This window comes from Paroedura picta, chromosome 11 (assembly GCF_049243985.1).
Source record: "Paroedura picta isolate Pp20150507F chromosome 11, Ppicta_v3.0, whole genome shotgun sequence".
Taxonomy (NCBI): domain Eukaryota; kingdom Metazoa; phylum Chordata; class Lepidosauria; order Squamata; family Gekkonidae; genus Paroedura; species Paroedura picta.
In genome coordinates, this window is record NC_135379.1 from 48,988,517 (window position 1) to 49,046,476 (window position 57,960).

Below are 57,960 nucleotides of genomic sequence, written 5' to 3' on the forward strand. Positions count from 1 at the left end.
AACCATTATTGACCCAAACTTAAAAATACTGAATTTATTGATAATGCTAAGAGTCACTAAGCACTGTTATAATTTTGTTGTTTACATCATAGGGCAGATGGGTAGAATTCATTATCTAACACTTTCTTCTTTTCCCATTCTGACACATGGATTCCCAACAGAGCAAACTCATCGGGTTGGGTGCTTAGGCACCCAAAGCGGCCAGTCTCTCCTGGCGCAGCGAGCGCTATGCCATGGGGAGGAGGCGTGGGCATCAGTGCGCCAGTGGGTGCACTGATGCCCGCACCTCCCCTCCCCCCCACGGCATGGTGCTGTGGCTATGCTGGGAAAGACTGGCCATTTTGGCACCTGTTGTAGATTTTGCTTAGAAGGTTAGTTAATTTGAACCAGGGGGAAATTTTGATCTTCTTTCTTATGCAAATAGAACTGAAATGGGTAGGTCTGTCAGTGAGTGCTTAGAGTTACCCCTGTCAAACCAATTAAAAAATTAAGGATTTTTTTTTCTTCCAAACATGTCTTTTATTTAAGAAACTACTGGGAACTGATGGAAATGTCTTGCTAACTGTACAAAGTATATATTGCATGCCTTCCAGGTATAAAATATCAGACGGAATGCTATGAAAATAAATAACTTCTAACACAAACAAAATGGAGAACATATCAAACTGTTACTTCTTAAAACATACTGTAAATAATAAAAAAATTACCGATCCTTCTACACAATAAATATTAAGAAAATGACATAGTTGAAATGTACTCATATAAATTAACAACTTTAATTACATTAGCCGAATGGACATTGGTTAAAGCACTGCATGTAGTATGCCAAAAAGAAAAAAATGGAACTCAATAACAATAACAAAAACATTTTAAAAATCCCGAACAAAACAAGTGTCATAACATCTTGGCTTTCATCTATATATATAGATATAGATATATATATAGATGGTTTGTGAATGCTTGTGCATAAACTCACATCAACACACACACACAAATACATATATGCAATTCCCTCAATCCAGAGGTTATCAAGTGCAGAATTATATATCAGATCTCCCCATCTTACCCTTACCCCGAGCAGATGCATAACATTATCTGCTCTGGCCCTGCTGGTGACTTGTTGAGAGAAAACATGGAAGGAGTGCTTAGCTGTAGTCCCACAGCAAGTCATCAGACCTAATGGAACTAAACAGCCTTTTAACTTTATATGTGCCAACATTGCACGTCCCTGCTGATTAGATGTAATTTGCCTCTACGACATTCGTACCTGCAGCATCAGCTCCAGAGGGGAAATCCAAACACTGAAATTTGTTCCTGAACAAGAACGGTGCTTGCTGGATTGGGATTTCTATATGTGTGTGTGTGTGTGTGAATATGTTTGTGTGTGTATATGTGTATATATAAAATAGTGTATATATACATATACACAACCCATCATTAAAGTTCTTTCAAAGAGTTTAAATAGAAAACTAACCTATTACAAATTAACAACTCACTGAATCAAAAAAATAAATAATGAGATAAGCTAGAAGTACAGATTGCTTCAGTTTATGGAAACATGGACTTCACAAAGGTTTCTATCCTTAATACCCCAACCCCTCATACTGAATAACACATTGAAAATGGTGACCAGTGGTCGGTTACGGAGATGTATTCATTGTAAGCCAAGGGTAACAGAATCTGGTTTATAATTTTCAGTACAAAGTTTCAATCAAATTTAACATAGTTGCATTGAATTCAGTGGAACAATTACCATGATAATGTTAGGGCTGAAGAGGGTTAAGGAGTCCTGGTTGACAAAATGCTCATTTTGTACAAAGACTTTGCAAAAAGCTCCAGCAAAGGCAGGTCTGCCCATAGTGTAGTGATGCGCTTGAAGCAACTCATAGATAGGAATCTTGATATAATATAGGAAATTAGTACTTGGAACGGGTATTTCAGTGCTGTAATGAAATAATTGCTACAGAACTTCTCTTAAGGAAGGTCAGAGCTGAAGCCCCTCTTAATTTGATGTGTTCAAGACTGCAAAACAATCGAAAGCCTCAGAAATATTCTGGAACATAGACATCCGCAAGATTTTCTGCTTTTGGCTCAGTGCAGGTACAACACTACTCGATCTCTTAAACTTGGTGAGATGAAAAACTCTCTGCAGGCTCATGGAGGCACCCCCCTCCCTCCTTTTTTCTGTTTTCAGAGCTAACTCTATAGTTGGGAAGAGGGCAAAGATTGCAGACTGTGGTTTAGCACTAACCATTCGACAAAAATCCACCGTGGGCATTAACCTGACAATTGTTTCCAAAACTCTCACATGAGATAAGAGGATGACTGTGTGTTAAAAGATTAACTAGTATTTTATCTGCACTGGGCTATTGTAAACCGCACAGACTGATACATTCATTCTTCCCAACTTATAGGTCAATGTTGCACTTACCACAAAATCAAGTTCTTAAGGAATGTTAGTATCTGAACTTCAGGTTTTCTCAGTAGGTGAGAACATGTAACTTTGGATGGCCTGGAGAACACCTGAGCAGTGCTTAAAACAGATACTGAACAAATGTGTTACTATTTTAAAACCTTCCTATTTTTATTGCTACCTAAAAAGGGCTCTTGTTGCTAAGACCATATGTCCTCTACAAACTTGTCGAATGTGGTAGCAATTTAAAACTCTATTTCGAGGGCATGCCAATTTAATTAAAACAAATTAGTATATTTTTTTGTACTGGAACCACAGTCAGTCTTGATTAATGTTCCAATTTCATATTTTATTTTTGCATATGCTTTTTTCACCTCCCTCTGCTTTGAATAACCACAAATCAAAAACCTATGACTGACTGAACAAAACGAAGAATGAGAAAGAAAGCCCTTTAAGCACTGGAAATGGGGCATGCATCTGTTTGAAAGCTACTGGATAGGGATGAGAAACAGTTTCTTATTAATTTATATACCTCCCACTCTTTCCACTATGTATATCATAAACTTGTCCACCACATCTAAACTTTTATTTTTCCCATTCGTTTGAGAAGTATTGTTCTCTTATTGTTAATAGAGTGAACAGTTTGAACACCATAGAGGCCTATCTCCCAAGTGTGATGGACATCTATTGTAGGTGGATGGATTTATTGTCTTCAACTGGAGCAGAACAGGATTTTCCCCAATGTCTTTTTAGCAAAACGAATATAAATATGGCTTTTGCTAGCATGAAGTTGCCAATGCTGTTGTCCAACAATGAAACAGTAAAAAGCAAGTGATTAACTAGAAAAGGGAATGTTCATTAGTACTAGGAGTGGCATTGTTCAGGGATGTTATTGTTAACCGCTTCTCTAATCTTTCAACCTTCTTCTCTTATTAAGCCTCACAATGCCCTTGTGAGGTAGTTAGACTGAGGGACAGTGTCTTGCCAAAGGCAAGCTGGGTAGGAATTTGAACCTGGGTTCCTGGCACACAACTTCAACACTCCAGCTATTGCACCGCACTAGCCAATATCTCCAGCCTCTTTTTCCCCAGTCTGGGTTACTTTCCATTCCAACTTTTGTTTTCTACAAGTACGTACAGATCTATGCAGCCACATTAAAGACATTGGCACATAAGAGAGCATTGTGAACCCTATTAAGATGCCAGGTCTGTTTTTGAGATCCATAGAATCAAAAGTTCTACTAGATGTAGCTTTTTCTGTCACTTCAGCACTTTGATGAGGAATATCTCTGGTGAAATATTATGACCTTGTAGGTACTCAAGTCTTCTTGTAGTCTTGATCTGACAATCTGTAATGCTATATATACAAATGATAGACCAGATTGGACCTAATGAAGTAACTGGAATGATGCTGCTGGTTTACATAGACATTCAGTCACCTCAGTTCCTTTGCCCTCTACAATCCCACTTCAGCAAGTCAAGAACAAGTTTCAGAAGGACATCCTTTGAATACATTTGATAAGAATGCCTGCATATCTTCTGGATTAATGTTTTTAAAACATCTGTCAATAATTTAATTCTGAAAGCCTTGATATTTAATGGAATGCATTTTATGTAATTCCATTGCAACAGCAATTCTAACAAAGGGTGTGTTTTTTTTGTCTTTTTTAAAAGTTGTAAAAGAAGTGTGGTATAAAAAACCCACTACACAAATGTATAATCCATTAGCTCTACTACACAGGCTGAATACTGTAGAATAAATTAGATTTAGCTATAAGCTTTGATATTTACTTAACAATGGAACATATTATTTCCCCTTCTTCCCCCCTTTCATATTGTATTTAATACATACAAGCACATACATGTGTTTGCATGCACCAGATACCACACTCTTACCCTGAATGAAGGGGGAACCACAAAGAGCATCACAAAGCTGCATGTTTTTTGTTGCATTCATGGACCCCTCCACACTGCCTTGCTTTTTCCCTCTCTGCACCTAACAGAAGACTGGTGCTTTTAGGAGCCTGTCATCTCTTAGGCAGTGAGTACTAGCTGGAAATTCAGTATGCTGGAGGCAGGGTTCCCAGGTGTCCTCCCTGCCACAAGAACATATACCAACTTAGCGGGCTTCTGAATTGGAAATGTAGCCAATTTGCGGGCAGAAACAAGTTTCTGAACATAAATTGTCTTCTTTGGATCATGGCAGCTGAATTTTGGCTGACAATAAAGGTCCTGACTGTGCTTCTTTATCACCCTTCTTGCCCTCAAGGTGCTAACATACTATCTTGGTCAATGTAGATGAGGCTAACCTGTCAATTGAGTTCTTTTGCCTATTGCCATAAGTCAAAAGCACATCAGTGTTTTGCTAGCCAGAAGACTCCTGAATTAAAACCCTCACCCTCAATTGATAATATAACAGAAAGCTGCTACAAAGCTTTCCTTGTATAAATAAAACTTATTAATAGTTATCTAAAATAAGCAGAACATTTTACTTACAGCAGAGTGGATCCAGCCAAATGGTTCTTTTATTTGAAGGAAGGCTCCTTAGGTTGAAGGGAGGTTTAAACTTTGCTGGAAAAATGTGGCTGGATCCGCTCCAATGTTGTGTATGAAAGTTATTAACCTGTGTAGCATTTGGTAAAATCTTAGCCACTACTCAATTTGAATTGAGCTCTTAACAACATGGATTTCAGGATTTCACCAAGAGTTAATCATCACCAAGAGGAAAAATTCTGTTTTCATCTTCTTTCAAGAGTGACAAACTGATTTGCTTTTAAAATGAAAATTTTGGCCATTTGTTGGAGCCAAAGTGAGTAGAGAGTAAATGCATAAGCACTACAGATTGTATGCATTCACACAAAATACTCGAGAACACATCCACATTGACAACCTCAAGAGGACATTTTGTTGCTCAGTCAACATGGGCAACACAGATATCACAGAATGTGAACAGATAAGAGATGTTTGGTATATTGTCCAATTTGCACACCTGGCCTCCATGTTGATATTGTACAATGCCCAGGCAATGTGCATAAATCCCTGGATTGAGATTACATACATTGATTTATCAATGTGGATAGTATCCGATCGACCTTGTTCACATATCAATATTCTTCAACAACATTTGGAAGCTATGCATGTTGACTGAGCAGTGTGGTCATGTTGTCAAGTTGCATACATTCTGTACACCTTCACATGAATGAGCATAATCTCTGGTGGTTATGAACATTGGCCACTCAACTCACATTATCCATGCTATACATCTATTTAAGCTCCACAAAAGTTACTGGATATTACTGTAGGGCTGGAGAAGGGTGCAAAGCAAAGCTGGATTTCACTTAGAACTTTCTACATTTATGCTAGAGATTTTATTCCTTTCATATAGAGTGGTATGCTTTAAAATAAGTTTCTTCCACTGGGAAAAAAAGCATTTAATATACTGTGCTTGGCACATAAACATTCATTGTTTTTAAGAACATTAAAAGTGTAGCCCGAAGTGCTTAAACTGTATATATACATACATATACAAATATAGATTCCCCCTTTTAAAAAGTTGTTTTCCCACAGTGTACAGCTGCTGTACATATGAAGGATTCACAACTGAACTACTGGTGGGCCTGAGACAAAATCTTGATTCAAAACACTCTGATAGAGTGTCTGAAATGCATGGCCAAATCTGGGATTCAGTTTTGAGTTCAGGGCACTAAACAAGTTTAAACCATCGACAAGATCCTAAATGCAGCCAGCCTTGCTGATAACCCCTTAAGCCAGATCCTAACCTATGAATGACACTAGCTAAAAACAGATTGTTTAGAGGCTCACGTAAGTGTCTTTGGTGTACACATCTATTCTTTTAAAGGTATAAAATAATAAAAATTATAATAAAAATAAGTATTTTTGTGTGCTGTAGCAGTTCTTGTATAGCTCACAATAAGTGCAGCCTTTGATTCCCTTCCACCCCCCCAACCACATTCCCTCCCCAAAATACTTGTTAAATAAGGATTAGACAGATTGAACATTATTGTAGTGCAAATAGTAAACAATTTAAATTTTTTTCTCTTTTTTTCCTCTTTTTTACAAAATATAGAAATGTTTGGCTCCAATAGCTGGACAAACATGTTCCTTTCAAGTATCTCGCATTGAAGAAAAAAAAATTAAACATGATACTTCCATTTTTTTTTTAAGTCTGGGTATTTTTTCTTTCTTTCTTTCTTTCTCTCTCTCTCTCAGGTAAACAGTTTCAAACCAACTTGGTTGCATAGTTCTAATGTCATAAGCACCTTTACGAAATGTAACTTTGTATTTTCTTTCATTCTCTTTCTTTCTTTATATTTTTAAACTTTTTTTTTTGCAAAAATAGTGCAGAAGATAAAAGGTGTGTACACCTGCGTATTATTGTCCCCTTTACCAAAATATATACACAAGTGTGTTCAGTCTGTGCACGTGCCTTAAGAAACCTGCACATACACATATGTGCACACTCACTGCTTCCTTGGTAAACTGATGGGAGAAAAATGCCAGTGAATGAAGCATTCATACACATGGCTTTTCTAGGAATATTTTGGACTTGGCATCCAAATTGCTGTGATTTAGGCAAACTGTCAGGGCTTGAATGCATAGGTAACGTAAGGAGAGAAAGCATTCCTCCCCTTGTTGCTGATTAAGTGTGAAAATACTATGTAATAAAATATGGATCATATAAGAGAAAATGCCCTTGCCCGCACCATTTGAATGTTTCTCATCCAAGCCCTGGTAAATGATACCATTCTTCTTTTCTTTGACTCTCTCTAAGTCATTAAAAAAAACAAAAACATTGGACGCTATTTTAGAAATATAATTGTTTTTCTGGAAATGTGGAACCCAGTGGGTCTTTCCTGTTTCATGTTCTATTTTTAATTATCTTGTTGAAACTGGTAGAGAGGCAGCCCCGAGCATATATGCAGGTGAGGGTGCGCTGTACGCGTGCACACCTATGAGCACCCACATTCTTCCACGATCATGTTCTGGATGTCCTTTTTGATGATGTTCTGCCCATCGTCATAATACAACATAGACATGGGCCGCAGCTTGGTTGGTACACAACATGACTTGAGGTTGGAGATAGGACTGTGACCTCTCATGCGGTAGTGGTTGATAACAGTGGAGTGGAAAGAAAGGGTTGAGCCAGATGTACCTGCAATATGGGTGGGGCAGTCTCCTTCACAGTAGTTGGCATGGTAGCCTGATGGGGCAATGATCCAGTCATTCCAGCCAATGTCTTTGAAGCTGACGTAGAAGTGCTTCTTGCAGCAGATATTGACTTTGCCATCACACTCAAGACCCCGCCTCCTCCGTCTGTGCTGACGATCTTCTGAATGTCTGGCTAGCATCATCAGAAAGGGCCTGTGCGATTGTTCTTTCTCCTCTTCGCCTGTATTTTCACCTCCTTCCTTCTCCTTCCCTTCTACATCCTCTTCCTTTTTTTTCCTTTTGCCCAGCAGTACCAAGCTGGCTCCAGTTTCTTGGCACTGATCGCAAGCAATCCGCACATCCAGGGCATTCTTTCCCTGATCCAGAAGTCGCTGAACACTGCTAGAAACGGGGAAGATGTGCCAGGTACTTTTGCGAGTGTCTACCGCCTTTTCAGAGATAAGCATTTCTCCCTTCTCTCCCCTTAGTCCTCCATCTTCCATTCCTTGGGAATTGCGCTTTGATGGTTTCTGCTGCTGATATAGCCGGATGGTCACTTTTGTCCTACTCCTATTGGCTTTAGAGACTTTTAGAAAGAGCCACACATCAGCTTGGGCCACCACTGACAGCTCACTCCCTTCCTTGGAAATTTCAAAATGCAGCATTTTCTTGGCAGGACCTTTAAGACACACACACAAATATGAGAAAAATCAATTAGCAGAGACACAATGTACATTGTTCTGAAACGTACATCACACTAGGAAAAGACAAAGTTAAAACAATAGACTCTTGACTGAGATGTCTTTGCTACTGTTGCTCGTAACCAGTTTAAATGAGACACTGGGCACAGTGAAAATGCTATACAGTGCCAAATTCCATGTGGCCTGGAATCATCTTTAAAGGTTCTTAATTCATTTTCATGAACAAAATTTGAACGTCACCCCCTCTATTTCAGTCATGGGGAAACTGGCTGGTGAACAAATTAAAAAAAAAATCAAAACTGTTCTCACTTCTACAGTATAAAATATCACCCTTGTTATGACAACCACTGTAGGCGTGGCCCCAAAGGCTACAAGCACACAATTGTTAACCATAGCTACCCAAGGACAGATAATTATCTGCAAACACACTGTGTGAGGGCCGATGTTTCTCTTTTATAAGTGGTGATGGGAAACAACTGCATTCATAACCAATGAGATGAAAGCGTTGGGATATGCAGTTAATTCTAAAAAATAATTGTGTATGCTTAATTTCCTGTTTGTAGCTCTGAAAATGGGCATGTTTTCTGAATGTCTTTTGATCTTTGTTGAGGGACAATGCATAAATAAATAAAATAATGCATTTTTGTTTTAATTGTCACATATTGAAAACAGGGAACAATTGTTTATCATGCCTTAGTTTGGTGATATTGGGGGTGGGGGTGGGGGTGGGGAGTGAGCAAAGAGTTGAATGGTTATACCTGTCCTGCCCATTTTGTCCCACTACCTCTAAAATGAGCCGTTTTGCAGGAATTAAAAATGAATGAATGAATGAATGAATGAATGAATGAAGACTTTTTAAAATGTAATCTATATCTGTGGTACATGTTAGGGGCTAAATATGTATATATTGCCCCAAAGGGAAAAGCAGTGTCTGTGCTTGCATAGACACAGCTCAAATAAATAAATCTGAATCTTACAACATGTAGAAAAACCTGGCCAGGGATACCAAGTGATCTAGGATGCTGGCTATTGCAAGTCCCCCCCCCCCCCAATCACCTGATAGACATCACCAAGCCTACTAGTAGCACTTGCCACTTCAGGCCCACTTCATCGCTTGACTGGCAGAAAATACTCATCTCCAACAGGTTGCCCACAGCTTGTCCATAATAAGACACTGACACCAGTGTATTACAAGCACCCAAAATGAAACTATTTGCCAGCGTATAAGACGACTGGGCATATAAGACGACCCCCCAACATTTCCACTCAAAATATAGAGTTTGTTACATTACATTACAGTACTATGGGCCACTATGGGCAGCTATGTCTATCCCAACTGAAGTGCACTCGGCGTATAGGACGACCCCCCCCCCACTTGGAGGCATGTTTTTCAGGGGGGGAAAGTAGTCTTATACGCCAGCAAATACTGTATTAACTTTACATCCAGTTACAATATTAAATACACACACGAAACATTCACATAGCAAATGCTGGTTAAAAATAAGATTAGTACATAAAAACATACTAAATGTACCTAATTAAAAATAACTCTTCCTTATATTTATCTTCAACTAGTGACAATATATTGGTATGGCTAGTGATCTAGTGCAACAAAATCTGGGGAATCAGCTCAACAAGACTTAGGTCACCTGAATCTATACCAGCTGAAGATTCCGAACATTCTTTTAATGCAGCCCACCACCCACATCACTGATTAGTCTGGCCCTGAGGCTTATGAAAGAATATAACTATCTCTAAATCAAAGAAAAGTGTTGTAGACTTCTCCTGTGCTTTCCTTGATATGGAGAAACAGTTAAAACCTTGTGTGGGTAGTTATCAAATAATAATTTTAATTAATTGTCCTGTACAATGATTGTAAAAAATTGCCCTGTATAAAACAGTACTATTTAATATTAAGGCGCTGTAGAGGTGTGAGGTAAATGTGAAGTGCTGTGAATGTGGTCATGCTATAATGTTTGCAGGCCACTGGTTAGGGGTGCCAGGACCTCCCTGGCCACCAGAGGAGGATGTGGAGTAGGGTGGCCAGGCTCAGGTCAGGATAGTCCAGAAGATTTGAGGAGAACAGGAACCTCAGAGGGGTACAGTCCCATAAAGGCCATACTCTGAAACATTTGTTTTCTCAGGGAAACTGATTTCTGTAGTCTGGAGATCAGCTGTAATTCCAGAGGATCCTCAGGTCCCACCTGGAGGCTGGCATTGTATACCTTGGGCAGGCTGCCAAGTAGAGGCACTAATGCCTATTGTTTCCAAGGGAATGGTTGTCTCTGTCATATTTATAAGGGGCAAAGAGATGTAAACTGCTTCACTTTTGACTGCTTATAATTGGTCATAGTGGGCAATATAATCACTTTTATTGCCCTTTACCAGTAAGAGGAATGCCTTAGAAATAATCAGTTTTAATTGGTTGAAGAGAGAGAGAAAATAGCCTGACTTCATCAAGGGAAGTCTGAGCAGAGAGTTCAGTCAGTCACGAATAGGAAACTGTCAACTGAGAAGAGATGTATTCTCCTAGGTGTAACACTGATGTCTTTTATAGCAGGGGTAGTCAACCTGCATTTACTGGCAGGGGCTCATGGGAACTGTAGTCCATGGACATCTGGAGGACCACAGGTTGACTACCCCTGTTTATAGTACAAGTCAGTGAAGAACAGGCCTGAAGGAAGATTTCAGACCAATTCAAGCAATGTGCAAAGGCCTTGTTCATGATGGAGGGCAGAAAGAAGGGGAATTGATAAGGAAGGAGAACTATCACAGGAATTGCTACCTCCCATAGTTACAGTAAAGCTAAAGGAAATAGTCAAAAAGTCGACCTGCATAATAAATATCCAGTTGAATATCCATAGAAATACTTAGTTCTTTAATAATAAGGTAAATGTACACATGAAAAAAATATAGAATGAATCAAAAGGAGCCAGGTGGAGTTTAAATATTACAAGCAAAATCCACCAGAAAGTTAATAAGAGTTGTTCACAATGCTCCTGTACTACTCCAGTTAATTATTCTGTGCCTTGCACATAGGGATATTCCTGTGCATTCTACCCTAGGGAACTCTTTCATACTTAATCTATAGTGGATTACTCTATAGTGGAATTCAGATAATCATCTCTCTTGACAGTTGTTAAGGAAAAGCAGAGTGGGCATTTGTTCAAAGATACTTTGGCATTCCATCTCATTAACTGAAGCAGTAGTATTTATTCATCTATTTGCACTTGCTACTGGTTAATTCACTGGATTGTGTCCTCTATCTGTGTTCAAACAAGAGCTTCCTTTGGAAGCAGAAGTTCAGTGGTTACATGTATTAATGTTAACGGGACATTGATTCTGAAAATGAAACACCTAGAACAGGGGTAGTCAAACTGCGGCCCTCCAGATGTCCATGGACTACAATTCCCATGAGCACCTGCCAGCAGCTCATGGGAATTGTAGTCCATGGACATCTGGAGGGCCGCAGTTTGACTACCCCTGACCTAGAAAAACATATAAACCTGTTAATCATAGTAAATATTCTTGATATTTAAATGAGTACAACTAAATGAATAGCACTTTTTCACATGAAACAAATATATACAAATATTTTAAATTAGCCAATTTTAGATATTATAATTCAGAAATAAAATGTGCAATATGGGGAACTCTTACTTCAGAATTTGAAGGGCTTGAACTTTTTCAACCTCTTAATTTCATTTGGTCAGATATGAACTTATGTCAGTTTTTTTTTAATTGCCCTTGCATGACTGACGGCTATTAAATATTAAATATTAACTTTCACATATAGTGGCTTTCAGGGCATCCTGGATGGTCTGCACATTATCTATTTAACTCAGTCCTGGGCTCCTTGGAAGTTTATCAACACCCTTCCATGAGGCAGTCAGTACCGGCAGACAAAAGAAAGCCTGCCGGCCACTATGTGGTAGTGCCACACAGAGCATGCCACGCTGTATTACAGGGTACACATGAAGTACACAAGGAGATGGTGAAACCCAGCAGTCCATTTTAATGGAATTTGCACCTTAGGACATGGCCCAACATCTTGGCATTCTGTAGCAGATGCCCTGGTAATTTAGTTGGTGTGGAAAGCATCCTCTAATAGAAAATCCAACAACCACTATTATATGCATTAGCTCTCTGCACTGCCATTTGAAATATCGAAATACTGTTTGCGTGACAGTTAATTAATGTGGTCAAATATCAATTCTCAGAAAAATAGGATTGAAATCAAGGCTAAACACAGATTGGATCCTACATACTTGAGGGACCACTTACTTCCTTATGCCCCCCGCAGAGCTCTTTGCTCTCCGGGTAGGAATCTGCTGATGATCCCAGGACCCCAGGAGGCATGCCTGGCCTTGATAAGGGCCAGAGCCTTTTTGGACCTGGCCCCTACTTGGTGGAATGAGCTCCCTGAAGAGCTGCGGGCCCTGTCGGAGTTCTCTGAGTTCCGCAGGGCCTGCAAAACTGAGCTCTTCCACCAGGTGTTTGTCTGAGTCTGGGTAGCAGTCCTGGGGATTAAGATTGGGTTCCCCTCTCCCCTTGGGGTCTGGGCCATTATTAGATTGGCCTGACTCAACAAGTCCCCAGTAACAGCATCCCAAACTCCATCAGCAATCTTTGGTCCACCCACTGGGCTTGTATGTGATATAAATTAAATTGTACTTTGCCATTGCTTGGGGTTGAGTTTTACAATGTTTTTAATAGGTTTAATGGGGGGTTTATTTTATTATATGGATTGTATACTAAATATTGTAAACCGCCATGAGCCAATTCCAAATCCAATTATAAATAAAACAAATAAATCAAATGTATATAATATTTAGCAAATCTCTATGAGCGTTCAAGGAGCGTCTGCATAATATTTGGCATTATACTTCTCACAAGATAATTTTAAGGAGCAAGTTTGCTTCCGCCATAAATAAAACTTTTCTCACATTGCATTTAGAAGAAGAGTTGGTTCTTATATGCCGCTTTTCTCTACTTGAAGGAGTCTCAAAGCGCCTTACAATTGCCTTCCCTTTCGTCTCCCCACAACAGACACCCTGTGAGGGAGGGGAGGCTCAGAGAGCCCTGATATTACAATGACTAGCATGTTCCCTTCAGGATTATCTAAGAGTAGATTAAGATTAGCATTCTCTAATGCAGTGATGAAGTGTAGGAAGATCTGACTAGCTGACCTGTTGATTTGCAGAAAGCACCATTAACTTCAGATCTCAGAAGGCCATCTTGAAGTCTCACGCATGTTTGTGTCTCCAACCACAAATTTCCGTTGCCAGTAGCTAGTCAGAGAAGGGGACTATTGTGCAATGGAGCTAGATTTTATTGGAACCAAATCATATGAGTCAAAACCAACTGCAGAATCTGCTCTTAATTTAGCTTGCTGTGCCCAATTCTACGGCAGCAGCAATAGTAACTCTTCGTTAAAATTAGCATATTTATGAGATGATTCTCTTGCTTAGGTATATAAACTTGCAACTGATCTTGTTGTCATCAATGACTATTATCATGAGAGTAACCACCAGCATGGTATAATGTGAATCCCTGCTCTGCCAAAGTAGCTTACAGCAGTGGTCCCAAACCCCCAGTCCTCCCTGGCTGCTGCCTCAGGGGCTGCCCTGCCACTCTGCCGCCAGCTCACATTTGGTGCTCTCCAGAGGCTGCCGTGGCTGGGGCTCCCCCTCGGCATGGCACTGTGCAGCTGCTGTTGGCAGCGCCCCCCAGCGGGCGGCAGGAAGTCAGGGGCGCCGGTGAGAAAGCAAGTGGAGCAGGGGCTCAGGCAGCAGCAGCCATGTCCCTCGGCAAAAGACTACCCCCCCCATGGGCCTCAGTAAAATTGTCAAGTGTTGACTAGTTCCCAGTGATTAAAAGGTTGGGGACCACTGCAGGTAGCAGCCATGGGCCTATTACTCTCTCTCAGCCTAACCTATCTCAGAGGGATTTTGTGAAGGTAAAATGGAGAAGGGAAGAATATTAAAGCCATGTTGGGTCCCCACTGGAGACAAAATGGAAAATAATGGGGGAAAGATAGCTTTAAAGGCTCAGAAGGGCTCTGTGGCTTGATCCGCAGAGTATGAAGAAATTTGAATTTGAATGAATTAGGCTCGCAGGCTCAATGTAGATTATTTCTGAAGGATTGATGTTGTGATGTGGGTTTGCCTTTCTCTTCCTCTCTTTCTCAATGCTTCTTGAATTATAGCTTTCTGTTAAAATGTAACATGTCACAACTGGAGGAAAATAAGATGTGGTGTCAGTCTTCCTTGAAACTGCTACAAACTCTACCAATAGAGCATGACATCACATCCAGGTTTCCCTAGGCAGTGGCCATTTTTAATTTGAGTCTTTTCCCGCCTTCACTCTGAGCAGGGCAAGAAATGTCTGTGGGCTGTGGGAGGCTCCAATTCCACTGGAGGGCTGTTAACTCTATATTGTACCCCCATATCTGAAGGAGTCTGAAGAGAAAGGGCAGGAAAATTATTATTATTATTGTTGTTGTTGTTGTTGTTGTTATTATTTAATTTTTAGACCGCCCTTCTCCAAATAGGTCTCAGGGCGGTTTACAACATAAACAAAATAATGTAAATAATAATGATAATGATAACAACAACAACAACAACAACAACAACAATAGTATCATCTCCTAGACCGCTTATGCACTGGAGGTTTCATGCCGAGCTTCAGCCTGGAGTTTTAGTTGTGGCAGGTTGCCCCACCTCTTCCTGCACCCACACGGGGGAGCATTTGGCCCGGTGCTGCTCATCTGCCCCTGATTTTTGCTCCTGCACAGGAGCTGGAGCAGTGAAGTTCCCAGCGCGTAAATGGTCCTACTAAAGCACCAATCCCTTAACCATAGCTCTCAGATTTCCTGGAAATCCATGGAGAGTTAGGGTCAGAAATATAAAATAATTACTAGGGTAGGGTGCTTTGGCGCCTGAAGCGGCCATTCTCTCCCGGCACAGCCAGCGCCGGGGAGGGGAGGCACGAGCATCAGTGCACTGGTGGGCGCTCACACGCAGGCGCGGATCTCCATACCTGCATGTGGCCGCCTGCCAGTGCACCAATGCCCACACCTTCCCTCCCCCCCGCCACGCTGCGGCCCTGACTGCGTCGGGAGCATATGGCCGCTTCGGATGCTAAAGTGCCCAACCGTAATAATTACAGGTGCTTATCACTGTCAGCATTTCCAGGTGCAATTCAGTTTTTTTTTTCTCTTCCCTGTATCACCCTGATATACAAACTTGAATCAGCAAAGAGCTTTTGTTCACACAAGTATTTTACAACAAATGTTCCACTGGGGCTACTATTGTGTTGTTTTTTTTGCGTGTTCACAGGAAAGAGTGTCAGTGTAATCCTAAACACAGTCACACCCTTCTGAGCCCGTTGACTTGTTAGAACGCTTGTTAGAACAATGTAACTCTTGTTAGAATTGCCTTGTAAATGTGTCACAGAGCTGTGCAGCCTAAAGAATGGTTAGTATGATTCATGTTCTCCATATTCTTTAATCCCCAGCTATGGAAATGTTTTTCATTCTTCATAATTTTTCTACAGAAGAAGAGAAGGCATCGATCAAGAATACATGATGAATGTATTTCTTCCATTTCTCGCTTGCCCTTTAGTCTGGGTCAGGTTCTCAAGGTAGATCTGATTACTGCACGTTATTTAAAACAAATAACTAGGCCTAGTTGCTCCTGTTCCGGCTGAAACTTCTGACGGAAAGCTGTACTATACTTCTTTTGTCCTCTTTGTCAAGTTCTTGCTTTTTATGGAAAACTTTATCCTCGAGTATGTTGTCCCTCTGTTTGACTGTGTAAACTGTAAACTGTGAAAGAGTACCTGATATATTCAAAAATGGTAGCCTATTATAATTGACTTTTTCCCAAACTGAATTAATTCTGATGTTTCTTACTCGCTTTCTTCTGATATGTGAATATGAACTTTACCAGGTGGGAAACCGTTCAGTGTAAGAGACCTCAGCTTTGAATTTCCATTATTCAAGCCTGTTTAATTTTTTGTTTTATTTTACACTGTAAGTGAATGATTTTTTCCCCATATAAGGCAAGCTATTGGTTTTACAGTAGCATACTTTTGACTGTGTTTAGGTGTGTATATATAACACATGTAAATAGTGAAACTACATTAAAAACTCACTTTGCGTAGCTCTTCATGTCATTCCCCAACAGGCAACGGAAAAGACGAGATTAAAGCAGGGGTAGTCAAACTGCGGTCCTCCAGATGTCCACGGACTACAATTCCCAGCTGGCAGGGGCTCATGGGAATTGTAGTCCATGGACATCTGGAGGGCCACAGTTTGACTACTCCTGGATTAAAGCATAATTTCTTATGATGCAAGAGAGGCTGTTATGAAATAACTGTTCAGAACTCTTGCCAGTCCTGGCCTTTATAATTTTTAGCACATTACCAGTTCCGTTCACACTATCTTCCTTGTCAGTCCTTTGCAAAGATACCTTGGTGGCAAATTGTGGCTGCAATCCTAATGACATTTTCCTGGGAGTAAGCCCCATTGAGTAAAATGAAATTTATTTCTAAGGCTGCCTGCTTAGTAGAGACTAGCCTCCTTTCCTGACATCACAGGGTAAGTTTTTCCTACACCATGATGGTGTTCCCTGAAATGTACCGTACTTTGTTTTTTGATTTAGGAGTAAATTGTAGCCATGTTATAAGGGCCATTTAGGTGTTTTAGGCTCTTTGTTTTTATGTGCTTCTATCTTCTGGATTTTTATTGGATGGATTTTTAATAGTTGGTTTTGAAGTAAATAGTAGCTATAAGGGTCATTTAGGTGTTTTATGCCCTTGGCTTTTATGTGCTTTTATGTTCTGGGTACTAATTTTACTGACCTCGGAATGATGGAAGGCTGAGTCAACATTGAGCCAGCTGCTGGGACCAAACTCCCAGCCTCATGGTCAGAGCTTCAGACAGCATTTCTGCCACTTACCACTCTGCCACAAGAGGCTCTACCTATGCCATAGAATGGCTTAAAATCTTCACCAGCAGCTGTCAACTGTAAAGGCTAAAAGAGAAACATGGCAAAACAGCCTTGTTTTGAAAGATAGTCTGCGGTTTTGACCCTCAAAATGATAGTTTGTACCTTTATTTCTACCAGCAGATGCGCAGAATAATCCACCTGTCCTTTCCCTGAAAGAATTTGCAAGATGTATGAGTTCTGTTAGTGTCTTGCTAGTGCAGCTACTGGAATATTCCAGATGTTGTTCCCACCTGACCATGCCACCTTGCCATGTGAAAATGAAATGGATCCAAAATTTTAAGCTGCAGCGCATTTTAAAGGAAACAATACAGGGAACCAGTTGCCATAATGTTTAAACTTGGAAATGGCGCATAATGTACATCTCTATACTGCATTTATACTCTGACTTTCTCCTTATTGGGAACCCAGAACAGTTGCCGTTATACTCCTGTCCTCCCACTGAATCATCGCAACCACCCTTTGTGGTAGGTCAGGCTGCAAGCAAAGCTTCCATGGCAGAGTACATATTCAAACCTGGGCCTCCCAAATTTACATCCAACCCTCTGATCACTGCACCATGCTGGCTTTCATCATCACAATGGTTTCGGGTGGCTTATCTGGGAAGATGGTTAATTCGGATGATATTTCTTTTACTAGCAATGTAGAATTTTTTTTTATCCCTAAGCAAAAGTTGATGCTTTGAAATTAACAGAATGGGGTTTGTTGCAGCTAGCTTTTTATACTGTTTCCCATGAGTGTGGATGGTTTTATCTGAATTGAGCGGCTTTGCATCCTAGATACTGTACCATATACCTATCAGTTTAAATTCTAACACTGGTCTCACAAAGTTGGATGACAAGCATCAGCCTTTTGTTTGCAGAGGAATAAACGTTGGGCTTACTGTAACAACCAAGAGTGATAGCATTATTTGCAAACTATGGATTTAGCTCAAATGTATTTATTTAAAAATCATTTAAATGGCTTTTACCCTGTCTTGCTCCCCTCTGGGTTCCTTGTCTTATTCTCCTCTCCTCCGTTTGATCTCTATAACACTCTTGTGAGGCTGAGAGTTGGACCCAAGAACAAATAGCACTCATGGCAGAGCAGGAGTTGAAATCAGAGTTGTGCAATTCAGCCACCGAAGCGGCCGTTCCCGCCTGTAGCAGCCAGTGCCGCACCACGGGTGTGGGGAGGCACAGGCACCGGCACACTAGGAGACACGTGCATGCAGGCACAGAGCTCTGAGCCTGCGTGTGTGCGTCACCCGGTGCGCCGGCACCTCCTCCCCTCGCGGCGCGGTGCTGGCTGCTACGGATGGGAACAGCTGCTTCGGCGGCTGAATCACACAACCCTAGATAGGGTTGCCAATGTCCAAGTGGTGGCTAGAGATCTCTTGAGATTACAACTGAGCTCCAGGCAACAGATACAGTTCACCTGGAAAAAATAGCCATTTTTGACATTATACCCCAATGAAGCTGCTCCAACCCCCCCCCCCACACATATATCCAGTTATTTCCCAACCCTAGATTCAAGCTTTGGTCTACACTGCACTCTAACCCAGCCTTTCTTAACTCTTTTTACCATGGGAAAATCCCTGAAATATTTTTTGGGCTTCGAGAAACCCCAGAAGTGGTGTGTTCTTGCAGAATATGGTTGGGAAGCAGAGCTGTGTAGATGCCCACTTGGGGCCCCTCCCCTCCCACCTCCAGAACCATCATTGGCCATTGGGGGAAAAATGGGTCATCATGACCATTTATGGTCGTATCACCCATTAAATATCTAGCCATTTTTTAAAATGCACAAGCAATTGATTCATTCCCATCCATTCAGGAAACCATTCCAGGGCCCTCACGAAAGCCTGGTTGAGAAAGCCTGCTGTGACCATTATTATACCACACAATCTAATATAATTCTCCAGGCCTTCATAAACACTCCTCTCCTTTGAAGATGCACATCTAACATATGAACACTTAGTAACATTTCTATCCACAGCATCTGTACATAGCGGCTGGGTGAACAATGTCACGTAAATGGCCAAGCATGTATCTCTGCAGGGTCATAAACACTCATAATTACACATCCATTCATTCATGTATGTGTTTTTCACAAGAATTGTTTCTTTGCCGTTTTCTCATGCTGCTATTAGCAGTTTTGTCTGTTTTCTGTGGGTGCCACTTCCTCACCCCTGTGTGTCATGCTGCTATCATACACAGAAACTATATCATAGCATGGGCCAAGTGATATAGACCTGCAATTCACAGAATGATTTGCCAAATAGGCCAAAGAGGAAGGAAGGCAAACCACGGATCAGGCCTCAGTTGCACTGAGAATGCTCACCTAGCAGTGAGCAAGAGCCATCATAGCAAACGGTGTAGCTTCTTTCGTATCAGCTGCCTTTAGACCAGGCTGTTCCCCTATATCCTGCCTTAATGGACTCAGCCATAAGCTATTTCCAGCATTGCTGTGAAAGTATAGCATCGGCTGCTTGCACTGACCCGTGTGTGGAGTTCTATGTAATTATCATGCCTGGGAAAGGGGGCAGAGCCTGGATGCCTACTTTCATTTCAAACCGGCTCCTTTCTCTCCCCCTTCAGTCCTCCTTGAGCGTGGCAGGGAGGTATGGCCATCTGACACCACTGTGGGCTAATTCTGGGGCTCCTTGAAGCCTGAGAAATATTTCAGGGGCTCCTCCAGGGTTAAGAGGTTGAAAAAGGCCTGCATTAAACCTTTGAAGAGGGAGAAGGACAGAGGGCAGTCCAAGCCATGCCCTTCTCCTCTCAAGGCTGCAGGGCACAGGTAGGTCAAAATGCCGATCTTGGACCTCAAGTCTACATTGAAATTGGACTGTGTCGCAAACTGTTGACAAATGCGAACAGACTGTTCCTACCCAGAGGTACCAGACAGCTGAAGGTGTGTGGTCTAATAAAAGCCTTTAGGGTTGAAAGACAAATTGATCTGAAGGCAACAGTTTCGGAGTCTGAAATGATTGCTTATCTCAGGTACATGCTATCAATGGAGCAAAACCCACATCACAATTTTTTTTTAAAGAAAATCTTGGCTCTTTCGGGCATCTGTCCATAACTGCTTTTGTAGGCACTTGTATATGGACTTGAATGCTCACGCATGCATCTTTTCATATGTTCCTTTACCATACTTGAACTCTGAGCACCGTTCTACAATGCCCTTTCTAGTTTATATCTTGTATGTTTTATTCAATGTTGAAGGGCAGCTTTTTCAAATTATATTTAGAAGAACTGTTTTAATAAAGCAGTGAGTTGGGATTTTTTAAAACTTGCTTGTTATAAAGTTTATTTTTTGAAATCTGAAAAAAAAAGAAAGCTAATTCTGTGACAAGAAGGGAAAAAGGGGGGAGGGACAGGAGAGAGAGAGCAAAAACTAAGACCACTTAAGTCTACAAATTGTAGACATTCTCAGGGCTTTTTAAAGACAAAAGGCATCTATGACCTTAATAGATGTATAGTTTTCTAAGTCTATCAGGAAATATCTAGTCCAGGGGTGGGCAAACTGCAGCCCTCCAGATTTCCATGGACTACAGTTCCCATGAGCCCCTGCCAGCAAATGCAAACTGTGGCCCTCCAGATGTCCATGGACCACAATTCCCATGAGCCCCTGTCAGCATTTGCCAGCATTCTCATGGGAATTGTAGTCCATGGACATCTGGAGGGCTGCAGTTTGCCCACCCCTGGTCTAGGTCTAACAGTTTTTATCTCCTCCTCCCCTTTCCTTTTTGCCCTTTTTCTTGAAATCACTTTCACAACTCTGATGAACTTTGAACAGTTATACTAGTTAATTCAGGAAGCTTCAGATAAGCCCCATAATTGTTGCGTTTCAGAGCCGGTTGGGTAAAAAAGTGACTTGTAGCGAAGCTAACTTGTATGAAATGCAAGAGGAAAGTCTTTGGAGTGCGCCCTCTTGTGGCTCTTTGCTTCTCTGTTAATTATTAAGTCAAGGCAAGTAAATAGCATGGGATATTTTTTTAAGTGAAATGAATCATTCTCCCTTTCAATAAGATTGCTTAATTTAAAACTCGCATCTGTTTATTTGCTAGTAAGTCTTTCAAAGAGAGAAAAAGATAAAAGCCTGTGCATGTTGACTTGAGAGAAAGTCCCACAGAAATCAAAGCAAATTTTTAGGATCTTGAGATCACAAAGCATCAATTGCCATTTCCATTAGATCTTATGATTTACCATTCATCCTAATGACTAGAATGTCATAGCTACCTCCTCCTGATTATTATTGACCGGCATTAGCAACCTAGTTGATCTGCCAGTTGCCTAGAATTGCAATTCAGTATCGGTTTGTTGTTTCATTGAATGATAAAAGCGGCTACTGGATCACTCCAATTGGCTAATAAGCTCTAAAAATGTTTTAAAAAAAACTCATTGGCCAGCAAAATCCATTTATCATTGGCTGTCATCAAAGTAACCAATTACTGGTTATTCTTCACAAGGAGTATTTCTTCTGCCCTCTAAAGACCACTCAAGTGCAATGGTTTTGGCAGATTTATGCTCACAGCAGAACTGATCTACATATGTTCTTTTGCATTACTAATATAAGGTCATAAATAATCTTCCACAATACTTTGTTAACAATATTGTTGTGTATGTTGAATCTATAAGAGCATGTTAGAACACAATTTCCCCTAACGCTGGAAATCTTTTATCCATATTCAAAGTTATGAATTTCACAAAAGTCTGCATGGAATTCTAGCAGCACCTGCCAAATATTTGCCTGATCTCTTGGGTATCAGAACACCTGTGCTCTGGGATGAATGAATTCAGTCTCCTTCCTCTCTCTTTCTATACTATGTATCCTCTTTAACTGTGAAATTTAGTACAGAGTCCAACATAAAGTAGATATCTGTACATACATGCTTGCTGTTTATCAGATCTGTATTATACTGAAACTCTGGAAGATATCATCATCATCATCATCAACTATAAAAAGTGAAATACTTGGTGTTATGTTAACGTGCTGCATAATTTCTGAGAGTATTAAGACAATGCTATCAGGTCTAGCTGCTCCTTTTGTAAGAGAGAGATTGCTTTGATTTTCCTCAGTATTCAATTGACAAAACTAAACTGTGTGTTTCCATTCATTTTCACTGATTCTCTACTGCCATTTTTTCGTATGGTGGTTGCTCTGAGTTACAGCAGTGTGGATATCAGCCTGCTAGGGGGAAAAATATTTCCCAACTCATACTGTTCTACTCAAGTAGAATTGGAGCATATCCTATCATTGGTTTTGGCCATTCAGGATCATTTTTAGTGGCTTTACCCATAAATATAAACAGAGGACTGGATAAAAGGACCCCAACACTACTTTAGAATCTGATGTTCACCTTTACCAAATCATAGAAGCTTCATATCACAAGAAACAGCATAAGATCTGTGACTGTAAGTCAGGAAACATATTTTCGGGGAAGGGAGCTATGTTAGTCCGTTACAGTAGAAGAAAATTTGCATCTAGCAGCATCTTAAAAGACCAACAAAATTTATCAGGATATAAGGTTTTGTGACTCAAAACTGACATCCTCAGGTGCCCAGCAAAATTGGATTTGCCTTATGAACGCTTATCCCCTGGAAAATTTGTTGACCTCCAAGAGCCTAACTCTCTAGAATAACATTTTCTAGATTGTTATACTCCCCCAGGATTAATGCAACCAGAAACAGTGTTCAAAAGCAAATGTCCTTTGTGCATTATCTGTTTTACACTCCATTAAAAAAAAAACTTATTGACCGCCACAATCTCAGTTTTAGAAGAAATTGGCAGAGAGAAGAAGATGACTTGGGGGGGGGGGGGGAGGGAAGTCAACTTTCCTTTATCTAGGCTACATGTTGTATGGGGGAGGGGTTCAGTAACATTCAAAGTGCATCGTTGTGAAAGGAGAGGCCTAAATAAACTGTTGCACGGTGTGCACTCTGGACATCAGGAATAAGAGGGCATGAATTTAGTTGTCATCACTGATGTTTCTCCAATATGCAGTCTGAGGCTGGTTTAATATTTGGTAGGTGTAACACGGAGAAATAGGCAAGTAGCAGGGCTATTGGTCACCTTCTGCTCAATGGAGCAGCAACTATTAATCACGTGACCATGTAAGCCAATGGGAGTAAGGATTCCAGTTTAAGAGTGTCACTTTTAAAGCGTGTCACAATCGCCTTCAGAACCTGGCTTCAGCAGAAATGCTACACACCTCTGGGACCCACACAATGCCTGGAAACCACAGTTTGTCCCATGTATCTTTACTCTCAGCTGAGAGAAAGAGAGAGGATGTTGTGGAAAACTGGATAAAGTGTCTGCCCATCGGATGGATTGGCCGTTTCTTTGCTCCTGAACATTCATACCTTAAATCAGGGGTAGGCAAACTGCGGCCCTCCAGATGTCCATGGACTACAATTCCCAGGAGCCCCTGCCAGCAAATGCTGGCAGGGGCTCCTGGGAATTGTAGTCCATGGACATCTGGAGGGCCGCAGTTTGACTACCCCTACCTTAAATGAACAGAGCTGTGCAGACTTCCGGTGATTATAGGCGCTGAGACTTCTAGCACATCCTTTGATATGGAGAGTGTGGGTTTATTTATTTAGATAAGAGCTGCACTGACAAGGACATCCACCGCTATGACTTCTTGTACAGTTGGAACTCATGCGGCTAGCAGCAGGAATGTCTGCTCTTAAAGCCATACATGCTTCCCGGCATGTCTCTTTCCAGCAAATAGAACATCTGAGTCAACAGGTTTTCCAGGGCTGGAAATTTTGAGAGTTGCTTTAATTGTTTATATTTCTGCAGCAAACTTTTAAACAAAAATGCTCAGTGTGCCTGTACATACTTTGCCTAACATATGCTAAGCTGAGAAAACAATAACATTCTTTGCAGGCTGTCTTGGCAACAGAAAAAAAAAATTTGGTCTAACTAGGCAACATATTTAATTTCTACAAAGTTTTCATGAGTGGTTTTGAATCTATTGTAGAGCAGCAGGCATATACAGGTAAACTGATTGTGTGAGGGTGTGTGCGCGTGGGTGTGTGCATGTATGCATGGGAAGGGTTGCACAATATACCTGCCAAATATTGCTATCTACCCTTATGAAAGCGGTGGTACATATCTGTCCTTTGGTTATGGTGAAGCAGTAGTGAGCAATTGCTGAGTGATATCATGTGAGACACATCATGTAAGATACATCTCTTCTTTTTTAAGAATCGTGGAATAGTTCAAAACACACCCTGTCAAGGTTGCATTCTTTGGCAAGGAACTCTTGGGAACACCTCTCTCTCTCTCTCACACACACACACACACACACACACACACATTCTCCAGTGCGCAAAAGTCAGCATTACGATTTGGATTGCCTACAAGTATTTGTCCTAGTTACTACTGAGCTTTTCTGACAGTAGTGGTTAACACTTTTACTGCCCTGAACATTTACTGGCAAGAGTAACAATTGTTTATAAATGTCTACTCTCAATTTGATGCAACAGCTAACAGCTTTTATCGTGGGTTGCTTCAGATTTTGCTTTGCCATTCTCCTTTGTTCAGAGTATTCCTGTCTATCCTTTTATAACCACCAGCCTTGAGAATCCACACTCACCCCCCTCACCCCAACGATCACTGTGTTCTCGTCACCAATGTAGTAGGAAGAGCCCACTTACTCGGAATTTCAGCCCTAGGCTGCTAGATAGCTCCCCTCTCCTTGGCCGGCTGGGTTTAGTAAGCGTAAGCAACTCATCTAAAGCCAAGGCTAAATTCTAGAGCCTGAAATTCCTTCATGCCTTCCCTCCCTCCTACTTCTCAACCTGTAACCTCACAGAAAGCATTACTGTTGCAAAGCAAAGTTAACTGTGACTCTGACAGAAGCAAGCCGGAACCCCCCCCCCCTTTAGCACCCACCTGATTCCGCAAATGTTATGATCTCTGAAGTTTGCTCCACAAGTTCATTCATTTCTGTTCTTCTTCCAATGTCATCCTCTATTTCCACATAGCCATCCTCTCTCACTTTTCCCACATGGAGTTTCTTGATGGCATTTAAAAGTGCAGCTTTGGGCACCGGCTGAGTGATGTTAGGTCTGTCCCTCAAATGCAGCATGTTCAAGATGTGCTTCTTTACAGCTTCCACCATCTCAGGTTGGGAGCTGGGCACATCCTTTGAGAGTGTGGCGAGGGCACATGATGGACAATCAGTGACCGACATCTGCCCCTCAGATCCTGGGGTTGGGGAGCTCCTCACTATAATCCAGCAAAGCACCACCAAAAATCTTCTCTTCAGAAGCAAAGGCATCCTTGCAGCAAAAGCTGTTGTGAATTCCCTTTTTAAAAGGCACTGCTTTTTCTTTTCTCCAACACACCACTTTTCTCCACACACAGAGTTTTTCTTCTTCTTCTTCTTCTCTCTCTCTTCCTTTCTTTCTTCTTCAGCAAATTCTCTGGAACAAGAACAAAAAGTTTCCTGTGAAGTTTGGTTGCAGGTTCTCCCTCTGCATTCAGTTAAGTGCTATAGATGTTTGTGACTGTCAGTGAGAGGAGTTCTGACTCTGTCTCAGAGTGGGAGAGACACACACTGAGAGAGAGAGAGAGAGAGAGAGAGAGAGAGAGAAAGAGGAGGACGGATTGGCCTAAAGTGAGTGAGTGAATGAGAGAGGGAGGGAGTTTTGTCTGTGAGTAAAAGCTATGATTAGGAAGGGGGAGGAACAGCCCATATTCTGACAGGCTGCCTTCCTTATGCTCGCTGCACTGTAGCACACACCTCTCGTTTAAATATCACCACTATGTTTTCTGCCCTCCACATCTCTGCTTTTAAGTCTTGATTCTCTCTTTTTTTTCCCCCTTGGATATGTTCATCCTGTTCCACACTCCTCCCCTCCTTTTCCCAAGCCCCAACAGCTTTGCTCTGTTTCCATTCTTAGTTTCTTTTGAGTGCCTCAGGTTAACGGAACGGGATGAGAATGAATGAAGGGGAAAGACGGCCCTTCTAAGCACTTTTCTGATGAGTTAGGGCTGTGCAAAGGAAGTGCTATGCGGTGTGTGACCTGGACAACATTCAGGGAAATATCTCACTGCTTTCTGAACGTAGCAGAGAAGAGGATCCCACTTGCCCAGTCTCTCTTAGATGCCGTAGGTTATCGACACTGGCAAGGCATCTGAAGACAGTAAAACAAAGCGTTTGTTTAGGGGGGCTTATAATACGCTTCATATTTCTGAGAAGCAGAAAACAGAGAGGCACTGAAAGGCCCAAGTGGAACCTAGTTGTGTTCTGTTCCCAAGTTCTATGTTACAGTTCTTTGCAGAAGTTGCCAACAAATACACTGAGAATTAAGCACTGCCAAAACTATGTGCTACGGCCAAACCTAGACATCCGTTCTCAGCTTTTACCAAACTTAAGGCAAATCCTTGATGATTCCTATAGCAAATTTTGCCCATGTTAAAAAACGGAGTAAAGAGTAAGTGAGGTCACAAATATCAACTTTGTACTCCACACGCCAACTCCTGAATAAAAACGTAGCTTCAAGCAACACAACATAAATGTCAGACAAATGGCAAAAATGCCTCAGCTGCAGAATAAAACATAAATCGTACAATATAATAAGGATTTTTGATTTTTGGAATACCAGATAAGGGCCTAACTCTCTGTAGTAAATATACAGGTACAGTATTTAATGGAAATCCACTGAGGAGTTCTGGCCTCTAACAGTATTTTTCCCCTCTCTTGCGTGTTCTTCTGTAGTGAATAAGTGGTACAGAATGGGAGAATCTCCTTGCACCCATTTATGAAGTCATTACGCTTTAATTACCTTATATGTGGTATGGTCTTCAGTTTCTCATAGGACATTCACTTATGGAAATATCTCCCATATAAATTTAGAATAAATCCTGTGTATTTCTGTAAGGAAGCTAGAAAAGCCAATTGAAAGAAAATGACAAAATACATTTTCTCTATTGGAAAAGTCTGAAGAAACCAGATAACTTTTTGAACTTCTACTATCCTTTTCTAACCTGGGCAATGGGTATTTTCTAACAGTGAGAGAGGAGAAAATAATTTTCCTTTCTGTATCTTGCTTAGACCTTGTTGATCACACCTTTTAGGTTTTGACATGGTTATGCTTAAAATCAAATGTCCATTTTCAATGCAATAATGGTGTAGCAGTTTCCATAAACCTTAATGACAAAGTACAGATTGTATTTGAATTTTCCACAGAAACCTTTAAATATTATCTTTTAAAACATGAAACTTAGATTTTTTTTTTTTACCTTTCTGGCTTTTAAGCCTCTCCAGAGATCTTTCTCATAGTACTTTAAGAACTGTTTCAGATTCTTCAGTTGATCTGGACTGTACAGCTTTCTACTGTATTTCCCATGTGTGTGCTCTTTTATTCATGGAAATCTGTGTTGTGGGATGGAGCATTTCCCAAATTGGCTGGTCCTTATTACATCAGCGTATGAGTGTTTTTTCCTGTGTGAGACATACTTTTATCTAATGGAAAGTCCTATTTGCCCAGTATGACACAAGCCTTTGTATATTGATCTAAAACTGTAATTCTGCTACACTCCACTGAAGTTATTTCCAAGCAAACTTACACAGAACTAGGAAGGCCACACCTTGGAAAAAATTAAGCCAGATCAAAGGCAATCATGAATTGACCACTGGTTCTTGGAAATTCTGTATTAAATATGTGGAGGATGAGATGAATGAGCTTGCCCACCTCTGTATTTGCATCTCTAAATCAACTCTTTGTAAATTCAGCCGTTGCTTTTGATGTAACCTTATTTTGCATTCCGTGGCATCAGTCCAACAATTCTTAGATAACAGATTTTAAATTCTAATCAATTAAGCAGTAACTAGAGATTCTGTCTGGAAATGATAAATTAGGAAAAGCTACAAAGACTAATTTATTCGGAATAACTCGACATCAGGCATGGCCTCCTGCAAGCTTGATATCTTGTTATTTTAGGAATTTTTTGAAATTGGAAATATTAAAAGGAAAAGTAGATGCACAGGAGAACTTGAACATGCCACACTCATTGTCAGATTATGTTTGCAGTATCAATGTCTCTAAAGCCAGTGAATTATTAAAAATATTTCTCATACTAAAACAGTCTAATTTGATCCAACTTGTGTAGTATAAGTGTATATAGCATTGAAGTATGTAGATTTACAGCCATTATTTTAGAAAGATAAAATTTATTGTGCTACTTCAGACCAACACGGCTACTCATTTGAATCTATTTTAGAATGGATTTTTAAAACATATCTACTGCTTTTCAGGATTTTATTTTAGTATCTTTGTGAATTTTAGAGTGGCCATTTCTGTGCTGGGAAATTCCCAGAGTTTGGGGGTGTAGCCTAGGGTGAGTGAGGTTGGGGAAAAGTATAATTTAAATATGTATTCTGGAGATTAATTATAATTCCCGGAGACTTCCAGGCCCCTCCTGGGGACTGGCAACCCAAGTGAACTGCCTTGAACAATGGAAATGGGATGGCAATAGTTTTAATAAATAAGAGGGAAGTCTCAAAACAAAATGGATATCCAATTTAAACTTCCAGATTAAACTCAGGGCCATTCCTCACAGGAAAAAAAAACCTAGCATTATGCCAGCACAATGGCGTAACACTAAAAAAACCCGTGCCTTCGGGAATTCCTTACCTGCTGGCTCTTCTGCAGCCATATTACGTGTCTTGCCACTCCACACGCCCGCTTGAAATGGCGGAAGAAGGGAACGTGCTATACACGCTTCTCTCTTCCACCTGTCAATCAAGACAGGCAGCCAATCACCTTTCTCCCTGTTTTAAAGGGACTGCGATGTCAGCTAATGGTGGGGAAAAGTTTATTTTGTACTCTGCCTGGGCAATTGTGTGCCTATTCATTGCTCCAGGCAGTTTTTTAAAAAATAGAAAGCCCCGTTCCAGGGGAAGAGAGAAGGAGGTAGGCTCAAGGGCAGGCACTGGAGCTGGTGATCTCACTCCTTTGGTAAGGCACGTGTCTTTTGCTAGTGGCTTGCTGGCTGCTCTCATCCTGCTCACACTACATGGCAGGGGGAATCCAGTTTTCACGATTCCCCTGCAAGCACTTTAAAATGGAGGATGTAGCTGCCAGTTTGCTGCTGTAATGCTGGATGTTCATGATGTCGTGTGAAATGCCAAAAATATAGCATTTACAAAAGGTAAGGATTTCACTTGCAGAATGGCTCTCAATGTTCATTCTGAGTTTCTGATCCATTTAATGTGGGAATTGGTTATTTTTGAAACAGAAAAGAATTGAAAGAATATGAAAAATGTTCTTGCAAAAGAATCCTTAGAGCACCCTGAGACTCCTCACTGAAGATGAGTATAGCGGGGAAGTGGGGGATGAATCATGAGCAATGTTCTTATGGCAAGTTTGGTATAATGAACAAAATGTTGGAGCTAATGTAAAACATATGACCAGATAAGTTGCCTTGTTTTTGAGGTTTAATATGCATATAACAAGCATGTCAGGACGCCACATGCCTTAGACTAGAGAACTGAGTGTCTTTGTAATATTTTAAATTATCATGAAAAGAAACAATCCCTCCCTTTTTTTTTGTAAAGGCAGTTAGGGAAAAGGATAATTTCTTTGCATCTTAGATCTTATTCTTGAGACAAATTCTTAGTGAGTTGGAGCCGGAAACTGGCAGTTTCCACTGATTCTTTCTTCCTGCTACAGACCTCCCACATTTCTTGGGGTCTCCCACCCTTCAAGTACAGCATTTTGTAAAGATCTGGGATTCTGCAGGAGGCAGCAAAGTTCCATTCCACTGATGGGATAAATTAGTTTGGATCCAACTGCATACCTGGAATTTTAGAGTGAACCAAAGAAAAAGTCTCAGTATAGCATTTTCCTTTGGAAAAGCATATGGCTTTTCAATTTACACTTTTGTCATAACGAAAGGCAATGATTATCAAGGGTTTTTTTTTTGGGGGGGGGTTGCATTAGAGAATCATTTCCCCATCCAGTTATTGGCTGAGGACTGACTACATATCTGTGACTGAATCTCTCCATGTTGTGGAGGTTTCTGGGAAGTAATTCAGATCATTAGTCTTCTCTGTATGCACTAAAAGTGCATGCTAGAATATATTCAAGTATCCAATGTGGCTTTACTTATAAGAGTAGTGGTCATGGTAGTTGAGCTCTCTCTCAGAGAATCTTGTCTACAGTTATTCATCTTCTTGTTCGAAGCAACCCCAAAGTGTCAGCTCCAGAATATGGTACAATAACGTATTCTTGGATAATATTATTGCTTCAGTTTCACCAGCAAGTATACATATAAGTTGTGTGTCTTATTTATACATAGTATGCCTTATTGGTCTTTATTGTAAAATATATCCATGGACTAAGGATATTTCTTCCCTTTCTACCCACCATATATGATATTAATGTTCTCAGATGTCGGCACAGAAATACAGCATTTGAACACTGTGGTCAAATCCCAAATTCTGTGCCATCTGGGACGTATGTGTGAGGAATGATGTACACCAGGGGTAGTCAAACTGCGGCCCTCCAGATGTCCATGGACTACAATTCCCATGAGCCCCTGCCAGCATTCGCTGGCAGGGGCTCCTGGGAATTGTAGTCCATGGACATCTGGAGGGCCGCAGTTTGACTAGCCCTGATGTACACTGTGTTCAAAAATTATGCCCCTGCATGGAGGTAGAATGTGTAGCTTCTGTTACCTGCCTTCAGATGCATTGGGTATCCCCATTCCCACCATGTGAAGGAGAGGCATAGATGGATAATCTAATCAGCCTCATATGCAGATGTGAACTCCCTACCACCACTAACAAATAAATTGGAGGGGGGGGAATTCTCCTATTGTTACCTGATACCTCTTTTTTAAAGAAAAAAAATGGACATTTGGGGAAGCAATGAAAAACATTCTAGGGAAATACTTTCTTTCTGAGAATCAGTTTACTCATTCAAAACTATAGTGTGATGGTGGTTATAATGATTAGTCCTGGAGACATATATGACATGTTTTCAAATAATATGTTCATCAATAAAATATGACAAATTTTATCTACAATATGCTATACTATGAGTGGTAATAAGAGTGAAATGTTTTTAATATCATATCATGTTATCTAAATATGCTGCAAGTCCTATTGCTAGGCATTCAGAGAATAACATGAATAACATGGGACTTATTTCTGAGTTGACTTGCTTAACAAAAGACAGCTTGAGAGCCAGTTTGGTGTAGTGGTTAGGAGTGTGGACTTCTAATCTGGCATGCCAGGTTCGATTCTGCGCTCCCCCACGTGCAACCAGCTGGGTGATCTTGGGCTTGCCACGGCACAGATAAAACTGTTATGACCGGGCAGTAATATCAGCGCTCTCTCAGCCTCACCCACCCCACAGGGTGTCTCTTGAGGGGAGAGGAAAGGGAAGGCGACTGTAAGCCGCTTTGAGCCTCCTTCGGGTAGGGAAAAGCGGCATATAAGAACCAACTCTTCTTCTTCTTCTTCTTAGTATTGGTCCCCAAAGCATTTACCGAGTAATTCTATGCAGAACTATTTAATTCTAAATTCACTGAAATTAATATGCTTAGACTGCTGTAACTCTGCACTGGAGTGCACTGTTATACTTGAAAATTTTATAAAAATGCCAAATAATGTAATTAAGCATGATAATGATAATTAAGTTATAAAGCATTTGTTTATACTAAAATTGTGTCTGATAGCACCTTTATGACCAACAAAGATTTATTCAAGGCATGAGCTTTCATGTGCAAGCACTCTTCCACAGTAGTAATTGTCTGTTGTAGCTAAGCAATTAACAATGTGTATTCTAAGTCTATTGATTGCATGTAACTCTGTTTGGGATTGTACTATGAAGTGAGGAGATGGCAGATCTGGGTTTCAGATCTCACTGCAAACATGAACAGAGGCAAGTATCAGACATGTGCTCATATCTGTAATATGGAGAAAACAAGGGTCAACCTACACATTACATCTGCCGTGTGGAGCCATGGGAGCCTGCCACAATATGACAGTGGCTTGCTCCTGTGGGAATTGAGAAAACAATACAAGGGCCAGTTCTGGTGAGGACCACAGCCTAGAGAAGGGGTTCCTTCCCTCCTCCCTGTGAGGGCTGAGTTTGTGTTCAGTATTGAGACAGACAATATTATAATATCAAGTTCACAGGACTAATGAGAGTACTGTAATACTCTCAGTTTGCAAAGAGGGAAAACATTGCTCTCTATCTTTTTGCAACCCCTTGATAATGAGATTGCCAGAATGAGATTTCTGCCTGAAATTTTGGGCAGTTCCTGCCCTTATTGGAGCTCCCATTTTTGTAGATTTTGTCCCATGATCCCCAATGTAGCCTTCTCCCATTTCAACAATGGGAAAACTGGTTGGATCCAGCCCATTTTGTTTTCTTGAATCTATGCACCGACTTTTATTCTAATGTTATACTATAGGCAAAGGAGTTGTTCCATTGCATCTTCACATTTTCCTTCACTCCTTTGAACATGTGAGAGTCAAGCTGGCATTATAATTTCAGACATACAATTGTGCTCTTAACAAACTGGAAAAAAATAACTTAGAATGCTGAACAATTGAGGTACACCAAAAGTTAAGTAGTCTTTCAGTAGTTCTTCTTGAAGCATTCCATGTTCTAGATAGGCTGCTTTGTGGGATGGATGAACCTATCTCAAGCAACCCCCAGACCACGGCCCTTTGGCACCGGGCTGCCAACAGCTGTGCCATCCTCTCCCCCCTCCCCACCGCGAGAAGCTTGCTGGGCCTTGAGCGAATTGGCCGCTTCAGCAGCCGATTTGTTTGCAGCCTGGAAAGCTTCTTGTTATGGGGGGAAGAGGGTGGCACGGCCGCCGGAACAACGGTGGGCACAAATGCACATGCACATGCACGGAGCTGCTGCACATGCATGTTTGCACCCCCAGCGGGCGCAAAGGCGCATGCGCAGCAGCTCTGCACATGCACGTTTGTGCAGAGCTGCCGTGCATGCGCAATGCCCAGGCCGCCGTCTCCCCCCACCCCCGCAGGCGGTCCCCAGCCTTACAAATGTTGGGGGCCACTGAGTTAGATTACATGAAATGTCAATATGATGGCTGCCATTCACTTCACTCCCTCAGATACAAGATTTTCCTTCCATTTTTCTTTCCCTTCTGTGACTGAGCCTCTTTAGTTATCAGTTTTCTCCTCTCCTGAAGAATTCTGGCTGTCCCACCCTGTCACAGTATATAACATTTTGGCTGTTTGCTCAGTCCAGGAACCTGAGGAAAGGAATAGGAGCCTCCTTTAACTTATGTAACTTAAGTGACACTTGAGAAGTTTTTATACTCCAAATTAACTAAATATTTTATTCAGCATGGTCAGGTGAAATTAGGGGTCAAAATCCTGAGGTAACGCAATATAGATAATTCTGAGGCAAAATCAGTATATGCACAGACTTTATTATTCTTATATTTCAAGCTAATGAGAGTTTCTTCAGCTATTCAAGTTACTTAAAACCTTCCAGGAAAGGCTTTGTTCCACTGTTCTCCTCAAACACCTCAGTACACTTTCTGTTAGAATTCCCAAATTCTTTTGGTTTCTTTCCAATACTCAAGCCCCTTCTCTTGAAAAACCAGTACTCATGTTGACTTTTTAATTGAATCCTAAAATCTCTAAAGGCAGAATCTAAATACACCAGACAAGGGATCTCTGTACTCTTCAAAATATAACCCTGTTTAAATTGGGTAGGGGATTTTTTTTTCTCTGTAGAAGATCCGTCCCCTTTCCTTGGTCTCCATCTAACTACCCGTTTGGCCTTGTCAACTTTTCCCAGTTCTCCTATGTTAAACTCTACTCAGTCAGGGCTGAATTCCGAAATGGTCAGTACTTGACTTTTCACAGGTAGGACTGAAGTCAAACTGGATTCTCCTTAGCATCCAGAAGTCTTTCTCTACTCAGCTGATACTATCCAATCAAAACTCTTGGAAAAGCCTATCACTCAAAGCTCTCTGGCTCTGTGAAAAAGTAAGCCTCCACAGTCCTTTACACAGCACTTCTAAGCTCAGTCTGTCTTGAAGTATTCCCTGCTTTAGATAGGCCAGCTTGTGGGTTGGATGAACATGTCTCATGCCAGAATGACTCTGAAATGTTATTTTTATGATTCTGTGGCAACAACATGCTTGCTTTTTATGGGAGATTAATGGTGAAGAAGAGTCTTATTGTTTACCTCAGAGCATGCTCTTTATTCCATCAGGGAGTTGGAATAGAGCTTTTCCAAATGCCTAATAAGTGCTAAATCTGATGAGTCATTTTTTTACATGTTCTTTCTCTCTCTCTCTTTTTTCTCCCTCCACCCCCGGTCCTTTCTCATCATGTTTCCCTCATGGATTTCATTGTCTTCTCCTGTACCTATAGCAGCACCTGCTGGCAGTGAGCCGGAAAGACCCACTGAAACAAGCCTCCACTCCAGCTGCCATCAAGCTCTGCCAAGCCATCCTAATGAGCTGCCTCTATTTTTACCTCTTCCCGCCAGAAGAGGTAACTGCTGCTGTGACTGATGGTTGTGAATGTCTGGGAACCTGGGAATCTAGAAAGAATTGTTCCTTATTTAGAGATTTCTCCTTCAATCAGTGAGACCACACAAATCATCTGGGTGCACCATAAACAATGTCATTGTTCAAGCCTATTCCTGTACTTTATTAAATAGGCCTACAAGACAGAAATGTTCATATGCCAATGAATTATTTCCCTTTTGCTGGTAGTCAGTGCTAACCCTCTACATCAGGGGTAGTCAAACTGCAGCCCTCCAGATGTCCATGGACTACAATACCCATGAGCCCCTGCCAGCGAATGCTGGCAGGGGCTCATGGGTATTGTAGTCCATGGACATCTGGAGGGCCGCAGTTTGACTACCCCTGCTCTATATTAATATCAAAGTGATCCATTGTTTTTACACTAATCACCCAGCAGGGGTTGCAGGATTTGCTGCTGTTTCTGAAACCTTCTCTCTCTCTGTTTGTGTGTTAGTTTTGAAAAGTACACTGGCAGGAATCACTATGCAAATCAGCTAGAGATATCTTTTGTTTTTTTTTACTTTAAGCGCAGCAACAACAACGAAAATGTGCCAAGAACTTAAATGTCTAAAGTTTGGTGTTTTAACTTTTATGTAAATTGACCAATTAGAGTCCATCTTGCCGAACCTGTGGCAAATGATACTTACTGAATGACTTAAGAAGGTTGTGATTTCTGAGGTAATTAGCAAGCTATTGTTTAAAAATAAAGTTCAAATGAGGATAAGGCCTCAGTTCAGAGCATGGCGTAAAGATTCTCATTTCCTCTTCTTGCCTTTAGTACATAACAAGAGAAGAGACGTAAAAGGAGGAGCAAATTGACTACTGGATGCGATTGCGGCGAGACCGGAAACTTGTGCGTTACGATAGCAGCGCTAGTGGGAGTGCCTTTTTTCGATTGAACTGGCTGTGTGCGTTACCAAGACCTGCCGCTTTTGCTTCCAGCGCTTTTCAATAGCGCTCAGACTTAGCAAAATGGCCCGTTGTGCGGAATTGCCCCCAGTTTCCAAAAAAGGTTTAGGCTTTTATTTTTTAGTTGTTTTTTAGTTGACAAAGTGTAGTATTGTCTGTGAATCATATGTTGCATGTAAAGAACTTAAGGTGTTTACATTAACTGTTTTATTCTCATAAAAGGAAAACAAATTATAGCCCTCTACTTGCTCTGTTCCCTTGAAAACCCATCAGAGAACAGAAAATGATCAAATTAACATTTGCTTCAAAAATGCCCAGAGATCATGACTAATGGTCACATTGAATCAGTGACATTTCCCCTGCTTCCTGGGAGAGTGTCATCTTGCAGATGATGTTTGCTGCAACTTTAGTGGATGTCCGTTGCAACTTTACTTTTCCCCTAAAGACTACAGTTTTAAAAGTAAATGTATTCAGGGATCATTCTTAGAATCACTTGGCAACAGGCACAATGAAAATGCATGTTCTTTGGTGGGAGAACGAACTTGCTGGCACAGACAGAACCTCTTCCCTTGCCCATTCATCCAGCACCTTCATTTTAACTTCAGCGGAGGAAACACCCCTGTTTTGTGTATGGGGTTAAAATCCTTTCATGAAAACGAAGATGGTACCCCCTCCTTTTTTTGTCACATAAAGGTAAAGGTACAGGTATCCCCTGTGCAAGCACCGGGTCATGTCTGACCCTTGGGGTGACGCCCTCCAGCGTTTTCATGGCAGACTCAATACAGGGTGGTTTGCCATTCCCTTCCCCAGTCATTACCTTTTACCCCCCAGCAAGCTGGGTACTCGTTTTACTGACCTCGGAAAGATGGAAGGCTGAGTAAACCTTGAGCCGGCTGCTGGGATTGAACTCCCAGCCTCATGGGCAAAGCTTTCAGACAGCTGCCTTACCACTCTGTGCCACAAGAGGTCCTTTTTGTCACATGGCCTTCTGTAAATTGATGATGCTGTATAAATTAATACTGATGTTCCAAATAGAGATACATGAACTGAATTTAGTTGGCATGTTTTCCTTATTTATATTAAACTAGGGGCAAAGCCCTTTGTATCCAGGAATACAATGGCCGCTAGAGCTTGGCAGTAGGAAGAGGAAGGAGAGGAGTTGTCTGCTCTGTAAGGGCGTGAGGTTGTGGTGGCAAATGAGGGCACGGGTGTGGAGAGATGGGTGTCTAGAACCTGTGGTTTGGAATGTTAGTTAAATGTGGGAGAGGACTGACCTTTGGGAATTGTGGCATAGTGGTTACAGATGAAAGTCCCCCTCCTCAAAAAGAAAGCACACCCCTGCCCACAGACTCCTCTGCATTGCTCTAGGAAATGCCTCCCTCGCCTCAGTCAGGGGCTCTTAGAGGCTCCTTCACAGCAGGCCTGAAAGGAGTGGGGAGGGAACACACTTACCAGCCACCTGCCAGCTCTGCAAGGTGGCCAGAGAGTTTTCTGGTCTAAGAGGAAAAGGAGACCACCTCCCAGCCCACTTAGTGTCCCTGTCAGCAGCCAGGGGTAAACTGGCTGCGAGCTTGCCAGATTGCCCCTGGCCGGGTTGGGAGGTGGGTGGCCTCCCTATTGATCCAAAGTTTGGAGGTGGGGCCAGTCTGATACTTGGACCAATCGGAAGGATCAGACTGGCCCCGCCCACTCTCCGCCCACCTAGGCCTTAGCTTTTTATAGCAAAGCTGTTCCAGATAATCATTTCACTTTTCCTTTGAACCTGGAAGTTCTAAAAAACCAAAAATCTAAAAAACATGTTGATGTTCAGTTCAACTTCTGTTGGTTAGGATGGAATGAAAACACAACACTTTTTGAACTATTTAGAGGAAGACTAGGGAGTGAGTGATAGACAGACTCTGACTAGACTCTGAGTTGGACGCTAGAGTACATAAGCACATTAAGACAGTCTGCCGAGGTTCTGCATCCACCTTATCTCTCTCTTTCTGATTTTTTAGATGTGTGAAACGAATTCTACCTTTGAGAAGGGTCCTGTCTTGCAGCTGTTCTCTCTGGACTATTAGATCTTACTGAGCAAACTTTTTTGAGGATACGGCCCTGTTTTATTGATTGTCTTTCTATCTCCATTTCTTTTCTTCTTCCTTGCAGCATCTCATGTGCCAGTTCTTTGAATTTTCAGAATGCCTGTCTTCTGGTGGACTGCTTATCAGGGAGTTCAGTCACTGTACATCACTGAAAGATGTTACTTTCTTCTCAGGCTCCTGATCCAAAAATTAAAAGTCTTTGCTCTTTTCCAGTCTATTAATTTTTCTTTGAATTCTGTCTTCTTTGATGCTTATAACAGGTGGATGTCTAGAGTTTAACAGGGAACCAGTTTTATTCTTAGTGATTTCAGAGAGAATGATCAAAATTCCTCAGCCTTGGCTTAATTTTGCTCCCGCTAAATCCCTTTGAATCATGTCAGATTCTGCATAAGCATATTTTTGCGGCATTAATCCCATGAAAATGAGTTGATCCCAGAAAACTGTTATGCTATAAAGAGAAAGGAGCCAGAGCAAGAAAAAATTCTATTAGTTATTTTGGATTCCAGTGGCCAGTATAGAGTGAATCCAGAGTGACTTCACCAAAGTCAGTGGATTTACAAAATACAGTAACACCGATTAGCATCTGGCTCCGGAATTCTCATTTTGGTCCAAACAGGCCAATTTGACTGAACATACACAATGGAATTTGCAAGAAATACTAAGAGGATTTCTAGGAGAGGGAAATGTTAGTTAAAATGTATTTCTGTGCTGTGAGTCCCTGCAGCCCCATTAGCAGCAACTAGAGAAAACTTGTGAGCAGCAGATCTGAATGCAGGACCAAATTCCTCTAGAGTTCAGGAATGTTTTGACCCAGGTGTTTTGCACTGCCCATTATAGATACAGGGGACAGCTGCAAAGTACAGTTCCAGATCTGCACATGAACTTTCCCAAAGTCCAAAGATATTTGACTATGGGATTTGGCATGGGTCCATCTTTGCTATGAATTTCTGAAGGAACTTAAATTGTGGGTGTTATTTTACTCCTGCTTCTCATCGCTGGTGAAAATGGTAGCATTTCAGTTGCTTCCTAGCTAAAGAACTTATTCCAAAACTCAGTGAAATCTGTGGCACCCAACACAACAGACACAGCTTCAATGCATAGCTTCAGATTGGCTGGGTCCATATACTCTGTAAACATTTTGATTTGGTTGGTTATTTCTAGCATATATACTGAAATGGGAACAATTCACCATAACTTGCAAGTGTAGGCTTGTGGGTTTGTTTGTCTGTTTTAAAATACCAATCTATGTATGTCCAATTGGGATACATGCAGTTCTTAAATAAATGTCAGAGCTGTTGAGTTTCCCTAAATAAATGGGAGGTGGCATCATCCCTTGCATACCATATCAATTCCTCTTCAATAACTTTTGTGCTCCTAGTCCAAGAATGAACTTGCCAATAGCTATTTCCTTTATTCATTGTCTGCTTATTAGTGTTATGCCCTCACGATGACTCCTGGGGGTGGCTGACTAAGAGGGGTGATATAAGGTAGCTCAGAATAACGTTTTTGTGTGCAAACAGAACACATCAGTGTGTCCATGCACACATCTTTTAATTGCTCCTTTGAAATTGCCCATGCAGGGACAGTGACCAAGAATCCAAGAAGTACATTATCTCTTGCAGTGAATAAAATTAACAAAGCCATGTTCAGAGATTCTTTATGAAGCCGGGTTTCCTTGATTAATTTTGTTTTTGATGCTGTGGAATAGAATATACCTTTTGTAGTTGGTGACACATTCTTGTGAATTAGAGTTGTCCGCAAGTTCCCCAATAGTGAGAGTTAAGGAAGCAGCCAGTTAGTTTCCTTTCCCTGTTTTAGAGGAACAAAGAGGTTAACTTTTTCACTCTTTGCTGATTCACTTTCCTCGGACCATTGGCAGAGTTTTCCAAATTTGGCTTCATAATATGGATACCTGCTGATTGCAAGCTGAACAAGTGACTCAGTTTGCAAAACAGCTCCCAATAAATTTTCATGGATGTATCATTTGAGCGGTTCTTGACCTTAGTTGGATCTGAACTGCTGATCTGGATGTGGCAAAGTTTCCTAGTCCAGCACCTCATTACTAATCCCCTCAGTCAGCCAGTCATTCTTGGTTAATGCTTTGAAGTTTTAAAATGCTTTGTACGTGCTGAGGATTAATATTGTTATTATTGGTTTGCTTTGATCCTTCACAATTGGAAACTTTTCCTCAACCATTTAAGTTTTTACATCAAGTTCTGGTTAAGATAAAAAGTTAAGGAGATATTTTTTTTCCCTTGTATTTAAATTATTTTCTCGACTGGCTCATCTCATCCTCCAGGAAAGACTTCAGATACAGGTTCAGATACAGAGACAGCAACTTGTGGGTGGGGCCAGCATTAGTCATGGATGTTCAAAATGGTAGCTGGAACTGAAGAAAGTAAACTGAAAACAGTGGCATGGTGAGATGGGACGGTTCTTCCCTTTCTGTTGCCTGCCAGTCCACTGAGGGTAGATTGGGGCAGGGGGAGCCGAGGCTAAATCCTATAACATTGCATTAGTGACCTGAATTATTGTGTGAATCATATCTGAATCACAGAGTGTCCCATCAACATCAAGTCAGCAACATGATGACACTTCCAGGTATTCACCGATGACACAACATCATCTCCCCCCCCCCCGGTCCCTACCTCTTCCTCCTACAATGGCCCGCAGCCCTATATGGTGTTATGGTATAGATGGCAGCCATGCATCACAAACACAGTCCTCCTCATCTGCAATATGACAACAGTCATTTATTGTCGATTTACTTAGATAATGTATATGCCACAACTCCAGAAAACTGCTCAAGGCAGCCCTTAAAAGTATAATTACAATTATAAAAACAGTATTAAATTATTTAAATTAATAAACCATAAAACCTAGTTATTAAATTCGTAGCCATAAAAAGTAATAAGAATAATAATGGCCTGGCTATTGAATGTTTAATATCACTAGATACTTTAGAAATGACTTAACTGAACAGGTGCAGCTCTTTGTTCATGCTACAGCCTTTTGAGGTAAGACTGATAAGTACAAGGAATAGGGCTTAGTTTGCTCTGGTGCTAATTCAGGGATCGTTTTTCTGACTGTTCTATGATGACTTTTAGAAGCATAATTTAGACTGCTCTATTCCACAGAGCTGTGGGGTGCATGTTATCTTTCAAATTTGATCTTTCTGTTGCCTTGTTATTGCATGAAACTGTGTTTTACTTGGGAGTTCTGTTACTGTAGTATTTCATTGTAACCCGTGTTGAGAGGCCACTCAGTCCCAGGATAATATTTAAAGAAATAAGTAAATTCTACTAAGGCCTAAATGCCCTAGGCTAGCCCAGTCTTGTCAGATCTCTGAACCTAAGCAGGGCTGACCCTCATTAATACTTAGAAGAAGAGCTGGCCGCTTTTCTCTACCTGAAGGAGTCTCAAAGTGGCTTACAGTCACCTTCCCTTTCCTCTCCTCACAACAGACACCCTGTGAGGGAGGTGAGGCTGAGAGAGCCCTGATATTACTGAAGAAGAAGAGTTGGTTCTTATATGCTGCTTTTCTCTACCCCAAGGAGTCTCAAAGCCGCTTACAATTGCCTTCCCTTTCCTCTCCCCACAACAGACACCCTGTGAGGGAGGTGAGGCTGAGAGAGCCCTGTTATAACTGTAAAAGAAGAGTTCGTTCTTATATGCGGCTTTTCTCTACCCGAAAGAGTCTCAAAGTGGCTTACATTCACCTTCCCTTTCCTCTCCTCACAACAGACACCCTGTGAGGGAGGTGAGGCTGAGAGAGCCCTGAAGGCAGAGCATACATTAAGTATGCTTATAATATATCATGCATTCATAAAGTAGTCCAGAGTATTGAGTTTTAAATCCTTGGCATCACTTTTTCAAAGATCAGAATCAGTTTATGGGGGAAATATAAAATGTTTGTTGAAACAGGTTGCTTGAACTCCTGAAAATTTGAGGATAATAGTTCATCCATTGTGCTTTCCAGGTTCGTTTTCTACCTGTACCTTTAATTTTCCCCCCACATATTGTTAATTCATTTAATTTTGGTTAAAATCTATATAGGCATCTTGTATGAGGTAGGTTCAGAATGCAAGTGTCTTATTTTGACAGCTTATATTATTATTAATATTATTATTATTATTATTATTATTATTATTATTATTATTATATCTGTATGATCATGCCTAGCCAGGGAACTAATAGTTAATAGACTGTCTCACAGAAAGATGTAGTTGTGGGAAATAGTCCTTCATGTCTTTTTATGATCCCTCTAACCATTGGCCTGTCTCGTGTACTACAAGCATTAACCCGAAAGCAAGAGTCCAAAGGAGCTGACCTATCAGACACCTCCAAGTTAAGTTCAGTGCTACACAATGAAAGTCCTGTTTCTCAGTGAGGCTAAAAAGGCAACTTGCCCTGGCTGGGCTTTCGTCAGAGCATTTTAGTTCAATTGGTAAATATTTCCAGGTGTCCAGCTCTCATTTTTGGGAGGTCAAGTTTGAAAAGGTTAAATAGCAGGCAGGATTTCTATAAGGCGCTATCAGTTTGGAAAAAGAAAATGTAATTAAAACCAGCATTCTTCAGGAGATTAACTTGGAGTCATTCTGCACTCTGCATTTAACTTCTTTTTTTTTTTAAACATAGTCATAATAATCCACACTCCAGCGCTACATTCAGTACTTCTAGTAAAGACAAACAAGAGTTAGCATTGGAGAGGAGGGGGAAATATAAGCAAATGAGAAGGGATCAAAGTGGCCAACCTCATACTGTCAAAAGAGGACACAGGATAATTTTTAACCTCTAAAGTTTTAATGACACGCACAAGCATTGCCAACTCAAACATCATTGGACCGTAAAACAAGGAAAAATAGTGGCTCCTGTTCAAAACCAGGTCCTCCCGATTGCAAGGAGTCCTTTGTTTCATCAAAAGCTGTGAGCTTCTTGTTAGTCATTACACAAGGAAAAAAAAATCACATACACACATAAACAACCAAGTTTGTTCAGCTGCTGTTGATGTCACTCTTGCCTAGTAAGGGTGAGTTCCAGCAATAAGTCCCTGTTTTATTAATAACGATTTGAAGGAAGCAGAAACGGGTGACGTCATTATCCTCATGGTTTGGCTAACGTCAGTTTTAGTCAGCTTTGCGAAAACATTCCTCATATGTCATGCGAAAATGATGACTCGTTCTCGCTTGGGCTGTCTTGGCCAATCGTCACTTTCCCCTTTGACCTTAAATCTGCCCCTTGAATCAAGTTCACATCAGAATGATCCTGTATTTGGGACTGGGACTCCTTAACTGATGCTGGCAATATTCAGCGTGGTCTTCTCATGATAAAGCCCTAATTATCAGAAAATGGTCGGAAACACATTTTGAAAGCTTATGTTGAAATTAACTTGTCAGTGATGCACACATTTTCTTGGTATGTCTGGTTTGTGTTTTCTGTTAATTGTTCCTTTTCAGTTATTCAAAATATAAACTTGAAATCTTAGAAGTACTTGCTAAGTGCCTGTTGAAACCAGGAGCTGGATACAGCTGTCCAACTATGGGTGGTCAGCGGCGGGTTTAATAAGCCTCATCCTTGTTTTTATGTTCAGCTTGTCCGATCACAAGTTTGTATGAAATTAATGTTTGTTGAAACATCTAAGTTGTTTTAAGATGGTGTAGCTGTCTGATATTCTCAGTCTGCAAAATGAAAGCATCTGATTGCCATTTTGGTCTGTTTTACACTTTTAACATTGCAATACTAAAAAGAATTACGCTGTTCTAGATTGGATGAAACCCATGAGTACATGAGGGTTTAACTTTGCTTAGGGTTACACTATTAGCATGATAAAACTGGCCCTGTTGTTGTTCTGTTCAAGATGTTTTAAACACAAAAATACTTTGAGACTGATCCATCACACAGTTTGACTTGTTTAAAATCCCATTGACTTAATAGGGATTTAGGAAATCTAGCTGTGCATACTGCAACCAAGTTTATTGTTCTTTAAATGAGAAAAAGGATCTTGTGAGGTTGTTGGAATCTCTTCCACCTCCTCAGGAAGAAGGACATTTAGAAGAAATTGGTTCATTAAAAACATAATGCCAAAGTATCAGTGTTTTCAGATGCATTTTTATTATGTGACCATTAAATAATACATTTTATAGTGTACTGAAAGAAGGGCACAGACAGACCATACGGTCAGACATTAATCGTCAATATCTTTAGTGGGCAGGAGATAAAGATAAAACTGTAAAGGATGAAAAGGCTAGAAGGTGACATATTAAGGAAATGATTCAACAGCAAGGAGAGGAAAAAAAAGGATGACAGAGACATTGGCCATTAGACAGGATGTAACAAATGATGTAGCACTCAGCAAAGAAAAGGAAACACAAGAAGTCCATTAATAGTTGACTTTACCAGACTGGAATGGGTGGATGCAGTGAAGAAGCAAGATTAGCAGAATTCAGAAAACCAAAGCATTTTATTTCAATCCTGATTCTTAAAAAATGGTTACATATATATCACATTCTACTGTGTTTCAGTTACGGTAGACAAATTCCAGGTACTGCTGTCTCTAAGTTGAAGTAATTCAGTGAGTAAAATATTTATTTCTGTTTGGCTTTTGATGCTGCTCCTAATTTGTTGATTAGATCAGGGGTGGGGGAGCAGCAACATCCTTCTAAAAACAAAGACTCCGATCTGATCTCTGAAACCTGGGCCTAGTCTGCACACAATAGATAATGCACTTTCAATGCACTTTAGAAGTAGATTTTCACTTTAGAAGTAGATTTTCCTGTTCTGCACAGGAAAATCCAGCTGCGAAAGCACATTGAAAGTGCATTAACCCATGTGTGCAGAATGGGCCCTGGTAATTTTGGGAGATCTCCAGCTACCTGGAGGCTGGCCTGTCTGGTCAGACTCTTGAATTACAAACAAGCAAACCAGCGGTAAAGTACACTGCCGAAAAAACAATAAAATAATAGGACATCCTCCTTCAAGGAGTGCTGCCCCCTCGGAACAATCCTGTAAGGTAGGTCAAGCTGGCTGTTAATGACTTGGTTAGGGCCAAGAGGGAGCTCTGTAACTTATGTGAACATGCTTTTCCACATCTAAATGCAACATTCCAGTCATTGTTTACTTCCACACAACGATCGCACTGTTTTCTTAAGAAGAAGAAGAAAGAATAAGTGAGAACAACAACCTAAACATTAGTTCTTATGCCTGGAAACCTATATTAGCAGATTTATAATATGGGACCATGAGATGCGAAGCACCTAAGACAGGAGTAGTCAAACTGCAGCCCTCCAGATGTCCATTGACTACAATTCCCATGAGCCCCTGCCAGCATTTGTAGTTCATGGACATTTGGAGGGCCACAATTTGACTACCCCTGCCCTAAGAGCCCAGTATCTAGCACCCCCATTGTATCTGTAATTTCGCCTTGCCTTGGACCTACCCTTTCTATACAGGAGAATGAAGTGCTAGTATGTGGTACACCACTGTATATGGTAAAGTAGCCCAGCATGCGGAAAGTTAGGATGCAATCTTTCTCCTTTATGCGCTATACTTTATTCACATGGAGTTTGTATGTAGAAAAGCTTTTAAAATATGACCTGTACTACCTGCCATCAGAGAGCCTCTTGTGGCGCAGAGTGGTAAGGCAGCGACATGCTGTCTGAAGCTGTCTGCCCATGAGGTTGGGAGTTTGATCCCAGCAGCCAGCTCAAGGTTGACTCAGCCTTCCATCCTTCCGAGGTCGGTAAAATGAGTACCCAGCTTGCTGGGGGGTAAATGGTAATGACTGGGGAAGGCACTGGCAAACTACCCCATATTGAGTCTGCCATGAAAACGCTAGAGGGCGTCACCCCAAGAGACATGACCCAGTGCTTGCACAGGGGATACCTTTACCTTTACCTGCCATCTGAAATAACACAGCCATTCTATCATCTACATTCTGCTTGTACGTGTAAACCAAGCCTGATTCATATAAAATCAGAGTCCAATAGCACCTTTAAGTCTGAGGGAGAGTGCTTGCACTCAAAAGCTCATGCCTTGAATAAATCCTTGTTGGTCTTAAAGGTGCCTCAGGACTCTGATTTTGTTGTGCTACTTCAGAACAACATGGCTACCGACTTGAATTATACATGTAAGGGACGCATAGAGAGGATTGTACCAATAGAGGCTTTGCCTTAAGTGCAAAACAGTAAATATTACTTAAGCTTCAGAAAAAAACCAAAAACAAACAAAACCTAAACAAAACCACTTGTAAACTTTCTTTGTATCACTACAGCTGGATATACTATAGAGGAGGCTTCTAATGACAAGAGCCCCATGAGAACACATATTACAGCAGTGCTCTCCCAACTGCACTGGTTCCATATTGGTGCCCGAATCAGATTCAAGGTTTTGAGTCTTTACGTTCAAGGCGCTAAAGAGTCTGGGATGCTTCTATCTTCGGGAACCGTCTACACCAGGGGTAGTCAACCTGTGGTCCTCCAGATGTTCATGGACTACAATTCCCATGAGACCCTGCCAGCATTTGCTGGCAGGGTCTCATGGGAATTGTAGTCCATGAACATTTGGAGGACCACAGGTTGACTACCCCTGGTCTACACCACTCAAAGAATGTTAAGATCCCTGGCTCCAGAGAGATAAACTGGTAGTGTGCCCAGGGTTCTCTTGCCTCATCCCCAGCCTGGTGGAAAGCTCTGCCTGAAGAGATCAGGGACCTCTGGGACCTGAAGCGGTTCCAGTGGGCCTGTAAACTGAGTCGTTCCACCAGGCCTTTCGGTAAGGACAGATAATAACATCAGGAAATGTTGGCCTCCCTGCTGCAGACATAAACCGGAAACATCCACTGATACAAATTCTTCCTAAACCCCAATTGATCCTCACAGGAAATGAACAACATGAGGCAGTGCTGTGAAGGATTTGCTATTGTATGTTTTTATTACTTAGGTGATACTGTTTTAAATGTTGCGAACCGGCCCAAGCCGACAGGGATGGAGCGGTAGATAAATAAAATATTTATGGATGATGATGATGATGATTAGTTTACAAGCATAAGGATACTGTGTAAGTGAAGGATGTTTAAAAGTCCAAAATACTGTCTTCAACATTTTGCATGACACTGAATTTCAAAATGTTTCCTAGCAACTGGGAAGGGCCTGTTACAGTGCAATCCTATGCAAATATAGACAAGTGGGACGGTTTGTAGTGAATACAATACAAGATGGGGGATATGCTTCTAGGTAACACTGTGTGTGAATGAGACCTTGGGGTACTTGTGGATTGCAAACTAAACATGAGCAGGCAGTGTGATGCAGCGGTAAAAAGGGCAAATGCCATTTGGGCTGTATCAACAGGGGCATCACATCAAAATCACAAGATGTCATAGTCCCATTGTATACGGCACTGGTCAGACCACACCTGGAGTAATGTGTGCAGTTCTGGAGGCCTCACTTCAAGTAGGACGTAGATAAAATTGAAAGGGTACAGAGGAGAGCGACGAGGATGATCTGGGGCCAAGGGACCAAGCCATATGAAGATAGGTTGAGGGACTTGGGAATGTTAAACTGGAGAAAAGGAGGTTGAGAGGGGACATGATAGCCGTCTTTAAGTATTTGAAAGGTTGTCATTTGGAGGAGGGCAGGACGATGTTCCCATTGGCTGCAGAGGAAAGGACGTGCAGTAATGGGTTTAAACTACAAGTACAACGATATAGGCTAGATATCAGGGGGGAAAATTCACAGTCAGAGTAGTTCAGCAGTGGAATAGGCTGCCTAAGGAGGTGGTGAGCTCCCCCTCACTGGCAGTCTTCAAGCAAAGGTTGGATGCACACTTTTCTTGGATGCTTTAGGATGCTTTGGGGTGATCCTGTGTTGAGCAGGGGGTTGGACTAGATGGCCTGTATGGCCCCTTCCAACTCTATGATTCAATGATTCTAAGAGAAAAAACCTATCCCAAGGCTACTATAGATGTAGTAAAATTATACAGAATACATGAAATAAAAGGTTCTTCGTTCTTGTTTATTCTTGTATAGGATCCAACCAGAACGGTATCTAGATATGTCCCGTTTTCAAATAATAATCTTCCTCAATGGTTGTCCTCACTTTTGAATGTGAATGCTATGAATGTCCAAATTGTTAAATTCAACTTCTATTGAAATATATATATATATCGGCCTTTGGCTCTTCAATATGGGAGTGCTAGTGATAGCAACTGCTCCCATTAAATGGAATATATTTCATGTATAATTTTACAACATCTATAGTAGCCTTGGGATAGGTTTTTTCTCTTGCAATCCTAGACAGAATCACACCTTTCTAATCTTACTGTTTTACATTGTTCATGTCGGTTTCTCCATGCTGCAGATACGGGAGACTTAAGAGCCAGTGGCTTGCCCAAAGCAGATCTAATTCTGTCCAGTTAGGTTATTGGGAACACCCAGTATGCTTGTATGATTCTTACTGACTATTCCTTGTGGGAATTCCCCCTTCCCTTTCAGTGTTGGAGCTATGGCTAGCCTTCTTCCTGCATGGAATCGAATGCTAATCACACTTCGCCAAAACCACAATCTGTGTCTCATCTTTTGGTTATGATTGTTCACCGTGGCTTGGTGCTATGGCTTGTAAGAGCAGCAAGGCAAAGCATTGTACTAGCCATAGGTAGCTTTGAAACTGAAAAGGAGAGAGGAATACCTTCATGTCAAAGGTGGGGAAGGAGCCCATGAAGTGCTCCTAATTGCCTAACCATGCTTAGGCAGTCTGGCAGCGTCATATCTGTACTGAACCTGAAAGAATTCATGGCTGAGATTGGGACTTTCACATTTCATTTGACACTGCACTATAGCTCTTGGCCCTGTTCATGAGAAGTAAGCTTCTGTATCTCACATACATAATTATGAAAACAGAACTTACCTTTTAAAGGGAAAGGCATCCATCCAAGGGACTGTTAAAAAGCATTTACTGCTCTTTGGGAACATATCAAGAAAAACAACAAAGAAGGAAAGAGACTTTCAGTGCAATCCTAAACAGAGTTACACCTTTATGAACCTATTGACTTCAATGGACTTGAAAGTGTTGAACTATGCTTGAGACTGTACTGTCAAATAGGGTGATGGATCAGAAGAAAGATGAGTCTCCAGCTGGTCATGAAGAAGCAAAATGCACTTCTAAGATTCCAGTGCAGTAGCCACATTAGCCTATAGCAGCCAAAATGAAAGAAGATGTTTGTTACCACTCAACAAAAGGGCTCCATCTCAGCATCAAGACAGGCTAAGTTTGCCAGCTGGCCGGGGAGAAATGTCCTCTCCCTTTAATAAAAGTTGAATATGCAGAAATGGGCTGTTGAAGCTTTTTGTGGCATGGAGTATTGCTTGATACCTGCAGTAGATCAAAGTAATATTAAAGGGACAGCTACAGACATCAGTTTAAAGTTGGCAATCTTAAGGTATGCTTATGTGGACGATGGTCACCTAGTGGCTCGCTCTTTTTTCTTTCAAGATATCTATATCTCAGTCTAGATATGTTCTAAATTATCTAAACCCTCCCTCCCAAAAAATAAATAATTATTTATACAGTTGTCATCAACCATTGAATTCATATTGGTAATATGAAGTGCAGAGAGAAGATTCTAGAGTGATCAAAGGATTTTAGAACCAATCTTATTAGGTTAAAAGAGCTATCTGGGCCCATTTGGCCCAGTCATGCAAATATATCAAAGAGATTACATCATTTAAATCATAATTTAAAAAATGTGGGCACAAGAACATATGGATATAAACCTTGCATTCATAAATTTAGGTTTACTGATCAGAACCAGGTTTTCAACTGTCTAATTCTAAGGAGTGGCATTCTGGCATCCCTTGTGCAGTTTTGAGAGAACAAATCTTGTAAGTTAAAAGACTGAATAAAATAGATGGAAGGTGGTAATAGGAATAATTTTTACCTGATGTTTCATAGAAAGCACCCACATTTTTCTCTTCACCTTTCTGAGGTAGCCTCAAAAATAAGAATTACCCTCGCGCCAATATACTTTCTATTCAAACAGACATGATGCCTACTCAAGACTGGATCAATGCTGGACGTCAAAACAAATGTTACACAAACTGAGAACTTCAGAGATACTACCAAACACCTTCGCAGACCACAACCCATTACAAATAGAGCTTTGTGGGAAAAGAGTCGGAATAAGAAGGTGGAAAATGAATAATTATCTTCTGGAGGACCCAAAGGTTCAGCAGATCTGTGAAGCAAGTCTACAAGAGTTCTTCAAACTAAATGTCACTCCAGACTCCTCATCGGCCACGGTGTGGGATGCCAGTAAAGCATATATGAGAGGCATACTCTTACGACTTAATACTACAATAAGAAAAAGAAAAGAAAAGACTCTGAGTGAAATAAAAGAAAAATTGCAACAGACAGAAAAGCAACATCAAGAACATCAAACTAGAGGATTAGCAAAACAAATAAAATTACTAAGAATACAGAGAGACAACCTAGAGGTGGAGGAAATGAGGAAGAAACTCGACTATCTCAAACAAAAAAACTTTGAATGGGCAGATAAACCGGGGAGATGGCTGGCTCAAAGACTGCGGAAGAGTTATCAGAAGCTTGGCATCACAAAGCTATCACATGAAGGCCGGAACTATAATAATGAAGTAGAAATTCACTCATGTCTTACCCAATTCTTCCAGAACATATTTACGAAAAAGGAACAAAATATAGACCCTGGAACATTTTGTCAAAAAATATCAATGAGCAAATTCACAGACCATCACAGAAAAATTCTTAATCAAAGAATTACAATGCAAGAAATAAACGATGCAATAATGACAACAAAAGCCCAGAAAGCCCCAGGGCCGGATGGACTGAGTGCAATATATTACAAGAAGATGAGTCATGTTGTCTCTCCACATCTACTTCAACTAGTGAATGAGATTATAGACAATCCTGGAAAATCTCTCCCAAAATCATGGCAACAGGCCTCAATAACACTTATTCACAAAGAAGGAGGAGACACGAACTCACCCAACTCGTATAGACCAATCTCTCTGCTAAATGTGGACTACAAAATCTTGGCAAAAATCTTAGCAGAAAGACTGAAAAAATGCATCGGAGACGTTATACATCAAGATCAAACTGGATTCATGCCAAAAAGATTGATGAGAAATAACATAAGATTTGTATTGAATGTGGCAGACTACGTGCGTAAAGAAAAGTTGAAGGCCGCTTTTATATTCCTGGATGCGGAGAAAGCCTTCGACAACGTTAGTTGGGATTTCCTATTTGAAACACTGAAAGCAACCGATTGTGGTGGTACTTTCCTGGAATTCATCAGACAAATATATTCGGAACAAGAAGCCAGAATCTTAATAAATGGAATGCTTACAAAACAATCCATTAAAATAGGTAAAGGCACCAGACAAGGATGTCCTTTGTCTCCATTGTTATTTAACCTGGTACTGGAAATGCTGACAACTAAGATAAGAGCCACAGAGGAGATCATGGGAATCAAAATAGATGATCAGGAATTCAAATTAAAATGTTATGCTGATGATGTAGTGTGTACTGTCATGAACCCAAAAGCGTCAATTCCCCCTCTCCTGGAACTACTGAAAGACTTTGGGCATTACTCAGGGTACAAAATAAATAAGGATAAAACAAAAATCGTTTTACAGGGAGCCACAGATCTCGAAGTGCAAAATATCAACCGAAAAACCGGATGTGAGACAAATCCCAAATGGGTGAAATATCTGGGAATCTACCTAGACAAAGAATTCCAAGAACTCTTCATTGGTAACTATGAAAGACTCTGGAAGAACATGCAACTGGATATCAAAAGATGGAACGAGTTAAAACTGTCCTGGTCAGCTCGAATGGCTACGGTCAAGATGAACCTGTTGCCTAAATTCAACTTTTTGTTCCAAATGTTACCAATAGTGGTCCAGGAGAAAACGCTAAGAAAATGGCAATCAGCGATTAACAAATTTATTTGGAGTGGAAAAAGGCCAAGAGTTGCTTTTAAAATACTTCAAGACGTGAAGGAGAGAGGAGGCCAAGGTGTACCTAATTTAAAACTATACAAAGACGCAGCAACACTTACATACATAGTGGACTGGATACGGGAACCGCACTCAAGAGAATTGGTATTTGAAAGAAAAACCATGGGTAACAGCTTTCATGAAAGACTATGGCCAGCAGGAAAACAAAAACAAAAAGTAGTAGCAAATACCTGGACTAGTGGGCTTATGAATGTATGGTCAAGATATAATAAGAGACTTTCCCCCACACCATCAATATTGAAATCGCCAATTGAGGCACATTTTGGTAAAGCTCAACAAAAAAGGTTGACCTGTATTCAGTACAAAGACTTAATATCAAAGACTGGTAAGCTTAAGGATATACAAACAATAAAGGATGAAGGAGTAGAAATTCAATGGTTAGAGTACAACCAACTAGTATCCAGATTTAAAGCAGAGTTCCAGCAACCATTAAATCTAGAGGCCCCAATACCAGAGTTTGAAAACTTAGTAATCCAAGATAAACCACATTTACAGGGCCAAATATATAAACTGTTACTAAGGTACGAGACAGAAATGGAACGGGTAAAGCCATGTATGATCAAATGGATGCAAAATATTGAGACTAATGTGACAATGGAACAATGGGAGTTAGTATGGTCTAGAATACCAAAGTATACCAACAGTCAAATACTTAAAGAAAATTGGTACAAAATGTTTTATAGGTGGTATGTAACTCCAAAAGTGATCGCTAAAATTGCCAAAAATTGTAACAACAAATGTTGGAAATGTGATGATAAAGTAGGTTCTTTTTTTCATATGTGGTGGAGATGTGAAAAAGTTTATAAGTTTTGGGCAAAAATACATACTATTATGCAGAAAATGTGGGGTCTTAGATTCCCTATGAAAGCTGAAGCTATGTTATTAAGTGTTCCTCCTCAGTGCCTCCCAACCCACACACAGAGCTTCTTCTTCTACGCGACGACGGCAGCAAGACTAGAATTGGCCAAGAAATGGAAAACGCAAGAACTACCCTCGACAGAAGACTGGCTGAACAAACTAGCTGACTTTGCCAAGATGGCTAAACTGACACTGATAATTAATGGAAAAACAGAAGAGGCCTTTCAAGAACAATGGGGCCCTTACCTGAACTATCTAAAAAAATAACACAAAGGGGATTGAAACAGGGAACCAAATGTATTAAATGAAGAGCATAGTCCTCTTTTTTCTGTATTGACAACATAGATTGCATATATCTTACTGTCTTTAATTTTGGAAAATAAAAATAAAAACTTTATATAAAAAAAAAATAATAAGAATTACCCTCAATGAACTCAGTAGTCTAACATTTAATCCCAAGAATGTGGATACATTGGTTGCAGTCCTAAAGACACCCTCTTGGGAATGAGAAGCCTGTTTAGGATTGTTCCCAAGGTCATCCTTCTGTGGGAACCATTCTAAAGACACTTTCCTGGGAGAAAGCCCCAGTGAATAACATGGGGCTTACATGTAAAACTTTAGCTATGCCCCCAGTGCCATCTTCTACAATTCCATGGGTAGGGAGAACTTGTGCAAATGGTACAGTTAGTGAGACTCTATGATATGCATAAACAAGAGCAGGGAAGTGCTTTGGGCCTGGTTATGGCATAGATTTAAGCCTATATTCCTGCTTGCTTCTCCAATGCTGTTAGATAATCCTGGCCTAGTAGATTAAGAAACACAGCCAGTGGCTTTTGGATCTCCCTATGTACTATGACACTGTCGTAGCACTGGAACAGGGAAAGAATGGGATCAACTTGTGCGGTGCATTTACCCAAAACTTTGGCCACTACTCTAGTGTTGTATTACAATATGACTCTTCAACTGCATTCCTCAAGTCATATACCAGAGAGAAACCTATTCCTCATTGTTTTCAACAGAACGGCTCCCAAGAAAGCAATTCAAAGAGCAATTATTTAATGGCAAAATTTATTTTTCAAGACATGGTTCCTAATTTGCAAAGTTTACAGTGACTGCCTTGTAGGGCACAGTGTTCTGACCCAAAAGTCTGGCCTAACTACATGATGTGTAACAGCTTGTTGCTCAAAGGTTATCAAGGGGTCCAATCATTCTTTTTAATAGGTTTACTATTTACCATTATACTGGTTTTGTCTGAGCTCATAAATCCAAAATTACTCTGAGCAGTTGTTCTACATTTTTACAGTCTTAGTAAAGAGATTAAATACTACAACCACGGCACATTTTTGTGAGCTTGGTTTTCTTATTGAAATGTACATGTTCAGGAAAGAAAAGTTCTTTGCAGCACAATTAAGTAAGCTGCAAGGCAATTAGAAGTTTTTCTCTGCTTGTCTTGGAAATCTTGGTCACTAAGCAGAGCACAGGCAAAATTGTACAAAATTCCCCAAATGGTGGGTTGAATCCTGCTATCCTTTTTTACTCTGTCTCATCTAGTTCCTCTGTGTAGATTCCATTCTGTACACAAAAGTCCCATGAATCTTTTGGTAGTTGAAGAAGAGTCCTCCTCTATTTTTAACCAGCAAAAAAAGTTGCCTTATTTGTTAAGAGCCAGTCTGGTGTAGTGGTTAGGAGTGCGGACTTCTAATCTGGCATGCCAGGTTCGATTCCGCCCTCCCCCACATGCAGCCAGCTGGGTGACCTTGGGCTCGCCATGGCACTGATAAAGCTGTTCTGACCGAGCAGGAATATCAGGGCTCTCTCAGCCTCACCCACCCCACAGGGTGTCTGTTGTGGGGAGAGGAATGGGAAGGCGACTGTAAGCCGCTTTGAGCCTCTTTCGGGTAGGGAAAAGCGGCATATAAGAACCAACTCTTCTTCTTCTTAATTTATAGCCTGCCTTTCTCACTGAGCTCATTCCATCAAGTCAGTACCCACAGAGTGCAAGGCCCTGTGGGGGGCATAGGGCAACAGGCAGTCCCTCAGATATGTGGGGCCCAAACCATGAAGGGCTTTAAAGGTTAAAAGCAAAACCTTGAACCTGATCCAGGCAGCATCTGGCAACCAATGCAGCTGCCTCAGCACAGGCTGGATTTGGGCCCTCCAAGATGTGCCTGTGAGGGCCAGCAGCAATTTCCGGGTCAAGGACAAGGGCAGGCCCGTGTAGAGTGAGTTACAGAAGTCTAGCCTGGAGGTGACTGTCGTATGGATCACTGTGGCCAGGTGATCAAGAGACAGGTAGGGTGCTAGTAGCTGGGCTTAGCAAAGATGGAAAAAAGTCTGGCAGGCTGCCTTCTTGATCTGTGCCTCCATGGTAATTGAGGCAACCATGGTTACTTCCAAGTTCCTAGGCTGAGACACGATGGTAAGTTGCGTCATGGCCAGGCTGGGCAAACACGCTTCCTGTCCTGCCCCCCCTACTTCCCAATGACAGGACCTCCATCTTGGTGGGGTTGAGTTTCAGATGACTCTGCTTTAGCTATCCAGCCACTGCTTCCAAACATCTGGTGAATGGTTCCGGGGGGGGGGGGGAGTCCGGGTGGCCATTCATCAAGAGATAGAGCTGGATGTCATCAGCACATTGATGGCAGCCCAGCCCAAAACTCTGCACCAGCTGGGCCAGAGGGCACATAAAGATGTTAAAAAGAGCGGGGGAGAGGACCACTCCCTGAGAGACCCCAAATGGGAGTCAATAGGCATGTGACAACTCTTCCCCCATAGCCACCATCTGGCTCCAATTATGGAAAAGGAGTATAACCAGCATAAAGCTGTGCCCTGTATCCCTGTCCTGGTGAGGCAGTGGGACAGTAGTTCATGGTCAACCACATCAAATGCAGCTGACAGATCTAATAAAACCAACAAGGCCAACCTGCCGCGATCCAGCTGGTGCCTTATTCAAGTTATAAGCTTTCATATGCATGCACACTTCTTCAAACACATTGAAATAGAGGTTACCAGTCCATACATATAGGTGAGCAGCAAATTAGCATAAGCATAATAAAAGTTGTTTTACAGATGCAGGGAGCTAACTGAAATAACAAGTTTAGCTTATATAGTCACCATTTATTTGGCTTTAATCCCAGGGGGAAACATAGTGACAGAAATAAATATATTAAAATTGAAGATTGTTGTGCAAATATATCCTTCTGAATTGTGGAATGCTGAATGATCTATTTGATTTCTATCAAGCATCTTTTTCTTTAAATTGGGGTAATTGATTGCACAGTTATTATTTCCTCTGTCCCCAGACCAAAGAAACAGATTCCAGTCTACCATTACCCATTCTAATGTTCATTACATTAGATTACTATCACTATTCCAATTTACTATTCCAACTAAGACATTAAAAGAATGTATATCCCTTCTTGATGTAAAGAGTGAATGCGATTAGCATATGTAGTGAGATAAGAAACCAATATCCCCATTAAATCCCGTGTGTTTAATTGTTCCAAATGTTGTAATAACTTGTAACTAAGCAATTTCCTTTCTAGTCTGCTTCTGAAGTTCCTTTGCAATAAAACAGTTATTTTGGGATCACTTATTGAATGTCCTGGCTGAAGTGTTCTTCTACAGGTTTCTTGGTCTTCTGATTCTCGGTGTCAGATTTATCTCCTTAGGGTTTAACCTGTTTGCCTTGTGTAGATAATAGAAGGGCATTGTTGGCATTTAATGGCATTTACAATGTTGTAAGATGAACAAGTGAATGAACCTGAGATGGTGTAGTTGATATTGTTAGGTTGAGTAATTTTATTGTTTGGGTATATGTGGCAGCAAAGTTGGCATCTGGGTTTACTGCAAGTTCTGGTACCAGTGTCCATGTTCACATTAGATGTATTATTGTAGGTGAGGAGCTGTTGGTATAGAAAACTGCATTATAAGTGTCTATGTAGCCCTTACCCATGTAGCTCTGCCCTGGGTTCTGTTTTTGGGTGGGTGGGGGCTCATGCTAGAACATGGTGGAGCTCTGGAATGTTTGAAACAAGTATATAATTATTATTGTAGAATTTGCTCAGTTATTTATTTCTTTGATTTTTATACTGCCTTTCTGGCAAGCTGGCTCAGGGTGATGTACAACATATATAAGTGTTTATTTTCCATTTGTCCAGTTGCCTTAGGAAACCCACCTACAGAATATAGAGTAAAAATGAAAGCACCTCTGTTGTCCTGCTAAGTTCAATGAAACACATACTCATTTCTTGAAATTAATGCAACTGGCTGCTTAACTTTGACTGGATTGTGCCCAGAGAGTTTTAAGATGAGAAGATACTCTCCACCATTAAAGGTCTTTGCCTTTCACGATTCTACATTGAATCAGTCTAGATGAAACTCAGCTGTGCTGCTCATATAGCCCAGTTCTGATCTAGGTGACCAGTCATGTTTGGAGCCCTCATCTGTTTAGTTTCTTTTCTCGTTCTGCAGAAGCAGTGTTTGCATGAGACTCCAACGGACATTTAAAATGTTCTTGTTTTATTGCAGGTACCATAACAATGTTTTAACATTGTACAGAAGCTCCATTGAGCTAAGTGTTCACTGTACTTAAGGTCACTAATTATATATTGTTTACATAGTCAATCAAAGCATCTCCCCCCAGACCTCCAGGAAAATGAATCTCCTGAACCTTGGAAGAAAACCCATTAATTGTGTGTAGAACCACAGCCTTAGCAGTCTTGCTCATATACAGCACTGGATACTTGTCTTTGTTCTTCATCTCAATTAAATCGTTCCATTCAGTTACTAACCAGGACATCAAGGGGAGGGGGATAAAACACCTTCTAACGAAAACTGAACCAGCCTTTTGGATCAGGAAGGAATGATATTATGCTTTGTTGATATTATCAGGTTATATTCCTGAATCTTGCAAGAATTCCTATAGGAATTACCATTAATATAGGAAGGGCATCCTACGGGTGTATTTTGCAGATTGCACAGAGGTGAAGCCACAAAGCCTGTTGACACATAGTTAGTAACACTGATACTTTATAGCTTTGGATACCATAGCTTACAACCGAAATACGTGCATGAAGTAGTGCTGAAGCAGAGGTAGACAGACTTAACAGTCTGATTGCCAAAACACACGCAGTGGTCTTCCTATAAAAATGTTGCTGTGCTGGCAACCAAGAAAGGGGAGCGGTTGCATTTGGCCAGACACCCTGGGAGCTAGCCGATCCTTGGCAGCCCTGCCC

The 57,960-nt window shown here is 41.0% G+C and overlaps 1 protein-coding gene across 1 annotated transcript; it reads right to left on the minus strand.

Moving 5' to 3' along the window:
• Window positions 1-2,731: 2,731 nt before the first annotated feature.
• On the minus strand, window positions 2,732-25,949 carry INHBA (inhibin subunit beta A). The gene is made up of 2 exons (XM_077303222.1): window positions 25,181-25,949; window positions 2,732-8,260 (listed from the first exon to the last, which is right to left on the minus strand). The coding sequence occupies exons 1-2, from the start codon at window positions 25,566-25,568 to the stop codon at window positions 7,383-7,385; spliced, it is 1,266 nt and encodes a 421-aa protein (XP_077159337.1). The 5' UTR covers window positions 25,569-25,949; the 3' UTR covers window positions 2,732-7,382.
• Between the last annotated feature and the right edge of the window lie 32,011 nt (window positions 25,950-57,960).

Coding starts and splice junctions, on each gene's coding strand:
- INHBA (XM_077303222.1), bottom strand. CDS start 25,568: ATGCCTTTGCTTCTGAAGAGAAGATTTTTGGTGGTGCTTTGCTGGATT. Junction 8,261..25,180: donor CATAACATTTGCGGAATCAG/GTGGGTGCTAAA, acceptor TGTGTCTTAAAG/GTCCTGCCAAGAAAATGCTG.